Source organism: Vicugna pacos, chromosome 19 (assembly GCF_048564905.1).
Source record: "Vicugna pacos chromosome 19, VicPac4, whole genome shotgun sequence".
Classification (NCBI taxonomy): Eukaryota; Metazoa; Chordata; class Mammalia; order Artiodactyla; family Camelidae; genus Vicugna; species Vicugna pacos.
Genome location: NC_133005.1, coordinates 29,822,668 through 29,894,756, shown reverse-complemented (window position 1 = coordinate 29,894,756; position 72,089 = coordinate 29,822,668). Strand labels below are relative to the sequence as shown.

Below are 72,089 nucleotides of genomic sequence, written 5' to 3'. Positions count from 1 at the left end.
CTATTCTGCCTCTGAGCCTCCAGAAAGGAACACAGCCATGCTGACACCTTGACTTCAGCACAGTGAGACTGCATCATACTGTAAAACAACACATTTCTGTTGTTTTAAGCCAGTAAGTTTGTGGTAATTTGTTACAGCAGCAAGAGGAAACTAATACACCAATCAGTAGTGTTCATGGGAAAGCCATTTAAGTTCTCTGTACCTCAGTTCCCTCACGTGTTAATTTGGGGTAATTAAAACACTACTTGACAGGGATGAGATTTCAGTGGGGCAATAGACATAAAATACTTAGCACAGAGCCTGGATGTAGCAAATACTCAATAGTACCCCTTTCTCAATATGCTTCTGCCTCAATGTGAGAAAAGATGGTTGTCTCAAAGGGCGGCCACAGATGTTCAGCAATGACTTGCCTAAGCTGGTGCGCTATGATTTGCCCAAGTCACCTGGAAAACTGGGTCAGGTTCACCCTGTGGTCCTAGTGGCCCCACAGTACCCAGCAGAAAATAGATTTCTCTCTCGTTATTGACCTAGGCTAAACTAGACTCACTTCTGTTGAAGTGAAAAGGTATGAGCCTACTTTATCATCCTTTAACAGGTAGCTCCTTCACTGAGAAGTAAAACTCCAAGATGAATACATCTGTAGCTCTTAGAGAAGCGTATCAGCATGCTTTCTGGCATTCTGCAGTTCATAATATTCAAATTTTTAGCAAATACAGATTATTATAAATTATTAACTGTTTGTGAGTGGAACAACTTGCATATTTTAAATGGTTCTCTTCATATTCAATCTCTAACACACCCTCTCTCCTTGGGAATCATGAAGGATTACTGGGGTGCCTGGCTTTCGCCTGGCTTTCTCTGGGCCTTTGGATGCTCCTCTGGAGGGAGAGAGTGGTTATTGCCTGAGCTTGTGCTGGGAGCCTGGCTTCTTGCCCTGGAGTCCTCTCTTCCATGCACATGGGTCTACATGCTCGGACCTGTGCCCTCAGACCTGCCCAGGCGCACGTCCTGCTCTGGCCCTGAGCTGGGAGTTTGGAAGGTGTTGGCTCCTTCACAGTCACAAGAACTGTGGCTCATGCTGGTCGGCTATGGATCACCTCTTTCCTGACACCAGTTGGTTCTGCCGTAATCATAGTCTCGCTCTGCTACCTCCAACTTCAGTTCTGCACTGTGCTCTCGAGTTCCTCTGTGTCCATCTTCTTGAACTTCATTCTCTGTTCCTAATTTATGTGCCTAGAAGACAACCTCTCATTCCCTCATACTTCTAGCCCAGGGCCTGTGAAACAGGTTTCTTAAAAATCCCAAGCCCTGACTCTGCATCTGGCTTCATAATCCCTGAAACTTCATCTCCCAAAGTCTGTCTCTTCCTGCCTGAACTTTCCAATAAGGTCAAATGAGAAAAGAATGGAGTTGGTTCGCCGAGGTATTTCCCACAAAGTGACCTGTATATACAGTCATTTGGGTGGCGAGGGACAAATCAACAGGCCAGGCAATGGCTTGACTGGATGACAACCTCTCTTTAAAAGAATGGACGTTTGGGTTGATATTTGACCGACAACATAGAGAACAAGGTCACAGCTCATATTTTTACCCCTAAAAAGGAATTGCTCTCCCAAAACCTCAGAGGAAAGTGGAGTCTGGCTTTTTGATTATACGTTTCATTGCAATGAAGTGATGTAATGTCATACATGATAAAACTAGGGAGCTGGGCTTGAATTGAAGTCAATTGAAGCTTACAGGCTTAATCCAGGTTTGGGTATTTCAAATTTGTCCAGCCACGATTTCTGGGGCAAGTATTTGAGGTTAGAATAGCTTGTGAGTGACATGGACCATTGGTTGGTTTCGTTTGCAATTCAATGGGCCACTGAAAAGGAAACTTTGCTGGTATGGTTTGGAAAATGTCATTTGGATGGGAAAACTGAGCTAATCTCTGTATCCCAAGAATCTTGGAAAGGAGGCTCTTTCACTGCCATTTGATCAGAGCTGAAATGAATGTGAACAGGTAGAGACTGTCTCAAGGATTATAAAGGGCCTGGCAGGTTTGGTTTTGTGTGAGTTTATGGGTAATCCCTGGTTTATTTAACTGGGTGATTCTGGGTCAGCGAGCAGTTGACACAAGTTCATAGAGACAAGCTTACAAAGGAAGACCCCGTGGTTCGGCAGTGTTTTCACTACCGTCCATCATGCTTTGGCTCCTTCCTGAAGACGTGGCTCTGCAAGGCACTGGCCCCTTTGCAATCACAGTCTGGGACTGCTCATGTGGGTAATGTATGGCTCTCACTGTATTTTCCCAGGATGGGATTTATTCAAAACTAGAATCGTATCTGAGGATAAGCAAACCTCTTTGGCTAAAGGATAAACTGAATTTTATTCTCTAACACAAATCAAAATCTTTGTTGGGTCTTGCACACATATATGAAAGTGAGTATTTTTTAAAAAACGAGATGGTCTGTCTTTTTCTGTTGGTGAGTCTGGTGGTCACCAAATGGATTGGCAGCTTCCATTCACTCATTCCATAAACGAGAGTGTTGCTCTAAGCAGGTGGGGACAATGGTAAATAAAACCCGAGGGCTCAGGTTCTGCCCTTCTCACACTTGTGGTCTGGAACCAGCTCTTAACCAAGTAATCACAGACATCAAAGCAAAGTTTGTCTCTATTCAGTGCCATGAAAATAGTGAAAACTCTAGCCAGTGCAATGGAAGACACTAACATGAGGGCCTGACCAGTCTTGGATTCAGGTCTACCTTCCCTAGGAAAGTGGTGTCTGAACTGCATGCTCACCGGGAAGGGACAGAGGGCAAAACAGTTCCTGCCAGGGGAACAGTACTACTGAGTCCGGGGCTGGTGGGAGCAGGGTGTGGTCAGGGCCCTTCAAGGCTGCAGCAGAGAGCCAATAGGAAGCTGGGACCAGAGATGTGAGCAGGGTTCAGATGGTAGACAGACCGTCTGAAGCTTTGCTAAGAGTTTTCCAAGACTTCCTCTGTGCAGTCCTCCCCCCACTACCCAACCCCAACCTTCCCATCTTTGATGAGTTAATATTATTTAAGGTGAACTGCCATAGGAATTAAACTCTGCCCACTTACTGGCTCTATGATTCTTCTCACTGCATGTGGGAGCTTTTTATCGTAGGGCTATTCCTAACTCCAGAAATAATCTGTCCTTCCTAAGTCTCCTCCAATACTAGAAATGCTGGGTCTGCCACTGCTTTGAACGTTACCCACGTAATACTTCTCGTGCCTCCAGCCTTAGACTATATCATACTATCTGAATCTATTTCCTTTTCCCTTGCTAAGTCTCAGGTATTTCATACCAGGGGGTGACTGTGGAGACTGACCAGGGCTGACCCCTGAGAGCCCAGTTGTCTCTCTGGGGGAAGACCTGGAACATTCTTCTCCCCAGCTAGCTGTCCTGCCCTAATCCCCACCAGTCTCCCTCTGGCTTTTTCTTCCCCTAATTATAACCTGAGTTGAGTCATCTGGTATAGCTAGTGGTGGTTAGGGTTTAATGTCTGCTCTAATAGTTACTTAGTCTTCAGGATAAGTAAGGAAAGTGATGGGTTTGAAGCAGCCTAATTCTCCTCAGGACTGAGGTCATTCATAGAGGTTCATTAAGAAGACACAGAATATCTTTAAAAGCCACTAAAGAAACAGAGTGCTCATAGTTTCCATTTAGCCATCCCCCAAATATCTGTCTAATTTTAATTCAGATAAGTAATCAAAGCACAATGCAACCACTGACTCTGCTGCTTGCACTACTAGAGGGGGATTCAGCTTTCATTCCTCCATGTAATCTCCACAGATCCTTCCAGGAAAAAAAAAAAAAAATCGAAATCAGAGGCTCTCAAATCTCCATGTGTCCAAGATTTATTTGGGTTCCTTATAAAAATGCAGATGCCTGGACCATGCCCCCAGATGATTCTAATTCATCTGGTTTGATAATTGAGCTTTAAAAATGTGTTTTTAAAAATCACCCTAAAATGACTCTGCTGCAAGTGGATCATGACCACACTTTGAGAACTGGGGCAGCAGCCCTCTTGCTGTTACTGTGGACCAGCAGCTGAAGTGATGCAGGTGAGCACCATCCTTTCGGGGGGCAGGGAGAAGGTAAGGGCACTGGAGAATTTTCTTAAGCATGGAGGCTCTGCTGAACCTCACCCGTGATCTAGTCACTGCCGTATTGTGTTGCTAATAAAGTCCCGCAGAGTCTCACTTTAAAGGTTCAGATTATCTTCCACGATACCAGCCTTAAGAGATGGGATATGGCCACAGGTTCTTACATAGCTCTGAGCATAGCTGAGAAGCCAGGCCTGTTTATAATCTACTGCACTAAACCAAAGGTGGGACGTGTGAAGGAGACGTAAAGATCTGTAGTACTTCTAAAGGCAGATGAAACGGCGGACATTGTGGATTAAAAGTACCAGGAACAATTAATAAGTAAAGTCCGTTATCTAAATAAAATCTGGTATAAACAAACAAACAAATAAACCCCTACTGTTGGAGGGTTAAAAAAAAAACTATTTCTGTATGATTTCTTGCAGAAAACAACAAAAAAGTGGCCGATGAAACATTTCACAGAATTCAAAGTTTTCCAAAATATTATCTATGAGAAACACAAGAGAAAGGGCTACAGTTTTGAGGAGAAAGAATTGTGATTGAGGAGCCGGAGCAGAGGTTCCTTTGACTCTCATTCATTTTCAGCAATGGCTGAAAGACACATGTCAGTGTGTAAACTTCCCCAAAATAAGCCATTCATATACCAGGTCTTTAACGAGTATCCTGGCAATCGAAGAGATTAGTTAAATAAAGGACTTTTCATAAACACAATCATAAATGAACGAAAAGATAAATAAACAAAAATGTAGCATAATTATTGGGTCCAAGATTCTATGGGGAATACTCCTGGAAATCAGTAGGGTGAAAGGCCAGGGACAATGAGGGTAGATTAATTTCTCCATCTTACAGGGAAGACTGACTTCTTTGTTTACCACATGTAGAAATCAGAAAACTAAAGATCAATCAAGTGTATAAATACTTGAATATATCTTCCGAATTACTAGGGGATAAAAGGGTTTAGTGTTCAGACAAAAAAAAAAAGGAAATAAAACACAAAACAGGCAAAAATGAAAATCAACAAAGCTAGAAAACAGTAACAACAATAAGCGTGAACAATTCTAGTTACAACAATATATTCATACAAAGCAAATGACTCCTCTTTTATTTTCATTTTGGTGGGGGAAGCAATTAGACTTATTTACTTATTTCTTAATGGCGGTGCCAGGGATTGAACCCAGGACCTCGTGCATGCTAAGCACGCACTCCACTACTGAGCTATGCCCTCTCAAGCTACTCCTTTTTAAAAAAGCTTTTCAACTTGGGTGGATACAAAACTGCTACTATTTGTTGCCCAAAAGAAACATGGCTAAAATAAACTTATTTCAACGGAGTAACTTATCCATGTTTTTCATATTCATTAATCGAGTAATTTTCTATTTCAAACATTTCTTTCAAGAGAACAATCATGTATGTACACATAGATATCTAAGAATACCAGTTGAAGCTTTATTTAAAATATCAAAAATTAAGAACAGTGCCCAGGAGATGTGTGACGTTAAAATGCAAACACATGTAATGTAAATTGCTGTGAAGTCACAGAAACGATGTGATAAGAAGTTTACTTAATATCCTATTAAATTAATATTAAAATAAATTTCAGAAATGCATTTGATATACTGACTTGCTCTGTAGACACTGTTAAGTTGAAAGGAGGGAATCAGATTCTTAAAGTATATGTAGCGTTTATCCAAGTAATAACTATCAATGGGTTGGGTTCATGATGTTTTAAAATCTCTTGCTTTTATTTTTTTTATATTTCTAAAAGTCTTTACATTGAGCATGCACAAAATCTGAACATAAAGACAAATAATTATTTTTAAAATAGTAAAGAATGATGTTTTACTTTAACATGCTAGGCAGATGCAAATTAAAATTTACAAAGCAAATGTTTCCACAACATAAACAACCAAAGTTATTTTTACGGAAAAAAGAGGACTGTTTTACGTTTTTTTTGTAGTTTAAGAATTTTATAAAACTCTCTTACACTAATAAAATTTGCAGCAAATGATAGCAGGTACAGTCAGAACATTACTTACAGGCTGTATACCTGTATTCATTTGTAACTTGATATATATGATACACGTATATACACTGTGTATGTATACTCCTGTGTGGTGAAAGCAAAGGAATATCTTATTTTTCACTGTTCAAAAAAATGTTTAAAATTGATTATCTATCATGGCACCTTCTATAAGCAGAAATTCATAATATAAGAATTTATCAAAATGTTTGGACATCAGCCATAAGAATTCTCTGAGGAAAATTCATATAATCAAGTATTTAAATATTAAATAATGAAAAGCACACATTCATGTACTGAACATTCAGATATAAGTATTGAAGGAATTAAAACACTATACTTTTATCTAGGCTGATAATTCTGAAAATGATATTTCAAAGTGGATGATTTTTCTAGATAATATAAATGAAGAAAAATAATAGAGGTAATATAGTTTTTATGGACCAAAACCTATAAAAATTAAAAAGATGTAACAAATTGACTTCCAAGAATGGTGACAGAGTCATATATGTTTTCACTAGTGAATGTCAGATTGCCAAGGAACTGATAATTTCAATGTTACGTGAACTGGCCCAAAACAAAAAAATTAGAAGAAAAGTTTCCCAATGAATTTTACCAAGTTAGGATATCACTCACATTAAAAGCTGGGCAAGATTGCACAGGATAAAAACAAGAGATCAAATTCATTTTTAATATTGATGCAAAAATCTTAAGTAAAATCCTTGCAAACAGAATTTAATAGTACGTTAAAACAGTGACATCCCATAAAAATATGTCTTACGCTAAGGCTGCTTAGAAAGATATAACATTAGCAAATCGGTAACTACAAGCACATGAGTAGCACAACAAGGAAATACCATGTTGGTGTCACTCAAAAGTGTGATCTTTAGTATGCGTGAGAGAGCTTGATAAAATAGTGATTTCTGGGCCTCAACCCCAACGATTCTAATTATACACTAGAGAGAGAGACAGTGCTGAGAACTTGCTTGTCTAACAAGTTCCTGGATCATAGTGGGTGCTGCCAGTCAGGAAAGCACACTTTGAGAAGCACTGCATGGAAGAGTGGTACTCAGCCGTGGCTGCACATTGACACCCGAGGAGCTTTCAAAACCACTGATGTAATCAGAGATTATAATTTAATCGCCCGGGGTCTGATTTGGGTACTGAGGGAGAGGGTGGTTAAAAATCTCCCCAGGTCATTTTACTGTGCAGCCAAGGTTCAGATCCACTGTTCTGTAAGACTGGTCTTGCATTATCTTCCCTCTAAATGTAATTAAGCATGATGTTTCCCTCCCCCACACAAAATCCATCTTAAAAGATTTCATGGATATAATCGTGATTACTCTTTATGAAGCAAGTGCACTGTGCAAGGCATTTTACAGGAACTATCTCCAAGGCGTGAGGAGACTCTTCAAGGTCAGCTTGGTTTTCCTTACCACTGGTTAAAAAACGGACGCTGTATAGTGAGTGTGACCAGTCATCCTGGTTTTACCTGGCTGAGGGATATCATGGGATGTGAGACTTTCAGTGCTAAAATCGGTAAAGTCCTCGGAAAACAGGCATGAATTGGTCATTCTAAGGCTGACGGCGTGCTCGTGGTCACCTGCTACTACGTGGCACAGCCAGGAGTTGAAAGCAGGTTTGTCTTGCGCTACTTTCATTCTGTCATACTGCCTTCAAAAGCCGCGGAGGAGGGATTATAAGAAATTACTCAACTGGAGTCGTGGGGCATCTCCACTATAATGCATCTTGATTAACTGGAATGACTGGGAGATAGTTCTTTGGTGTGGATTTCAGGTATTTCTCAGGTTAGAAATATAAAATACCCTGAACCAAGTAAGTGATAATACCTGTGGCAGTGGTTTTTCAAAGAGGGCTCCAGGGCCAGCAACAACAGCACGATAGGGGAACTTGTTAGACATGCAAACTCACAGACCCCAGTTCAGACCAACTGAATCAGCAACTCTGGGTGTGGGGCCCCAGTCTGTGCTTTAAGAAGCCCTCTGGGTGATTCTGATGTCTGCTGAATTTTCAGAATCAGTGATTTAGAGGGAGGTGGTGAAAACTGGGATGTTTGCAAAGTGTCGCGAATTCCAGCACGCACCCAGGGATGAGAACCACACGATAGACCTCAGAGCAGCACTTCTTAACCTCAGCTGCACAGGAGAAACACCTGGAGGTGTTTTAAAAGTCCAGATGCCCGGGCTGCTAGACCAATTACACAGGCATCTCCTCTCCAGGGTGGCATCAATATTTTTCAAACCTCCCTAGATGACATCAATACTGGTGTCAAGCCAATATTGAGAACCACTGCCTTCAGCCCTTTAAGGCTGTAGACTTCCACAGTGAATGTAGCAGGTGTGTTTCTTCGTTGTCAAATTGCAGAAATGTTTCCGTGAATATGGGCTCCTAGATTTGCAAATGGAAAAATGCTAACTTCGTTACATTTTCTGCCTGTCAGTTACCTGATTTGCCCCGGGTGGATCTATTAAGAGTGAGTCTATGGAACTTTCTGGAAAGTCAGGTGGGACTATATCCTTCGGGACCATCAGACTCCTTTGGAAGATTTGGACCTCTTCATGGGGAAAGAAAAAGTCAATAGAGATGAAAGTGATTTTTCAATGAAAAGACAAGGATTGTTACGAGGGTGTGCCCACATCTGCCCTTTGCTGGCTGAGAATATTCCAGGGCTTTGACTGTTGACTTGCACAGACATGGGCTTCACCTGGAGTCAGTCCTGCTGGACAGTGGACATTAACTTCATGGGCCAAAACTTCCCATTCAGATTTCCAAAAATAATGTTGAATGTTTCCCTAAGACTAGTAAGTAGTGACAATAGGGGAAAATAACTTTTACATATTTCTCTTTTAGGTCATAAAAACTCTTGAAAAAAAGAATTGTGTGAAATGAAGTCTTTATTCTACAATGTCGTGGTGGAGCATGGAAAGTACTGGATCTCAAACTCTTTCATTGCTTTTACTATCCAAGCTGTGAATTTCAAAAATAACAAGTCATTATAAAAGGGAAACATAAGATTCTTCACACCCACTGTTTTAATCATTTTAAAACCTTCCATAACTTGAATTATAACTAAAACATTTTTTAGTAGTTAATGCTCACTGCATTTTTAGTGCTTTTGGAACATAAAATAGGACGGCATTAATATTATGTTCTAGGTAGTGTGCAAGGCATTTTGCATTTATTCATTTCAACACGGACTGTGTGTTAGAGACAAGAATGGTTGCTGAAGGTCCGGAGATTAATGACACATTATTCCTGCTTTCAAAGAGCTCATAGTCTAATGAGACAATTAAAGAGTGATGCAGGGTATGCACTGAGGATGGAAGTACACCAGAAGAGTGCCTTGCCCAGTTTGGCAGGTCTGGGGAGTGGGCAGGAACCACGAGAAGCTACTGGAAGAGGTGACAGTTGAACCTGAACCATAAAAAAGTATTAGGAATAAAGCAAGCACAACTTGTTTGAAATACATCGGGTTATTTAATCTCCACAATGGTTCTGTGAAATAGGTATTATTAGTCACATCTCGTGGGACATTTTGAGTGAAACAACCAGGTGACAGATTTGGTGTCACAGAGTCACTTTTACGGTAGGGCGTTACACTAGCTAGCCTATCTAAAGGGTAGTATGTTAAACATATATACATGTCATATGTATAGGCTTTATTTATAGGCTAACTTTATATAGGCATATATATGATACGTATATATGTGTAATAAACTACCCTTTATATAGGCTAACTGGTTTCTGTAACTAAGTAATAATACATACACGTATATATAGCCCATACAATTATATATACATATGTATGTATGTATTAGTCATTATATATATATGTAGGCCAACACGTCCCTGATGTTTGGGTCTGGGCTCTATATTCCCATCTACAGATGGAGCCTCCCTGTTTTGATCAGCATGCAGCAAGATGGACCTCAGCTCTGGACTGAAATAACCTCTTAGCGGATGTTCTCATCATCAGCTAAGCTGAACATCACATGTGCTCAACAAACTCAAACATTTCAGTTCAAATGCCAGAGACGGAGAGTCCGAGAATACTGGAGAAGCCCTGGGATGTGTGTGCAATAGCTGCATGAGATTTGAGAGTTAGAACAAATCAACCATCAGCTGAATACCGAGCCTCTGTAAATGTGACCTGTGCCTCATCAAATATCAGGACGATTTGTCTTCATGCCCAGGCTGGAAATGCTTCTGATCCAAACGGAATAATTCAGTGTAGCAAGTAAAGAAGCTTAGTAAAACCTCCATGTGCTTTTATGATTTTTAGCCTTACCTCGCTTTTATTAGACTACAGTAAATAGATTCACACTGGAGGCAGTAAAAACATCTGTTGTGTCTCAGAGACCTGCTTGACTATCTTCTAATAACATGTCCTTGAAAAAGCCACTTAAGCTTTCTGAATCTCAGTTTCTGTATATGTTAAAAGGGTTACTATACCTGTTTCAAACAGTGATCATGAGGATCACATAAATGATAAGGGCAATTAGAAGATACTTTAAAAATTATTAATTTCTCCCCCATCTTTCCCATTGCAGGTTGAGATCATAACCACCCACCACCAGGCTTAGTCTTTCTGACGCCCTCTCACATTTATTCTGCACTACAATAGCTCACCTAAAGCAATGCGTCCTCCTTTATTTCTGAGATTCGTGTTTGGCCCTTGGATAAGCTGAACATTCTGGCTAACATAGAAAATGGGCCACGTGGTAATTAAGCTTTCAGTCTTATTATGGAAATCAGTGAATTACTGACTTATTTGTAACATCAGCAATAACTTCCAGAAGTGAGATGCTTTTCTCACAAGCTCAAACCTACATTTGGCCTTGAAACAAAATGTAAAGCTTCTAAAGCAAAATGAGTCTTTATAAAATGTTGTCCATCATGCCTCTTCCCAGAACCACGTAGGAGACCGTATCGTATGATAGAAAAATGGGGGGAAAAGACTGAAACTCTTGTTGGCTTTCCTCGCAATTCTAAATGTGTAATTTGAGTTACTCTAATAATTCAGAATTTCAAAGGTCCATATTATTTCAAAGAAAATCTCATAGCCTGATGTGGGGTGAACAGAAAGGGCTGTGCTCTCTGGCCAGGAGCCCCAAAGCATGATTTATTTCTGCAGCATTTCTATGAGATGTTTTTTCCTCTCTTCCAAATTTCGTGGAAATGCCAAGTCTCTCTCTTCAAAAATTCAATACAATTTGGCTCAGAAATAGAAGGCTGGGGGAACAGGATACCAGTTATTTAATTCTACCCTGCTTCTCTCACCCCTGATTAACCTTTTATTTAAAAGATTTAAAAATAATTTTCCATATAGAAATGTTTTACCTTTTGATTTTTTTGGATATTCCTTAAAACCCCGTCTAAAGCACTGAAATGTAATACAGTATTCACAGGTGAAAACTACTTACTCTTTGAAAACAGCATTTCTTTTGGCTCAGCCAAAAATACAGGAATGTTTTCACTTAACTTCCCACTACAGAGAAAAACGATTTCGCGAAGTAAGTCTCACCTTTGAGGAATAACATCAAAAATGTCAACCTTTAGCTTTGAGAAGTCACCAACTGTAAGTTAATATTAGTGCACAGCCCTGACTCTGAATCATAAAACCTTGCTTAACACACCTGCCATTTAATGCTCATAGTAAACCAGTGGCTTGGTGCTGTGGAAAGAGCTTGGATTTTATCTCTTTAGGGTGACTGTGTGTTTTGGAAAGACCATGCAAGCTCTCTGAGTCTCAGTCCCATATCTTGAAAATGGGACACCTCCCCATCTTGTCCCTTGGCTTGTATGATGACAACATAATCGGCCTGGCAAAAAAGCAAGCTGTCCATCAACGCTGAGAGCCCTCTCCTTCACTGCTCTGCTCATTTCCTAGATCTAAACTCAGATCATAATTTTGCCTTAGCTTCTGTGGTAGGAAGAATAATGGCCCTGCAATGATATCTGAAACTCCAAAGTCTGTGAGTGTAATACCTGACATGGCAAGAGAGACTTTGCAAATGTGATTAAGTGAAGGATCTTTAGATGGAAGATGACCCTGGATTATTTGGGTGGGTCCAATGCAATCACGTGAGGGTTTTTAATAAGCGGAAGAAAAAGGTCACACAGAGAGATTTGGAGATGGTATACTGTTGCCCTAGAAGATGAAGAAAGGAGCCACCAGTCAAGGAATGTAGGTAGCCTCCAGAAGCTGGAAAAGGCAGGGGAATGGGTCTTCCCTGAGAGCCTCCAGAAGGAACGCAGCCCTGCCGACACCTTGATTTTAGCCCTGCAAAACCCATTTCAGACTTGTGACCCCCAGAACTGTGAGATAATACACTTGAGTTGCTTTAAGCCACTAAGTTTGCACTAACTTGTTATAACATGAATAGAAAATGAATACAGCATCTTTGTAGAGCCCTGCCCTGGCTGCTGGGCTGTATGTGCTTTGAGTATGTGGGGAAAGTGGTTCTAACCACTGGCTATCTATTGCCTTAAAGAGCTCAGAGAGGCTGACGGAACAGCGACTGTAATGGATCATTTCTCTCTGGTAGGCGAGAAGGTTAGAGCTCCCAGAACAGAATGAACAGGTTGACAGAAACCAAACACCTTTTCTCTCTCCAGTCATTTCATAAAAAGGCCTGTTGTGTTTTAGCAAAATCAAGTAAATATAACGTCTTTCTGGGACTATGACTTTACAGATAGCAACAGAGCTCATCTTTCAGAAGTCCTGAGACACTTTCTACCCCAAGTTTCTGAAAACGTTCAAGCTCACACTTTTGTGTCACCTTTTACAACAAATCCTGACTGAGCTCGAAGCAAAGTTACAAAAAAAAATGACCTCCGGAATTTTATGCCTCTCAGGGGAGGTGTTCAATCCAAAGCAAACTGAAGCAGGGCCCTCTGGATTTGACACTTACACCCTGAACGGCAGCTATTTCAAATGGTGGTTTCATGATTCTGAGATCCAGCAAAATCTTCCTGTGTTCCTATCCAAAGAGAGACAGACAGACAGACAGACAGACAGACAGACAGACTTGGGAGAAAATAACCAGTCTGGGACTGGAGGAAAGAAAAGTCCTTTGCTGTTTTGTTGGTGTTTCCTCGGAACTGTCTGGAGGGAACACCTGTGATACGCTTGTGTGAACACTCTATCACTTGGTCTGGAAACACTTCTATGAAATGCCACAGAGAGTGTTGGAATATCCAGTTAGGGATGATATGGTGCAGCTGGGGAAGTGTCATTGGCTTGAGTGGTCCCCAAACTGTTCTGGCCTTTTAGCCAATCATATTTATTTATAATAGCTCTTGTGGTAAGAGCTATTATATAGCTGTTATATAAATATTATATAGTTCTTTTCTGAGATCAAGCAACCTCTCTTCTTCCCTCTTCATAAACAAATCATGAGGAATTCCCCTGTTTCTTACATCTCTGGAGTCTGTGTGTGGTGTTTGCAAAGTAGCACAGTTGACTCTTGAATGACACCGGGCTTAGGGGGACTGACCCCTGCACAGTCAAAAATCTGAATATACCTTTACAGTAGGGCCTCCATATAGCCATTCCTCTGTACTTCCGGTTCCACATCCGTGGATTCAGCCAACTGCTGATCCTGTAGTACTGTAGTGTTTACTGTTGGAAAAAATATCACGTACCTGGAGCAGTTCAAACCCATGTAGTTCAAGGATCAACCATGTTTCCTACTGAGGGTGGATTTGAAAAACTGATTACTGCCTGCAGATTTCAGAAACCACCTCATACAGGAAAGCAATCAGACTTTTAACATCTGGCTCTTAGGATCACAAACAAGAAGCAGAGAGAGAGAAAGAGAAAAGAGAGAGAGGTTGGAGATAGCTCAGTGGAAAGCAGACTTCTCTAAAGTTTGGAGTTTTGAAGAGCTTTCTAATTTGTTGATTATCTAGCTGGAGCTAAGGATTCTGGGGCCCGTCTTGGTGCTCTGATTGATGTTTGCAGACTGTCATGGGTGTAAGGTTAGAAAGTGGCTTCACAAGTCACATATCTGCTAAACCTATTAGAGATGCAATTAAGGTGGCTTCAAATTCCTAAAGGCTAGGGGTGTCCAAACATAGGTCTCATAACCACTTTCCAAGGGTGTTCTAGAGAGCATTCAAAATACTGATTGGGTGATTGGACTTCATCATTTATTCACCCTATCAGCAAATATTCAGTGAGTCCACTACATTCAATGCTGTATGCTAGATACCATGTTGGCTTTAAAGATCTATCTTAAATGTTCATAAGGTTATTATTCTATTAATTGTGGTATGAATGGTAAAGAAAAATGATCGAATAGAGGGAAGAGTCACACCCTTCATAATGCTGAAAATATTAAAAAAGGCTCATAAAGAAACAGATAATTTTTAAAAACCCAATAACAACACTAACAGCTGCCACCTGGGCACGCATAGATAGCATATAATTTACTCTGTTAACAAAGCTTTGTAGAAAATAGGATTACCCTTATTACCAATACATGGAAACTGAATCATCAGAAAGGTTGGTGAAATTGTCCAAGATTACAGAGCTAGTAACATCTGGAGCAATTATGCTATCCAGTTCTACCTAACCTATATATAATAGGTAAGTGGCAGGTTTGCACATTGTCTTTTGGTTATAGAATTATAGAGTAATGGAAATGGAAATATAGCAATTGCTCACAAAATATTTATTTGAAGACAGATGGAGTTGCTTTCCAAAATAAGTTAGCTGGATGAATAAATTTATTCATTTTATAAATGGATATTTGCATACTTTCACCTGGGGGTGAGCTCAGCGACAAGTCAGTTGGCACTGGGTGCTTGCAAGACAGTCCTTATGGCAAACTTGGTTCAAACACAAACAAATTTGTTCTTAATGCTGACATTTTGTTGATGATTTAGGAAGCTCTGAAATAGCTAGAGTTAGGGTTATCTCTGACATTCCGCCAGTGCCTTAAGAATACTTGGAAGATACAGCTGTGGGGGAACACGTGTGAGCACATCTACCTAGCACAGGCTCGGGCACCATCACGCACATCAGCTTTTGTAATTTCCTCAGTGGCCTCAGAGGGTCAATGTTACTAACCCCACGTTTGCAGAAAAGAACACTGAAATTCAATATTTCATTCCAGATCACCCTGATTATTAGACATCAAAGCTGGCAGTGTGGCCACAGGCTTGCAGTTCAGGCATAACTATGCATTTATATAATAAGGTAACGCAAAATGCTTTTCTGAGTTATACTGTAGTTCTAACCATCCTTCTGTAATAGTGCTTTTATGGAGCGAGATGCTTTGAATTCCAAAAAAGAGACATTGAAGGATGAAGACTTCTTGTATACTGGCTAGAACCAACTTTTTTTTTTTTTTTAAACCAATTCGATTCCGATGCTGACCCTATGGTGAAGGAGGTCAGGCATCATTCACTCTACATCGAAACATGTGTCAATGAGACGCCGTCTCAGGCTTGGTTAGGAAAGGAATCTGTAGGCAATGAAGGAACGAGAGGCCTAGATGAGCTTGGGTCCAATGCCATGTTCTTCCCCAGGGGCCGCACTGAGGAGCAAGTGCTGGGCCACGTGCCAGGAGAGGAACTGCTGTGAAGATGTGACTCCTTTTGGCCGTGACTGCCTTCACAAAGCACCCCGGTCGGTACACTAGGTGCTTTTCACATGTCTGTTCTCTTCTGAAAAGAGAGCTCTGCTGGAGGAACAGGCTTTGGGTCATCAGTGGAGGGCCTCCTCCCCCAGAAAGCCCAAGAAGCCAGAGGTCTTTAATGAGACTACACACGGACAAGAGATCAGGCTTGGCACCACTCGAGGACAAGGCCACATCAGGACCCTGGCCTTGACCGTAATGAACCTGCGCTTGTCCCAGAGCCTCGGCTTCCACCGTCATTCCTCACTCTCCAGCACCCCTACCAGAGCCATCAGTGAAAACAGCAGAACTGATAAACCTGGAAACCTCATGGAGAGCAGAAGAAGCAAAAAGGGGCTCAAAAAGGAGAACGGGACATTTGAGAAAAGCAAATTTTGAAGTTCAAAGCCAGTGAAAGCCCATTTAGTCACAGTTTATTAGGAAGCAACTTGAAACCACAAGCGGGGACTAGCCCTGTCCTATTTAAAACGGACTTTACATTTCCTTTGTCCTGGACTAAATGTGACTTGATTAAAATGGAATTGTTTGTGAAATTTCTCCTGTCCTAATTTAAAAAAACTAGACTATCTTATACAGTTTTAAGTACTGAACTTTAAATATTTACAGTTATTTTGGTTCTTTGGCTTTCCATCCAATTATTATTATTGCATTATTACTAAATATTTTATCTTAAATGCATGTATTGCTAAGGCATTTATTATTATCATTATTAGTAACAGCACTATTGGTAGTAATAAGAATAGTAGTAGCAGCGGTGGTGGGTTTGTGCAACTGGGGATCCAGATCCCTAGCTGGTGTCTTATTGTAGAGAGCTGGACTAGAATATATGTTGAAGATATGAAAGCTCCTTAGTATAGATGCAGAGAATAGCATAGAATCCGTTGATTCTAAATCACGCATCCCAGCCTCTGGCTCCTTAGGTCCTACCCTAAACCCATTTTAAAAAGATAAATCAAAAATTAATATGCATACAGGGCAAATAAGTTAAACAATATAAAAGAATATAAGTAAAAAGCAACCGTTTCTGTCTTTCTCGACTTCTATTCCCCATAGGTAACTATTATTATCAATTTCTCACATATTCAGTGCTATTCACTCCAGCACATACAGACAAATGCTTCTCGCGATCAGCTGGGTAATTTACATACACACATACATACACCAACAGACATTACTGTGTCTTGCTTTTTTGCTCCTACTGAATATTGTATTTTGGAGAATTTTATCAACATGTAGGCTTGTTTTATTTTTTTTAAATAACTGCCTAGTATTTAATTATACAGCCATATCCCTTTTTCAAAAAATTATAGGACCACAATGTACTTCTTGCTTGTGCAAATATATCTATAGGATAATTTCTGCTTTTTTTTTTTAAAGGAGGTATGGATGGTATTTGCTTCCCAGATGAAGGACACTCCAGATACCTCTTAACGCAGTGGCCAGAAGAGACAAGCAAGAGAAACGGGTACATGCCCAGAAGAGGAAAAAGTCAAGGGAGTAAATGATTCCGACAGAGGGACCAGGAGCTGTGAACAGAAACAACCAAGAGGAAAAAGGCGCAGGGAGGGTTTGCTCCAGTTCAGTTCTATTCATAACCCCTCTCAGTCATCCACCAGCCGCCCAGCCCCTGACACCTCATTGTGCAGCTGGCTCTCCTCGGAGACCTTCTCTATCTTCCCTTTGTGGGTAGAGGAGGCCCCAGTAGGGGAAGACCTGAGCGCCCCCTAGAGGTAGGAGAGCATAGGCTGGACTAGAGAATACACACCTCAAATTGAAGGATATTTTAAACAGACAAAGATACCAGTTAAAACAGCTGATCACATGCATGCCTCTTCCCCAATGTCTTGATTCATGTGCTCACATTTTTACATAATTGCAGTGATGGCCTAGATTCAATTTTGTATTCCGCTTCCCTTCCCCCCACTTAATATTATATAGTAAATGTTTTTCCATGCGGCTACATAATCTTGCTAATTACCATTTTAATGACTTCATAATACTCCTTCCAGTGCACGTATTGTAATTTATTTAACCACTCCCTATTGGTGGACATTTAGATTGTTTCCAGACTTTTACTAATATAGAAAATGGTGCATACAGAATTGGTTGTTTTTTCCGTTTTGAATGAGTTTCTTAGATTAAGCGGTGAGTCAAAGGATAGGGTTGATTTCATAGCTCTTGACAAACTTGGTTCATTGATCCTGTAAGCAGCAAAGCATCTGGCATGGTACCAAGAGACTAATTTGGATATATATACATATATATACCCAAATTAGTATATACGTATATATACTCAAATATATACATAAAAAAATATATATTTTTTTAACTTCGGCAAATGTAATAACGTTACCTGCCACTGCTTTTCACTTTCTACTGATTCTTCTCTCTTTCTCACACACTTAACTCATACATTTAGCCTGCAGTTGATCATTTAGTCATTCAATATCTTTTGAGAGCCTAGTATCTACCATGAATTTGTTCTAGAACCATGTTTCCTTGGTAGCATCGCAATTCTTACAGAAAACAGTAGAAAACAGGAACAAAGGATGAGAATGCATCATGTTAGGGAACTCATTTTTTAAAACTTAAAACAACTCATACTTTGCAAAGCCCCAATTATCAAATTTGAGTAAAAGGTGGGTTGAAGAAAATTTGCTAGTGCAGCTCAGCTCTGTGAAGTGCACAAATGCGGAATCAAAAGAGAACTCAGATGAACGAAGGATTCAGAGCTGGCTAAAGCCAAGTCTTGCCTTGCTGGGTGAATAGAGGGTTCACCAGCAGAAAAGAGATGACAGTGGGGTCTTACAATCAGATCATTTGCGTGAAATCCTAGCTCTGCTCTATGCGAGCTGTGAGGTTTTAAATAATTTCTTTTTTTCTTTTTCAACTTTTCTCTTAGATATCTATTCAACTTTTAAAACTCAAATTGTCACCTATGTCATTTCCCTCAACCTCTTCAGGAAACAAAAAGTCCTTCTTTATCTGGTGTTCTTAGCCCATTGGTGACATACCTGTCTTACAGCACCCATCACCTGAAGTTGTCTGCAACAGAATGTGACATCTTTGGGGACAGAGACCACATCCTCCTCCTCTCAGTGTTTCCAGCATTTAGCACAGTACCTGATAGGTGTTAGTTACTTGGCAAATGTTTGTTGAATTTAATGACTTGAATTGAATGTTTAAGTAATTATGGCACATCAACAGGAGGAAATATTATGCAGCAATTAAAAAGCTAATTAGGAAGACTGCATAGCTTGGCTGAAATGTGCTTGATATGTTTAATGTGAGCATGCAAAGTGGTATCTGCATTATGATTCTGTCTAAAAACGCTCACGCTAGGTGCTAAAGAGACGAAGAAGAATAAGAAAAGATGTTTATCTCTAAGAAGCCCCTGGCTCAGGTTACACTGAGGGAGAGAGGTGTGTGCAAGAGTTACTCTGGTGTAAGGGCAGTGATGGTGTATGTGTGAAATGCTGAGTAGAATCTGTCTGGGGAAGTTGCATGAGATAGTCATAACATTTAATGTGGGCTTGGAGATTAACTAGGAGTCAAAAGACAAGATAGTGATGAAGGAATTTTTTTAAGTGGGAAAAACATGGGAGAATGAACAGGCATCACATTTTAGAGAAATCGTTAGAAATTTCTTTGATGGGAGGGAGATGAGACAAGATGGGAGTATAATGCTGAAATGTTGAGTTATATTAGAGATGCCTTGCTAAGGCATTTGATCTTAAACATGTAGACAGTGGGCTATGGCATGGTTACATTTGCTCTTATGACAATAATCCTGGCAGAGTAAAAAGGATGCATTAAAGGGCAAATACCCAAGGTGGCAAATACCCAGGTGGCAAATACTGCAGCCACCTGCTTCAGGTGAGAAATAATGGGCTTGATGGTGGAACCGGAGCAGGGGCAAATCTGAACACCTTCAAAAGGGGAGTGGGTAAGACTTATGGGTGTTGGGAGGTGAGTGAAGGGAGGATTCTAGGGTGACTCATGGTGGCAGACAGTTTGTTAACAATCTAAAAGGAACAGGTCTATGGTCAGAGGGTGGGTGGGGATGGGGGAGTGGGGAGGGGCTGGGTTTAGTTCTGCACACGTTGAGCTCTTGGTGCTAAGACTTGCATCAGCAGAGGGCCAGTATGCAGTCACATAAATGCTTTCAGATTCTTAGGAGATAATTTCTGGCAAAAAGATATCCATAAGCGGGGTCTACAAATAGTCCCACACCTTCTGTCTCCATGAAAAACAGGAAACACACTACAAACGAAAGTGCTTGGGCAAGCTGACTTCAACCTGGGTCTCCTGCGTCAGCTGGGAGCAAATTACTCAACCTTGTTAAGCCTCAAACTCCTCCTCTGCAAATTAGAATAATAACTCTTGCCTCATAGGGTTGTGTGAGAAAGAGATGAGATAAAGCAAGAAAAACATCTGCAGGAGGGACCCATAAGTGTCCATTCCACCCCCACCCACACTCCACCCCTCTCTTCTACAGATTATCTCCGAACAAAGGACTAAAACAGAAACACAGTTTCCTTTAAAATGAGCATCAAAGAGATCTCTGTCCACTGATGGCTGATTTCTCTTTTTCTGGTCCAGTTCTCAGAGTCAACTGTTAGTGAGATTCAGGGACCAGGTCTTCTCCTGAGTTGTAGTCAGGCCATTTTCCAAATAAAGATTTCTCCAGGGCTGAATTATGGATTTCCTCAATATGAGTGTCATTGAGGTCCAATCTGTATCAGCCTTCCAATATGGTGGCTTCATTTCTTGCTCTTCTCTGGTAAGAGAGCAAGATTTTTGACTTCTCTTGCTGGTTTGAATTGAGTTTTATATATAGTATGAATAAGAGATCTTGGTGTTTGCAGTTGAAGGGTCACAAATGACAGCCACAGCAAATAAAGGCCTGCTCTTAAATCTTTAAGCAACCTCTTCTTTCCTTTGTACCTGGAGTTTTATATATATATATACATATATATATATATAAATGTGTATATATATGTGTATATATATATATATACACACACACACACATATATATATATACACACATATATATATATAATATTATAATATATTATAAATATATTTCTCCATCCAGTACAGTTAACACCGATGAAATGATAATAATAATTTCCACTTTGAGGGCTTGCTTTATGTTAGTACTTTAAGTGCATCCCTTCTTTCAATCAAATCAGCAAACCTATGTGATTTTATATTTTGCCCACATTACAAATGATCAAGCTGGTACAGAGATGTGAAGTGACTTGCCCAAAACTGCGCAGAAAGTAAGTGGAAGACCTGAGATTTGAAAGCAAACCTTTTGAATCCAGAGGCCTTACTTTTAACCACTTCCTCTCAGTCAGCATGGCATTCTCTCTGCCGCTCATCACTCAAGGGTGGGAGAAGGAGAAATGGAGAGAGAACTTCAGAGAGAGAGAGATACAAGAAGCAAGGGAGTGCTGAGTGTATATGTGTTTTAATTGCTGTTACACATGAATTGTAAGTCACTCTTGTTTCTCCAGCAAGGGAGGCACAAGGACAAGCAAACAGAAAGGCATTTATCTACGATTAAAAAATTATGACCATTTATATGCAAATGAGGGCTGGTCCTCCGCTTCTGGAAGACTAAAGAGGATTAGACAGAGTCATGAATTTGGGGTGTTTTTTTTTCTGTGAACTCCCAGACCAGGCGTAGGGTTTCGGCAGCATCTGCCAGGGTGACTGGGAGCAAAGTTGCCCATCCTGGGTTGTCTCCTACGACACAGGCACAACCGCATGTTTTCCCTCACGCTCCCTCCTCTGCCTGGTATGCTTTTTAGCTGGAAAACTCTCAGTCTTCCTGATCAAATGTTGTTTGCTCTGAGAAACCATCCGCACTAATGATTTAGTTTCAGCAGAGTTAGTCTCTGTAATGGCATAGATCATGTTAACTCTTTCATTCGTTCACTTATTCATTCAACACGTGCTCACTGAGCACCTTCTTGGTGCCAGGCATTGTCCTAAGCACAGAAGATAAAGTTTGCACCTGATTCCAGAGCAAACGAGTGAAATAAGGTCACTCTTCTCCTGTGGCATCTACATTGACTGGAGGAGACAGGCAACTAAGTATGTAGGCAAAAAAAATATATATATACGGTATAATTTCAGTTAATGATAAAATAAAGCCAATAAACTAAGTTAGAGCTGAAGCACTGTGAACAAGCAAAAGCTGGGTCCTCCCCTGGACATCCCCTCTCTTTACTGCCTTACCTTCCCTTTTGGCTACAGGCATTTAAACTCAAGTATTTAGGGTTTACAAACTCAGTCGTTTCTCGTGTGTGTGTACATGTGATAAATGCTACAAATATCAATTCTCCTAATAAAGAGAAATCCGCTTTCACTCTATTAACGGCATCACTAACCATTTATTGATTTTTTAAAGGGAAATTAGAAAACAAAAAAGATGCTGCAAATTATTGCTATTAAGTCCCATTGGAGAGTTGACATAGTCACTCCCGTATTGGTGAGAGTGAGTAGAAATGTGAGTCAGACACAGAGAATAAGAGATCTTGGTGTTTGCAACTGGAGGATCACAAATGACAGCCACAGCAAATGAAGGTCTGCTCCTAAACCTTGAAGCAACCTCTTCTTTCCCTTGTACCTGGAGGAAGTGAGACATGTAGACAGTAGAAAAACCAAAGATTTAAATCCCTAGTCTTTCACTAACTAAAATGTGACTTTGGGCAAGGTGCTTAGCCCCCACTCTGAAGAACATACCCTGCTTCCCTCTGCCCACCTAATCCCAATACTTTTCTCAGCTCAGCCCAAGCTCCGGATCCCTTGCTCCAGCTCCCCAAGAAGCCTTTGCTACTCTTCAGTCCAAAACTGATTTCCTCTTACCAGCATCTGCAAAGATCTCTGAATCTGTTTCCCCCATTTTCAGCCAGATTCAGTGATGCTCTCGGTGAGACCCCAACCCCCGCACACACACACACATATGAATGCTGATTTGAGGGCTCCATCCTGCTGACGTTGTAATTTAGTCTTAATCCTCTGACAACAGGAAATTATGGGAGTTCTGATGTGGTGTTTACCATGTGATTCTATTTGTTTCAGAACTGGGGCTGGCAAACTTTTCCTGCCAAGGACCAGATATTAAACATTTTTCGGTTTGTGCACCATATACGATCCCTGTTTCAACTCCTTCACTCTGCCCTGGTAGTGTGGACAGAGTCATAGACAATAGGTAAACACATGAGTATGGCTGCGTTCTAATAAAATTGGATTTACCAAAATCGGCTGCTGTGACTATAGTTTGCCAACCTCTGTTTTGGAAGATGACTCTACTCAAAGGGAGAGCTGTCCCTTCACTTCTATTAAAAACCCTTTCTGCAACCTGACTTCCTTTTGAGTTTTCTTATTTCAGCCAAAAAAAAAAAAAAAAAAGATTTTTTAGAAAACAGCTTGATCACACTCATCAGCGTTGCTATATCAAAACAAACAAACAGAAACAAACAAGTGTTAGTGAGATGTAGAGAAACTGGAACCCCTGTGTGCTGTTGGTAGAAATAAAAAAGTAGAATTCCCATTTGACTCAGAAGTTCTATTTCTGGGCATATATCCCAAATAATTAAAAGCTAAGTCTCAAAGAGATGTTTGTAGACCCATGTTCATAGCAGCGTTATTCACAATAGCCAAAAAGTGACAGTAATCAAAGTGTCCATCGAAGGGTGAATGGATAAACAAAACATGGTATACACATGCAATGGAATATAACCGTCCTCCAAATGGAAGGACACCCTGACATACGCTACGAGATAGATAAACCTTGAAGACATGATGCTAAGCGAAATAAGCCACTCCCAAAAGGACGAATACTGTATAATTTCACTTCGTGACAAATACAGAGCAGTAAAATTCACAGAAACGGAGATTAGAATGGTGGCTGCCGGGCTTGGGGGAGGCGCAGATAGGGTGGGGAGGTTAGTTGCTATTTAATGGGTAGAATTTCTGTTTTGTAAGGCGAAAGAGTTCTGGTGATTGGGCGCACAACAATGTGAACTGTCCTTAGCACTACTGAACTGTACCCTTCAAAATGGTTAAGATGGCAAATTTTCTGTAATATGTATTTTACCACAGTTTTAAAAAAAAGTCAAGTTGATTGCATTAGATATTTTACAGGAAAAAGAAAAACAAAACAGCTTGACTATTTCCTCTCACCTCTCCCTACCTTGCCCTGGCTCCCTCTGCTACGTGGATGCTGGCAGTGCTGAGAGGCAGAGAGGGCCCAGGCACTTAGGATGGTCTCCTGCAGTGGAGAAACCAGACAGGAATGTCTTTCCCCATCAGCCTTTCTATAGGAACACAGGCTGTCCTTCCAGCCTGATGCAATATGGTAATTGCCTCCACTCAGCTGGGGGCCTCGGCTGAGGAGCTTGGCTGAGGCATCATTTTGGGGCTCTGTCATGTCCTACAGCCCTGCGCTGGGGCCGCACAAGTGTCCTCTTCTGCTTAAGTTATTTATATAGGTGGTTGAAAACACTTTGCTTGTACAAACTAGAAACTATTAGATTAGGCCAGCAGAGACAGCCAGAGGCAATCTTTTAACAAAGTGAGTGGGATTCAAAGTAGGCATGGAAAGCAAATATTATTTCACTGGGAGTCGATTAGAGGGAGCTCTGCGGATGAGCTGTAACTGCTTTGTTAACTTAGCTGGGGTGGTGAGGGGCGGGGGGCGGGCAGCCGGCCACGTAGGCGCCAGCTGGGCTTGAAGGGGAAGAGCCTGGGATGCAGTGGTAATTCAGGGGGAGGTGGATGCATCAGGCACCCCTCCACACACACTCTCTCCCCTTTCTTTATTTAAAGTACATGATGGAGCTTAGCAGCTGAGAAACCTCAGTTTGCTCTAAAATTTCTCATTTTAATTCAGGCAAACACTCTATAAATCCAATGTATCGGAAAGCAAATATTGAGTCTGAGTAAGAAGGTCCATTAGATGGAGTGCTTAAATTCTAGGGCCTGAGCATGTGGGAGGGGTGGGCAGAGAAGCCGAGAGAGGGAGGCTGAGCGGGAGAGGGAGCCTGGAATGTGGGTGCTGGAGGAAGGGAAACTGAAGAAGGTGGACCCTGAGAAGGAGTTAGGGGGAGAATTGGAGTGAAGGAGAGGATTGGGGGCTCACAGGGGTAGGTCAGTTTGGGAAAGGCTGGATTTGAAGAAGAGTCTTAGAACTTCTGGTGGAAAAAGAATTAGAAAGGAAGCTTCAGATGAAGACATAAGGGGAAGCAGGGAAGAGACGGGTCCCTGAAAGAATAGAAGGGAGAGACAGGGGGACTTAGTAATTTGTAAGCATCTATGTACCAGTCCCTGTCTTCTCATAAGCAAATTCCAAGAGGAATGAAGGACAAGGGTAGACTGAAGAGTTTAATGATGTTTTATGTTGTCATTTGTGTTGTTTTGCAATGGGGCTGCTGGGGATTTGGTGAAAAGTCCCAAACTCATCGAAGAGTGACTGAATCTCATCAAAGACCCTGAGCATCAGGGCAGCCAGGGACTGGTACTTGGGAACTCCTGGGTGTGGGTTTTTCCAGGGATGCCCACAGGAAGGAGAAGGGTTTTCACACATGGAGGTGGTGTGCACAGTGGTGAAGGGGCTGAATTCCGGAGTCAGGATGGCATGGATTTAAATCCTATCTTGATCCTGTGCTAGCTGGGTGACCCTGGAGGAATCATTACCCTCTTACCTTCTTTGAGTCTGTTTACTCATCTGTAGAATAGGTATAATCACATTTCCTTGGAGATAATTTTAAATACTTCATGCAGAGATGAAATGCAGTAATGCAGTTATGCTTATTGCAATGACTGGCACAAAAAGGGTGATCAATTAAACTGAAGCTTTTTTAAAAAAATTGTTGTTATGAGAATAATTCTCAGAAACAACTTCTCCAGAACACCTCCAAGGAGTCTCTACATTTGTGAGCCAAAGTCAAAAGAGCATGAGGATTGTCCAAAGTGACTGGGCTGGAAGTGACCTCCATGCATTTTTTCTCCTTTTCTACAGCAGCTCTGGGAATTCTTGCCCCTTGATGCTCCACAGTTATTTGTGGTTCAATGTTCTCCACAAAGTTTTCATAGACAGAGAAGTACCCACGTACAATGAGCCACCACTTGAGTCTCTCTTGGGTCATATTAATGTCAGCACTTTGGCTTTTCAATAAAAGTTAAAGATTAGTTAAGGCAATCCTCTAAGGCCTCCCTTCCAACTTTGAGTTTTTGGGAAGAGATATTGGAACTGTCTTAGATCATTAGCATGAAAGAAGGAGAAACACAGCTGATAATGATAACAAACCACCATTTACTCAGCCCTTTTCATGAGCCAGGCTCAGAACTAACTCTTCTACAGGACTTTCCTCATTTGGTGATTATCACAACCCTTAAGATAGGGACTCTTTTCATATCATAGGAAAGGAAACTGAGCCCAATAGAAGGTCTTTCTTTGCTCAGGATTATACATCTGCTAAGTGGCAGGGCTGAGGCTTGAACACGTTTGACCAAATCTGAAGCCAGATTTGAAACTGAAGACTGCCATCTCTAAACTAGGCTCCACAATGGGAACCCAAACAGGGACAAGTCACAGAAGTCCCTATTCCCAGGTAAGAGCCCTGGTTACTAGAAAAAGATGATAATTAATCTCCTGGGATAAAAGAAGAGCAGATTTAATTTTTGCCCAAAATGAAGTTGTCCTAATTGTTACTGATATACAGCACTTTGGACTCTTAATCAATGATGTTAGCAGTTTTCCGTGTTAATTTAATTAGTACAAGAGACCCTGCTGGTAGAAATATTGGATAATTAGTGTTTTATGTAATGGCTTATGAAGTACCCTGTTAAAAAAAACTCCAATAATCACAGATTCTCAGCAGAACTTTTATCAAAGCACAATATTTAAGTGGATAAATCCTTGCTGGGAGGCTGGGCTGATTAAACATCGGTGGGGACATCAAAATTTCCATCCCTATTGCATTGCTCTGGTTTCCAGAAGGTTAAGGATGGCACACAGAGATTTTTTCAGAGGCAGTGTTTCAATCATAGTGAAGACCCATGGGAGATGCACTCGGATTTCTGCTACTGAGGGAAGAGAGAGAGTCCCATTTTTTTTTTTTTTTCAGTCTGAGATAACTCAATGGGAAGAAATTCTGGAGGGAGGAAGGATTTCAGGTAAAGTTTGATAAGCTTACAGACAATATTACAAAAAGGGGTTCTGGGTAACTTTTAATATGCGCATGAATAGGGGGGATACATTCATTGATTAACTGAATATATTCTATGTATCAGAGAAAACGGCTTAAGTTGTTCTGGATAAGGGACCATAGGCATTGCAAGGAATATCAAAGAAGGCATTTGGAACAATTTCTTGTCTTATGTTTTATAGATCATATACAATTCTCAAGCGTATAGGTAAAGCTCCATCATGAAGTGTGACCATTAGTGGCTGTAAGTGAAATTTCTGCCTGTACAACCACCTTAGAAAGCATGCGTGACTTTAGCCCTCAGTGACTTTAAACTGGGCCATCTAAGCCAGATGAGCTTTAACTCTCAGAGACAAGAGACTATGAGAGAAAAAATACTACAACTGTGTTGGCTGACAAAATATCTCCCTCTTTGTTCTGCTGGTTCTAAGAGTTCAGAGAGCCTAAGCCTTGGCTTTTGCCACCCTGGAGCCTGTCAAGGGGAATATTCTACCAAGAATTTATGGCTCCAGTATTCTCTTACAATCATATGCTGTCGGTGTGCCATGGGATTGGTTAATATTTCGGCTTCCGGTGTTAGAAAACTAAATCTTGGAGACTAGAGTTTCAGATTCAAGGTTTTCAACTTTAATGTCCCCTGGCATCTGAAACTCAAGGTATTCCAAACTGAACTCTACTCCTTTGTTTTAAGGCTGCATTTCTTTCTAAATTATCTTAGTTGGTGAGTTAGTGATTCCACCGTCTACCCAACACCAGAGCTAGAAGTCAATGGGTATTGTTCATTCTTCTCCCCTTTACGCACCACTCATGCAGTTTTAGCACCACTGTCTGTAGGGTTTAGTTTCTTCATTGTTTTTTATCCATCAGTATTATCACTGATTCCCTTAAAGTCTTCGGCAGCTCTTGCCTAGGTTGTCAAATGGTTTCAGAGCTGGATGGGACACCAGTCTTGCCCCCCCAGCCCCCACCTGGCCTCTTTGCACTCACTGGAGTCAGTCATCCAAAACACAAATATGACCTATCACTACGCTTCACTTCAGTAATGAGTCTTCATGACCCACAAGATAAAGTCTAAGTACTTCAGCACAGCAGTGACGGCCCTTCATGACTGGTCCATGCTTAAACATCCAACCTTGTCTCCACTGGCTTCCTTCCTCAAACTTACGCCCCCCTTTCATGTCATTAGTTAACTATCCATGTCATTCTAATTTTTGTCACTATGCCTTTTCCCTCTTCTTTTTCCCTTTTTCCTTTCTTTTCTTCCTCTTCCAGGAATACCTTTCATACCCCTACTCACATGGCCTCCAAGAAGTCAACCTTCACCAACTCTCTCCACTGCAAATCCAATGTCCCCCACGGTTATTTTCATGACACTATAAATAGATATTCCTATTTCTCCACATACAAAAAAAAATCTTTTATCTATATGATTAATGTGATTGACTCTCCTTATAGACTGAGCTCATTGTAGCCAGAAACCATGCTTTCTGTTTTTAATCATGAACACCTAGGACAGAGCCAAGCAATTAGCAGACGTACACCATATGTTTATTTCACACATAAATTAATGAACATTACTGAATAATTTATCCAAGGCCAAAAGAAGAACTTAAATCTAACCCCTGTCTTCTTATTTAAAATTGCATTATTTTTCATTGTACCTTATTCTCTTGTTTAAATATCAAGCTCTGCCTTGATTTTTGCCTTTAGAATTGGACCATGTGTTTGCATTTCCCTCAGACTACTGATGAATATGAAATAAGGCACTTTCAAGAACACACACACAACACACACACATTCACAGACAACTGAGGAAGTTTACCACTGACAGACCAAGACCAAGGGAAATGATAAAGAATGTCCTTTAAGGAAAAAATATATTCCTGAGAACTATCTTTGAAGGAAGATGTAACAGTGAACAAGTAAAGTGATAAATACGTATGTAAATATAAACAATGATTATCTCCATATACTACTAATGAACTGATGTTTAATTTGTGTGTTTAAAAGGACAAGGTTTAAACAGTGGGTAAGGGCAGTATTTCAGCTGAGAGGGCAATGGCTGAACTGAGCTCTAAGATTCTTCTACTAGTTACAAGGAAGGTTCATATTTCCTTTTGAGAGAAATTCTGGCTCTGAGGTTGGTTTCAAGGGGAAAGTCGATGCTTGATTAGTGATGTCTGTATGAGTGTGGAGATGAGTGACAATTCACGCAGTGGATTTATCATTCCTGGTCTAAGTGATTTATTCTCATGGAATGGAGCTTTGCCTTTATTGAGGGGATGCAAAGGGCTTCAGCCAGTTTAAAGACACAGAGCTGTATTTTTACCTTCCTTCATAATCAGGGACCTGCCTGCACATCGGCAGTGGTTTAGCTGACTGGTGAGTAGGATTTACAAACAAATGACTCACAGGTAAATATCATCCTTGAGAAATGGAAAATCATGACCTCATCTTCACTTGGGCCTTTCATTGTAAAAGCCAGGGGTGTATGGACTTCTGTATCCCAACCTCAAATCCCTTGGTTTGCAAATTCCCCCCTAATTCCGTATTGGGAGATGAGAAGGAAAGGAATCTTTGGAAGAGAAAAGAGAAAAAGGAAGTGAGAAAAGGGCAAAGGAATCAGATACTGAAAGAGGGGAAAAAAGGGGGTGGGCTTGAAATAAAAACTGACTTGGGAGAAGGGTAAAGGGAGGGAGAGAGTGTCCAGGAATTATTGATTAGATCCCTGGGGGTGACATACATCAGCCCTTGATTAGGTGTGAAAAGTTGACAGGCCTGAATTGCTTACAACTAATTAATGGCTGTGAGATGCTTTGAAATCCTGGGATGAAAGCTAAAGGCCCTGCCTACAAAAGCCAAATGGCATCCATGATTTAAACTCTTCACTGTCCCTGTGGGTTCTCAGTGCCGAGCAGAGCCTGCTCTGACTGTGTCCTGTGACTCTGCTTGCAGGTCGCTGCAGAGGGTGGCCATGGCTTTCTTCTTCTGTTCTCACATCTCCCCGTCTCTCAGATTCCTTGGAGAGAGGTCAGCTTTGCCTGCTTTGTTCAATATTACTCCTGAAAGAGCCAGGAGTCCTCAGGAGGGCAGGGGAAATGATGCTCCAACATCAGATCCCAGTCTGTTGAGGGTTTGTCCATTTATTCTGGCTTTAATTTCTTACAGTTAGTTATTTTTTCCTAATCCTAGATTCTCCCGTTCCAGTTAGAAGACTGTCTATTTCAGTCACTGGCAGGCCACGTGGTTTTAAAGAAGCTCTGGTGCTCTGGGCCAGTGGGGCGGGGAGAGGGCATTGACCTATTGTCAGGTGAATGGCCAGAAAGCTTTCCTGATCACGGTAGTTGAGTGGCAAGATGGGTCGTTCTGCTCTCTCCACAAGCCAGGGAGCAGAGGGGTCCCAGACCCAGCCAGGACTTCACTTTCCCACTTGCTGTGGGTTGAGACCAGCCCAAACAGCTCCAGTCCGGGCAGGGCAAAGACTTCATTTCAGAGCAGGGCAAAGACTTCTCTTCATTTCAGAGCTTCTCTTCCTGTTTTTCGCACACAACAATCTAAAAACAGCATCCTCAGGGAAATTCAGCACTGAATTTATTTGCAATGAAGACAGGGCAAGGCAGTGGATTTGTTTTAACTTTCTGGAGGAAATGGGTGTGAATTACAGCTGTTTTCAGGAGAGGACATGTACCAGGCAGGGAAATGCAGGTTAGGCAATACAGCAAGGATAAAAGGGAAACCTTGTATATGAGTTCCTGAGTTCAAGTGCGGGAGACCTCTGATGAGAAAGTGCTAGGCTAGCTGCAGACCTGCTCAGATGGTGGGGAAGCTTACCCACATCTGGGGAAAGCCACAAGCACCTGCAGGACTTTGCATACAACCAGGGAAATGTACACAGCTCTGTGTAACATCCCACGTCCCTGCAGAAACTGTAACGCAGCTGGGGACACTTTCATAAATCTGGAGAACCATGAACAAAGTTGGGGAGTCTTTATAGCCAAAAGCAAAATACAAGGCTACTTAGCAAAAGTATCCTTAGTTACCTGCTTGACAAAGGTAAAGGATACTTTCTCACAGATGCTTATTTCAACGCCAAATGAACACTGGGAAAATTCCTAATCCCTCTGCTTTGCGTAAGACGGCAGAGAGGCTCTCAAACTTTCTTATGCATCAATACCACTCAGGAAGGGTGTTAGAAATATGAGTGCCAGGGTACCACCTCAAACTACTGACTCAGATCTTTAGAACTGGTGCCCAAGGAAGTGTATTTATAACACAACTCCTTAAGAGAAGCAATTGTACAACAAAATTTGAGAAATCATTATTCAAGGAATGGTGTCTTTTTTGAGGAAGACAACTGCCTCTCTTATCTTTGATTTATTTTAAATTTTTAAGAAGGATTATGATGCTAAAATCAGAGAGAAATCAGCATAGAGATGGTACCCCTCATGTCTTCACAGTTTGTTGTAGAGGAATCAGATTCCCTGGTCTCCTCTGCTGATCCCCCTGTCCCCTCTCCCTAGGAAATCATCTCCTAGGGAATATAACACATGAAGCCTCAAATCAAATCATGAAAGGAACAAAAGTGAGAAGCAGTGCTTGGGAACACCACACAAATTAACAAAAGCGGTATGGAATCTATTGTCTACATGACATTCCTGGGATTCAACCATTTGAAATCTGGCTTCAGCCTCCACCAAATCTACTGGCATAGTCTTGTGCTAAAGCAGGTTTTTTTTTTTTATTGATCTTTCAAAACTGTTTGTTAATGTTGACCCTCCTTAGAGCAGTCTGATTTCAGGGCTTCTGTAATACACACTGATTTATTTGGGGGTTCCCCAGCATCTGAACTCCATCTGTGTTTCTCAGCCTAATTTTCAAGATTTCCTGGTAATTCCCTGAGTTATCCAGTGGTTTTTCAATAAGTTCATTTGCTTTCTCACATCAACCACGGTTGGATTCTGTTGCTTGCAAGTTGAATTCTTGACTAATACATCTTCCAAGCCCTCACACTTCTGATTTTATCCCCGTTCTTCTGTCCATTCCTTCTCAGCCTCATTTGGACGGTCTCTTAATCATATAGTGCCTTAAATGTTGGTGTATTTCAAAGACATGTAGCCAACTCTCACTTTGTAATTGTTTGGCTACATTAATTTCCTGTTCAGCTCCAAGTCCTGGGATCCAACCTCATATAAGAGACATTTTCTGTTGGTCACTTTTCAATATCACAACAAAAGGAATCACCTTTCACTCAGTTGCCTAACTGAGAAACCCAGGTATCACCACTGACAACTTCTTCCCCACATAGGTAACATCTCATCAAATCTACTGACTTTATTATCGGCTTTATTATCACACGAATCTACCTATTTCTTACCAATGCCATTATCATTATCTTAATTTAACCACCACCACTTCTCACCTGGCTTATTACCGTGGCCTCCTAACTGCTCTCCCTGCCTCTAGTCCTGACCCTCCAGGGCAACCAAAGTGACTTTCTAAAGGGAAAATCTAATCATGTCTTTCTTGTATGCACAATTGTGCAGTGCCTCCCATTTGAATAAATCCTAAAAGTCTAAGTCTAATTACAAGGTTATTCATGATCTACCGACCTTTCAGTACTTTTCCCAACCCACCTACCCACCTTGCATCCTAATGTTTCCCTCCGTGCATTCCCTCCACCTTACATGAAGATCTCGGATTTTCTGTAAGCACTTTGTCTTCATATGTCTGGGCCCTTGACATCCACATATGACCCCTCTGCCTGGGATCCATACCTTCACAAAATCTCTTATCCAGGACTCAGACACATCCTTCAGGGCTCTTAGGTAAAATGTTATTTCCTCCAGAGATCCTTCTCTGACCCCTCATATGTGATCAAGATGTCTTGCTTACATGTTCCCTCTGTGCTTGGTGTTTTTCTGATCATAAGAGCCAAGCATTTATGTAACCAGACTGTAAGTGTTGGTTTACTCATCATTTCTTCCACTCGACCTTGAGCTTGTTAATGGTACTGGTTGGAGGAACTGTGCTGTCTCTTTTCACCCCCGACTCTATAACGCTTAGCAAATAATTTACTGTTTTGAATAATCTGACTAGAGAAGTCCAAACAAAGAGGAAAGTAAAGCCTATGGAACACCCCTGGGCAGGCACCATGCTACCCTTTTTCCCAGGCATTATTTCATTTCACTCTCAAAACATCTTTTGAAAATCTATGATTATCATTTCCACTTTACATTAAGGAAACTTTAACTCTAAAGTGGTTAATAGATAGGTCTGGGGTTTGATCTCAGGTCAGCCTGGTGTTAAAATCCACAAGAGCCCACCACTAACTCTTCAACAGTGACTGATGCGTCGAAGAAAAAAAAAAAGAAGAGAAAACTAAAACTCACCATTACCTCCTTTTTGTCAAGGAAGACAAAAACGGAAGCAAGTTCAGTTGAACTTTTCCCTTAAGCTTTCCTAGCATCCTATAGGTGAACTTCACGTATGGTGGGGGGAGAAACTGATCAACAAAAATGAAAATGTTTATTTTCTTCCCAATGGGTCATATCATACTTACTAACAAGGTGCTTCTATTCTGGGAACAAAAGATTTGCAAAGATGAATATATATATATAAAAATATATATATATATACATACACACACATATATATACATATACATATATACATATATATATAATTAGAAAATCAAATTTACAGTAACAGCTGGCATTTGTTACCTTCCCAAAGAGCTTTTGCATACAGATGCTCATTTAGAGGACCCACTAAGAGGATTCAGATAATTCAGTTTGCAAATGCGAAGGCCAGGAGGTGATTTTTCAAGTGTTCAAATACATTCAAATTTCTGACAAAGGAAGAGTGACAGGCTTACTTCTTGAGTTGGAATTTCACCATCGGACGCCTCCTGTGTGCAAGACCCGGCATTCCCAGGAGTTATCCCACTTGATTTTGCAACAACTTGGTGACACAGGCATCATGATCTAACCCTCAGGTCACCACCACTGTGAGGTGTCAAACTTTAATTAGATCCTTTCCAGAGCTTCTAGGGAAACAGGCTTTACTAAAACGGCAGTGACCCCCACCCCCGCATTGCTCGCCATTAGCATCTGCACAAGCCTTACGAGCACAATTAAGGTAAGAGTTGTAAAGCAAGATATAAATAAGATAAAGCTGATTTTAAACTCAGGATCTTGTAAAACGTCCCTTTTTATAATGGCAGGGGGTATCTTCACAGAGCTCACGATCAACGGAATGGAAAGGAATACCCTGACGATCTCCCACTCTGGGAGAGAAAATAATGCTCAGAAAGGTTAGTGAGGTTGCCAAAGGTCACATGGGTAGAAGATGGAAAATCTGAGACTGAAATCTTGATCTTCTCACTGACTTCAGGGTATAGTCCCTTAAACAATAGCTGCCTCACTGTAATGGATTTCTAATATAGTAGGGGGCTTAATCTAGTTAGATTGGAATTCCAGCGAACCCATGTCAGAGGAGGACTCCTATAAATCATAAGAAGGGGGCAGTGTAGGGGGGAAGCCCTGTTCCACCATGTGTGACTCAAAGAGAAAAGAGATCATCATTAGGAGGCAAGAAAGCAAAGTGAGAGACAGCACAGGCCAGTAAACAAGGGGCAAGGCCCCAGAAGAATAAAGAGAAAGCAGGTCTTAACATCGTATTTGTTTTCTATCACCGCCATGAGAAAGTACCATAAGCGTAGCTACTTTAAAAAAATATACATTGTTATTTTATAGCTCTAGAGGTCAGAGGTCTAAAATCAAGGTGTTAGCAGGACTGTGTTCCTTCTGGAGGCTTCAGAAGACAATCCATTTTCTTGCTTTTCCAGCCTCTAGTGGCTTGCCTGCATTCCTTGGCTTGTGGCCACCTCCTGTGTCCTCAAAGTCAACAATGGTGCATCTCTCTTTGATCTCAGCCAGGAGAAGATTTTCTGCTTTTAGAGACTCATGTGATTTGATGGGTCTACTTAAGTAATCCAGGATAAGCTTCCGTCTCAAGGTCCATAACCTTAAGCACATCTACAAAGCCTCTCTGCTCAATTAGTTCACACGGTCATAGGGTACAGGGATTGGGCAGTGGGCGTCTCTGAGAGGCCATCATTCTGTCTACCACATACATAAAAGGGCCTAGGAAAAGTGGAAAATGGGAAAATGGGAAGAGTCAGTACTGTTTGGCCCTGCAGCAGTGCAAGGAAGGGAAATAGGGGAAGGGGAAGAGAGTATGAAGCAGGATAGATGGACACATTTGTTGAGCTAAAATGGGCCAAAGCAGGGGTTGATCCATGTTTGGTGGAACCTGAGCTTAAGCACATTTTTGAAGCTCCCCTAAGAAAGAGAATAAATAGGTATTAATGAACTTGCTCAGGCCCCTCCCAGGGCCTTGGAAGAGGCTGCTGCACTTGAACTTCCTGGAGGCTGTAAGTTTCATGAGCATTATAATAGCAAAGTCACCTCTAAGCCAGGCAAGGTAGAAGGCACCGTGCAGATGTTATCTTGACTCACCCTGTGCACAAGTCTCGGAAAGCTGAGGCTTGACTTGGACAATCCGGGAAGTGATAGAGCAGGAATCCAGGCCCATCATGTCGTGCTACCCCGGCCGAGAACGGAACAGAGACCTGAACCCAGCACTGAGCTCCACTGCTCGTGTGATGTTCACGCCAAGTAAGAATTTTCTTTTGTTTTTTTCTGAATTTTGGAATTATCTTGGAACAAATACCCAAGCACATTCCCTATTGCAGAGGTGGGGATGAGGCAGAGGCCCAGAACTCAGCTGCGAAGTGGGAAGATGAAATTCCAACAAGGAACTCAAGGCCAAAGCCCATGGGAGCCAACAGGAAGCCTGGATGTCAGTACAGCCTCAGCAGTCCAGACCATTCCTGCTGGCCTCTTCTTAGTCCCGGGGGGGCACTTCTGGAAGATTCCTCCTTCTGTCTCCACTTCCTATTTACCACACTACCCCTGAGTACGTGCATTCCTACTTTGAAGCAGGGGAATTTTGATAGAACCTGATACATTTTTGAGGGGGATTAGGTTTGTTTGTTTATTTAAAGGAGGCACTGGGGATTGAACCTAGGACCTTGTGCATGCTAAGCATGCACTCTACCACCTGAGCTATATCTTTCCCCACCTCCGGATACATTATTGAGTTAAAAAAAACCCAAAAAACAAAAACAAAATCTGTCTCCAATGCTGAACTTCACCTGTTGCCAAGTTTTACCCCAATTCTGGCTTTTATTTCTTACTACGAGCCATACCGAGGCTTCTAAAAGTGATTAGGCTCTGGGATCAGACAGAAGGAAAGCATGGGATGAGGTTTACAGATGCAATTTTTCTTTGTTTTAATCATGTATCTATTTAACCCAGTATGTCTAAAATGGTATCATTTCAATATGTAATCAATATGATGATTGAGATATTTCACTTTTTTTTTTTCTGGTGCTAAATCTTACAGGTCTGGCGTGTATTTTACACTTATAACAGATCTTGATTAGGGTTATTTCAAATGCCCAGGCACCACGTGTGGCTAGTGACTGCTGTATGAAACAGCACCAATTTAGAGACTCAGATTCAGTCTTGGGGGGTGTGGGCTGTGTGTGTGTGTGTGTGTGTGTGTGTGTGTACAGAAGGAATGCCTGGCTGCCTCTTTTTGGCAACATTGACAGCCACTCATGATCATTGTTTAGATGTATTAATTCACTAGGGCTTGCGAAATGGTGAGATTTTATCATTCTGCCTTCATTTATTATCTGTAATACTTCTCTAAAGGGCTACATGTTTATCATATTTAATTAATTATGATAAAATAATAATATTACTTTAATTATTTAATATTACTATAATTATTTAATTTATATGATATTTAATAATATGAAATAATGTTATAATTAAATTATTAAAAATTATATATTATTATTATTATTACAATTTTATGAACTTGGGGAGATGGAAGTGTCACTGAACATAACAGGTTGACTTTTCTTTTCAACACATTGAAACTAGGTTTAATTTAATTTGGAAAACAATGTAATTATCCTTTGTGCCTGGCTACTGTGGATTAAAGTCGTGACACTACAGCACACTATCTGTCTATATAACACCATTTATACATTTTGCTTCCATATCAGAACTGCTGAGTTAAAACTGCTCCTTCAAAACACTGATCTGTGCACCAAAATATCTTAGGGGCCATCATCGGAGTCCCAGGGCAGGGCACATCCTGATGTTCCAAAAATGTCCATAGAAAAGAATACGGTGGGGGTGGGGGTGAGGCTGAGGGTGGAGTGAGAGTAGGAGGATGTTATGTATAAAAAGAGAGAAGGACTAAGTCTGAATGGTACAGGAGGCTGGAAAAAAAGACTGGAATTCCAAGAATGGTTTCAAGCCCAGGGTGACTGCAGTGTGAGCGGGTGGGAGGGGAGGGAGCTCCAGGGTTTCCATCATGGGGCTGAGAAGTGAAAGTGTGAGCTGCAGAAACACGACTTAGGAAGTGGTTCTTATAGAGCATGGCCTCACAGCTGACTTTTACAAGGTCTTTGGAGAATTCCATCTTTGACACTAGTTTTTAATAATATCTGGATGAAAAGGTAAAGGACCAAGACAGTGCCACGAGGGGGTATTAACAGTGATATTTAAAAAGGACAGAAGGAAGGTCTGAACAAATGGAGGCAGTAGGCCCTGGCTCACAGAGATCATTTCCCCCCTGGGGATTCTGCAGGAAGACAGGAGAACGAGGCGGCAATGGGATGTGCACAGTGTCCACCCCGTGTCCCCTGCCCTTCCATCTGCAGCCTCACCCGCCTCAGCTGGAGCTAGGGCTGCTTAGGGCTGTGTGTCTAATCCGCAGTCTCAGCTTGCTTGTGTCTGGTACTCAGAATCCACAGATGACAACAGATGCAGTTTTTGGATGAGTCTTAGACATTACTCGTACACAAGCGCCCTGATGGTTAAGTCCGTAGGGCTGGGAATCTGCCCAGTGTCCCTGTCTAGTACTTTTATCATAGGTAGAATTTTTTAGGGTTCCTAACTTCCTCCCAGCCCTTGTCCATATTCTCTCTCAACAATTGCCCCAATATTCTTGGGACAATGTTGGTTGCCAATAGTCTTGGCTACTTACTTGAATTAGGCTGAGAATATAATATTCATCTGGAGCCAGATGACACTGCCTAGTGATCTCATGCATTTGTTTATAGGAACCTGCCAGCCCTCAAAGAGATACTTTTCCAACCACTGACTTGGCTGAAACAGCTGTAGGAGGCTCTCTCCAGCTGAATGGTTCTGCCCCAGGACTCTTGGCTTTGCCTCTTCTGTACCTGCTTCACTCTCCCCTTCCGATGGGACCCTTATTTGTTATCATTGCCCTGGACTTGAAAAACCTGGCTTTCATTTACTTGCTTATTTCCCTGAAACACAGAAGGCAAATGAAGTCATTTTTTCCTCTGTGCTCCACAGTCAAAGGAGTCTAAGACCATTGTTACCTCCTAGGAAAGGATGCAGCATCCGATGAGTATTTGCTGAGTGAATGAATGAATGAATATTGAATGAATAGGTTAGGGGAGTCGATGGGAAATCAATTTGACTAACAGGCCAAAGAACAAGGTGAAGAAATACATACTGAAAACATTTACAAATAAAATCTAAACAAACAAAATCCCATGATTTTAATTCTTCCCAGGCTTTGAACTGAGTACATGTTGCAGCCTCCCTCTGTTATATCAAATCCTTAAAAAAATGAAAACATATATAACAATGATTTTTAAACCTCTGGAGTACCTCCTGGGGAACACAGAGCACACACAGCCAACAGAACAACTTCCAAAGAACTGCATCCAGTGACTCAAGTCCTTCTAATTTTTCCCAAATTTATGGTCTGAAATTCATTGTCCCCTTTCTGAGAACCTGCCCTTTCTCTTATATCCTAAACCTCTGTGGGTAGATAAGAGCTTTTGAAAAATGCAGTGAATAATGAGATGATACTCAGAAAATCTTGGCCTAGCCTAGGGAAAATATTGAGCTATAAGATGAAAGGGGTAGTAAGCCACAGGGAGAAAGTGTCCTGAGTATTTCAGGCAGATGAAGAAAGGAGGAGCAAGGGTCCTGGGGCAGGAAGAAACATGACAATGGGTCTGAGTACAGAGAGTGAGGGAAGGGTTAGAAGAATACCCAGAGACTAGTTCTTGCAGGACCTGTTAACCTCTGTCCATGGATGAATTTAAAGCAAGGAGGAGAGATGGCAGATGTTTCCATGGTTATGCTGAGTGTGTAAAAGCTCACTCATTGCTGTTTAGAAATGGATTGGTCAGGGTGCTGTGCAGGTAGGGAGATGGGCGTGGTCATCTAGGCCAGGAATAAGTGAGTTTGGTAAGTGTGGAGATACAGAAAAATGAATACATCAGGAGAGTATTCAGACGGTAGAATGGATAGGAAGGTGGGAGACAGAAAGAATGTTCAGAGATGGTGGAGACGGGGCTTGTCAGAGAAGATGGGTTGGCAGAGAAGACTGAGAGACTAAGCCAGAGGGGAGGGCAGGGTGAGAGCTCAGAGTGCCCTGTGTGCCATGCTAAGAAGTCTGAACTTTATCCTGTGAGCAACAGGGAGCCATTTAAAGGTTTTAAGCCTGAAAGTGATTTGCATATTGGAAAGGTCACTCTGACAGGGTTTGGAGGATAGAGAGGGAGAAAGCAGAGCCAGTAGCAGAGTACTGTAGTTGTCTGGGTGTGGAATGACAAGTGTCTGAATGAAGGCAATAGTGCAGGGGACAGACAGAAGGGACTGAGAGCAGCAGTGTTAAGCACCTGGAGTTGCACTGACTGGGGAGAAGATTACATACAATGGTGGCACCATGAAATCTGATGGCCAGCCCGGAGAAGGGCGCTGAGGAGAAAGAAGGCTCATTCATTCAGAAAATTATGGGCAAGACACTGTGCTAAGTCATAGGAACATGTGTTGAATAAGGAAGATGCTTCTGGCCCTGTGGAACTCACAGTCTAGTGGAGGAGAAAGAGACTGAATAAGCAAACACATTCATTAATCATGAATTGGAAGAAATTCTATGAAATAGAGCAACAGGTACTGTAGTAATGGATAACAGGGTATGGGAGTAAGTGGCCTGTTTTAGAAAAGGTGGTTGGCGAAAGCTCTCTGAGAAGGTGACATTTAAGCTGATATCTGAAGAATGTGAAATATTCAGGGAAAGGATGTTCCCAGTGGGGAGAACAGCAAACACGAAGGCACTGAAGCTGGAAAGTGCTTGGCTAGTTTGAGAAACAAGAAGAAGGTCCCCACGCCTGTAGAGGATTGAATGAAGGGGGCTGGGATTGACAGGAGAGGTAGACAAGACTTAGATCACTCAGGACGGTGTAGACCATGGCACAGATTTGGGATTTTGCTTTAAGTGCTACTAGATGGCATTACACTGAATTAAACTGCAAAGCTTTATAAATTGATTTAGGCTTTAAGCTGATCACTCTATCTGCTTACTCAGTAGAGAATGGATTTGAGGAGGACAAGAGGAGAAACAAGGCTTTCAGAATAGATTTTATTATAATAGTAAGGTATATTGTGACTTGACCTAGGGTGGTAAGTTCAGGGCTGGAGAAAAGAACACGATTTAAAAGAGATCTAATGTTATAATTGGAAGATCTTGGGATGGGTAAATGGATGCATGGATAATAAAGAAGAGGGAGCAATGAACGATGAGAACGTAAGTGTCTGGCTTGAGCAACTAAGTGAATGTGATCCTTCTAACGAAATGGAAAAGACATGGTTGAAAGTTGAAAGTTAAAAGTTAAAAAGTTAAAAATCTATTATGTCTGATGTGAAATTTTCACAGGAAGGGGTGGCATGGGAATCAGATAGCAGGTAGCTCAGTTAAGAGAACTCAACTAGAGAACATAAGTTGGTTATGAATTACTGTTTGTTCATGATGCCATGAATTAATGACTCATTGAACAACAGTTATTGGAAGACCTGAAAACAAGAGACTGTTGTTCAGGGAATGGTTATCAACCTTTTTCTATCTGTGGGGAAAAAAGTGAGCTATAGGCAGAAGCCCAAAACTCAACATGGAATGTGTTTATTGCTGAAGGGTTAGCACATTGCTGAGGAGAAATGGGGACCTGAGTTTGGGTTACCATCAAATATGCAGCAACTATGAATATTATATTCAGAGTTATAATCTGAATCAATTTCACCAATTTTCATCTTTTGCGCTGCTCCTTCTTGATCACTAGGAACCTTTCCTTTACAGATTTGATGTCTTCCTGTCACAGGATAGGAGAGCAAGACCTGGGCGAGGTATTCCATGAGTAGGTACATAAGGTATATTCAAAGAACATCTGCCATCAGAAGCTCAATCCATGTAGGAGGTGAAGAAAAGATGTGAATATCCACTCAGTTAATAATTCAGGTTGTTTACTAGTAGCCATTTGGCAAACATCAGAGCAAGAGGCAACCCAATGGTGGTGCATAGGATGTGCTTGTTCTCACTCACACAGTGCTTTATTGGGCAACACAAATAGGAAAACGTTATGCATAACTGCAAAAAAATCATTGTCGTGTACATGACCAGCTTCAATTAATAATTTTATGGGACAATCCTCAGCAGGCATTTGAGTTTAAGACCTCTGATAAAAGATAATGAGCACCATAAACACCATCTTAGATTAGATACTGGAGAATCAGTTTGGGGGAAATCTGAGTTTAGAAGCTGGGAATTCAGTAGAGTAGAGTCACTGAAAATCTGGCATTCACTTTCTGGGTTAGAAGGCTGTGCCCAGGGATCTGGGACCCTGGACTTTGAGTAGTACAATCTGCAGCTGGATATGATAATGTTTCACCTATGTACTATCTGTATGTTCTTTGTCAAGGCCAAGATAAGTCACAGATTCTAGGCTGGATCTGGGTAAAGAGAGAGATGTTAAATAGTCGTGTAAGGGTTAGCAACGGGGTCACGCAGAAACAGACATCACAATAGAGGTTGGGATGCAAGATGTTTATTCAAGAGTAATAACTGTGAAAGAAAAGAAGGTTACAGGTTGGAGCAGAGGGAAAAGTCAAACTACCAATGTAGACTTGACCAAGCCTTGGCCAACCCAGCAGAGAGCTCTGGAGTGAGTACTGTCCATCAGCGTGCAATGTATTGGACCAAAATGGCCAAGTCTTTATACTCCAACCTTGCCCAGTCACGGGTTCAGGCCACCCTGGGGCTGGGGCCAGGCTGCACGCTGCAGTGGAAGAAGACCTTGAAGGAACCCAAAGCTGAAAGCTCTCTGCTGACTGCATTCCCTGCATCTGGACAACAGGTCTTTCTTTAACGAGGGGTCTGGGTAGAACATCTTCAAATTTCTAATAAGCATCAAAGAAGCAGATGATTAAATAATTTATTTACACCTTAGTACACTCTCTGAGATAATTTCTTCATTCATAAAATGGGGCATCGTTAAAATTGTTTTTATAAATGTATGTAAAAAAAGTCACCTGGTACCTGGTCCTGTTAGAGAAGCAACAGGTTCAGATTATTGAATCACCTTGCAGCCAGTGACATAAAATGTAAAACTGAGCCCCAATGCAAAGTTTAATATTAACCTTCCCAAATTCATACTCACATACCACAAAACACTTCTCCCCTTGCAGGGAAAGAGTACAGCTGAACAAGGGTAAGGATTTTGAGCTTCTTGGTGCTCTTGAAGTTCTTGGGTGCAGGAAGGAGATGAAAAAGAGAGGAAGGATGGGAGGCTTTCTTTTGTAGGTGGGCAAAGGGTTACCACGAGTTTGACTTCGTAGTCAGAGAAGACAGTCTCCACAGCCCTGAGTGCTACAGTGGGTGACAGGGTCCTGAAGCTAATACAAGTTTTGAGCTTATTCTTCTAGATGGCTAGACATCAGTTTTCTCAACCTGGGGCAAAAACTCATGATTGGAGTCCCATAAAAGCCATCTATCTCTTAGCTATTTTCTTTATACTCTTTGTTAATTTCTTCTTGTGGACCTTATAGTTTGTATGAGCAAAGTCTGTGTGGGGAGAAGTCACTGGGCACAAAACTTTCAAATTTCATGTGGTTATGGCAAGTTAGCCCCACATTACCCAATGGCCTTGGTGTAGTTCAAATCTGGGACTGGATTGGTTTTGCCACTGCTTCACCCCCATTGATTCATCCTGGTCCTTCTGCCAGGAGGGATGTCTGGCATGAGGAGGGAGTTGGTAAAATGAGCTATGAGTGGGCTTTTGTGAGTATGCTTATGGGGATGATGGGAGGGGATGATTACTAGGGACGTGGGTGTTGTGTAATTGGAAACATTGTTGGAGTCATTGGGATTTTTGTAGAAGTGGATGGGCAGAAAATGGTCTTTGAAAATGCTAGACACTTCCAGACTCTTGTTAAAGTAATCTTTTTTTTTTCCTCCTTCAAGTACAGGGCACACAATTGCAATTATTTATACTCTATGGCTGTTACAGAGAAATGATTGATATGAGTGACATCTGAACAATGATTTTCATTTAAATTTTTTCCTGGTAAACATATTCAGAGCACTTGTGAGCAAACTTTGAAGCTGGGAAAAAAAACTAATTTTTTTGAGTTTAAAAATACTGGTGGGTTAGAGAGAACACGAACTTAAGAGCAAGGAGACAACAGCAACAGAAGTAAGCCAAACGATTTCTTTGGATATTGTTGTTACATTTTTTATAAATTCAATATTTATCCAATTATTTTATAAAATCATAATTAAAAAAATAGAAAATGGTATTTTTCTACAAACGAGTGCAGTGTTAAAGAAGACAGCAAAAAGAAATGACTTAGACAATGGCTGGGTGTCATGTTTCTAAAGTCAACAGTCTAAGCTGTGCACACCACAGCAGGAGGAGGACAGCCCTGAGTTACAAGTCTCCCTCAGTTGTAACCTTGACTCTTCCCTTGATGCCCAATAAGAAGACTCTCAAGCAGAAGTAAAGAGAGAAGACTGGGTTTCTTGCCCCGCTCAGGCCCTTGCTCAGTGTGCAACTTATACTGCTTCCTTGGGAGGGCTGGGTTGCAGTGATCACACATTTCTTTCAGAGCTGCCATTTGTGATTCCATGAGGCACGGTGAGTCTTTGGAGATGTTTTGTAGAGAGACCAACATAAAGGGAGGAGAAAGAATTTTGGAGCAGTGAAAATGAGCTCAGTTAGAACCTCACCTCTGTTTTTCACTAACAGACAAACTAGTCTTTGGCTCTCAGATCCTCAAATCCCTCATCTTTAAAATGGAGAAAACCACAACTACTTGAGAGAGTTGTCCATGAAACACAACATACAAAGCCGTTGGCACAGTGCCGGGCACATAATAGCTATGCCGAAAGGACAGAGGCTGCACTAGTTTTCCAATGTTCCTGCAACTCTTCCATATAACCCACATAACACAGCCATTTCTCTCTCTCTCCCCGCCTTCTCTCTCTTTTTTTCTCTCTCTCCATACCCCTTCATTCCAGATTCTCATACTTTCAAACTCTCTCCTCTTCTATTTAAAAAAATGTACCTATCTACTTTTTCTCATTTGATACACTATTTCTGTGGAAGCTGAAAATCATATATGTTGGCTAAAGGAGTCATCCTTCTATGACATTACTGCAAGTTAAGATGCATCTGACAACACAAAAGGTAGGCAGAAAAACAGATAAATAAAAAATATAAGAAGATCTTTGGAAAGTAATAATAACCCCAAAAGATAATGAAATTCCAGATACTAACACACCATTGGTAGGGATCTGAAAGCAAAGGGAGTCTCCCTTCCTTGCTCAAAGCACACGGCATAGGCAATCCCCCATTCTGCTCTTGCCTGGTATGTTCCTCCTCTAACCCACTGGAGATCAGCCAAGGACAAAAAGAGCAAAGGGCTGAAATTCTAGAAGGTGCATAAAGTTAAAGGATTATGTCTGGGACAATTTAATTCAGAACAGTCCAACAACATGGTTCTCATTTGGAGCAACTGAGACTCCCTAATACAACCTCAGATCAACAGGGTGCTTATCTTTGCAAGGGCACCTAGAGGTTTAGAGTGAGTCCTTCTGCCACCAGCCTGGAAGCCAACATACGGGTTTATCTGAGCCCTTTTCTACAACACTCCATTTCCCACCCCCAAGCCCTGCAGTTGGACTGCTGAATGTGTTCCCTGCTCAGCATTCTATTTCCCTTCTGAGTTTCTTGAGGCAAAGCCCACTTAATTCTCCTCTGAGCCTCTCTACCTGTTCTTTACAACCTCCTTCCTAGAGAATCTGCACAGGTTTGTATATACCTGAAGCCACAGAATGAGATCCTGGTGCCATGGATCTATCTCTGGGTCCACTGAGCTGTCTCCCAGCTAACTTCAGTTCCGTGCATTTACCTAGATCTGTGTTGTTTTTCCTCTTCCATAGATTTGACCTTCTCTCTTGGTTCACACCAGTCTGAACCAAGCCTGAGTTTGTTACACTGGTTTTAGTATAATGCATAGTACACAGTTGGCTATGTCCAGGTACAAAAGAAGGTTCTTCAGTGTTTCAGAGAGGCAGCATGTTGTGATGGAGATGGCATCAGACTAGGAAGTCTACGTTTCAGTCTTAACATCAATATTTATAAAGAATATGATTTATATTCTTTCACTTAAAATAGGTCCACATAAGCTTCACCACATCCTTATCTGCACTGTGTATTAATAACCTTACTTTTGCAGTTTAATGCTTCCTCATTGAAGGTATCAAGACTGAGTATTTTTAATATTCCTTTTTAAATAGCATCACTTATTCAAACGTCTGCTCTTACCTATTGGGTCCAAAATTGTGGTTGAGGTCAGCTTCCCGTGAAGCAGTAATTGTACCTGGTCTTTAAAATGGGAGCCATTCTAAACAAAACCTATTTCAGGTTCAGAAACCTTATGATCAGAATGCATTCTCATTGAAGTTTAATGAACACTCTGAAAGTATTTCTCTCCCTGTGAATCTTGAGCGTATGCTAGGGAGGGGAGTACAACATATATAGAAGTGGTTTTTCTCTTAAGTAGAAAAATTTGTCAGCAACCTGAAAAGCATGACCTCCCACCCTCACTCACACAGGTTAAACAATTTCAGGACTTTCCATAACAAGTTTGGCTCATGTATCACACAATGTCAAGATCCCGAGGTCCGCTGATCACTTTCTTTTACATCATCATCAATCATTTTATGTTTTAATGCATTCTCTGATGAAATAAGTGATTACTTGGCTCAATATTTCTTTTGACTTATATAAACATTTCATTACTTGCTCTTAGTTTGTGGGTTTAGCAATTTAGTTTGTGTGTTTGTGTGTGGGATGATTCTTGGCGTAGATTGATTAAGGGATAATTCAATACTTTGTATTAAGAATATATAATAAAGAACCTAGTGTTTGGAGTTCAAACCCCATATTTGTACTTTACCAGTTGTGTAACTTGGAGCAAGTAGAAAACTCTTCTGGTCCATTTTTTCCATGTGTAATTTACAGATATGGATATCTGCCTCACAGATTTCTTGCTGGGACTGAATGAGCTAATGCCTACACGATTTCTAGCACAACATCTACCACATTTTCAATAAATGTGATTTTTTCCTATTTTTTTTTATAATCAGTGCTTTTTGAATGCATTTTTGTTAGTAGCCTATTCAAATTGTGTTGCTCCAAAATTCATTTCACAGGAGGCTGCTACTCTCAACCGAGGTGGAAGACTCATCAGACCATGGAATCACAGTCAACCCTGCTAAGGTGCAGGCGCACTTACAGGAAGACCACTGCGTTGACTAATCTAATGTCCTCTGGATAATTAACCAAATGTAATACACACATCGTTGTTTCATGCCTGAGAACAGACTATATCCCACAGGTGGAAAACAGAATAGGCTTTGTTCTAAAAACAGTGTTTCTTATTTTTAAACTAGGTTATTCCTATTTTTAAAACATAGTTATGATTTCTTGTAAGTACACTTTTAGACTTATTTAGATATAGATATTTTCCAGATACTATGCCTGTGCACATATTTAAAAAAAAAGAAATTGCATTATAAATTGGTTAAGGTGTCCTTAGAATATTTTATACTTGAGTCTGCGTCTTGTGAATCACTCTGTCTCAGCCTCAAATCTCTGTTGTCTGGGTTTTTCTCACACAGCATCGTCTTCTGGGTTTTCAGGTATATTGATGAAGAAATATTTCTTAAAAGAGGCTCAGCTCTTGTCCTTGGGATTTTCCTTCAAGCCACTGACACTCTGAATATGTTGATGGCCACACACAAGCAATAATAAGTATGTCCATCGGCTGCCTGGCTTCCCTGAACACCTGACTTCAAAAATGTTTAAATGTGAGACAAACACAACAACAATTGTGTCTTACAGTCAATAAATTGCAGTAATGATCAATAAAGATGTGTTGCATTAATGAAAGGTGGATGATACTTCCGTTTTGAAGTTCACACTGCAGAGTCCCCCTTAGGGTACCAGTATCAGGGAGCTGATTGAATGCATTTACAGCGCCCTAAGTGACCTTAACGATGAGAAGGCTTGGGAGCAGCTGGGATTTTGCTTCCTTGTAGATATTGAATGGACTCTGGCCTCTTCTGAGGCAGTCTCCAGCAGCAGGAAACTTTTTCCTAATAAGAGACTGTGTGCTCTGACCCCTGGTTGCTAGCCATCTTTAGTGAAATGCCTGCCCTCTGGAGTGGGCAGGAAAGAATAAAACATTCACTTTAATTGAATAGATGGTCTTCACAGTAAAAGGCTGTGGGGTGTATGGAAAATATTTACTGATGAATTTGGACCTTCCACTGAGGACTTTTTTTGACATAGAAAAATGCCCTATAAAAGATGTCAAATGGGAGCTGTAAATGTTCACTTGCTTTGGAGGTTGGAAGACTCAGATGGTCCTCTCCAGAATAGCAGACATCACAGACGTCAGCCAACAGAAAACTCCTCCAGATGTTTTGAACAAAAAGGAGTGGTGGCAAAGGTGGGCATCTTGTGGCAGGCATGTTCTCTCAGCACGTTTCTCTTTTTCTAATGCATTCACAGTGTCATTCAATGAGACAGTTTACATTAACTACATCTTGCCGCACATATAGCACCAGGAGGGATCGGGTTGTCAAAATTCACTCAGGGAGGCTCAGGCAAACCACAGTGGGATGTTAGCAATGAGAGGAGGAAGCACCCAGCGCTGAAGCTGACTACCACTGAGGAAACCAAATCAAGTACAGAAGCTTAGGGGATGTGGTCAGCTTGGGCTCCACCTGAGATGAGTACTAATAATAATGTTAATGAAAATGACAAGATGGCCCACTATGTGCCAGGCACTATGCTAGTTGCTGTCCTTTGTTAACTCACTTATTTTTCATAACAATTTTGGGGGGATGAGGATCACGCCCAGCTCTTTCAAATCAATCTACTGATGATACCTCGATTCTATAAAATGGATGGATTTCCAATCCACTTAAAAATGTAAAATCAATACACCAGTAACACAATGTCACTGGACAAAACATCTTCTCTTAGTGTCTTAAAAGTCTTAAACCTAAATTATTTTCCTGTTTGCAAATTCTATCCTAGTCCTGTCCACCTGCATCTATATTTGAAATCAGGAGGTTCGCATTCTGATTTTTTCCCCCACTTGACATCATATTGCAAGCGTGCTTATTATAAGAACGCTTTCCTGTGTCTTGGTTTCAGTGAACTTTAGGTGAAAAGTCTTCAAATGCTTTCTAATGGTAAACATGGGTCTCCAGTTCTTGTTGTTGGGGATAATGTCAGTTACGTTTGTTGCCAGATTCTGGAATCCCATGGGGGATATTTTTCAGAAGTCAATTCTGACAGGAAGTCCTGAGAAGTCAGACCTGCCTCCCTGTGTCCCACCCTGGCCAGGGAGCCTCTTGCCCTAAATAGTACCAACCCCAGTGACACAGGGGGAATTTAAAAGTTATGTTTAATGTTAAAATTCAAAGTGGTGACTTGCCAGAAGACCTGTACTGGTCTTGCTATTAAGAAGAGGGTACCTGATATACATTCAAATATTTCTTGCCTAAACTTTTGATTGTTTTCTCAATTATTATTGAGCTTGTTCACCAAGAATGTTGAATCGTGAAATTTCAAGTCACACAGCTGACTGCATCTCTAATTATAAATAAATGGTTTCTACTTCTGCCCCTCGTGGGACACTGGTTTTATAGATTAGTCAGCATGCCCACCCATCCCCGACTCCTCTGTGTCCTTTTCCTGAAGAAACCACTGGACTTAACTCTTCTGGGAAAGGCACAAGCCTCTGTGGGGACAAGCCCACTCATTCTATGTCCTTTGAAATCCCACCCTATAACCTAGCAAACAGCCTGAGCAGAAAGGGAGCTTTCCCACAGCTTAGTTGAAGTCTCCTCTGGGGCTCTCTCCATCAAGTAACAAATGCTAAGCCATCTCAGTCATTAGCAGCTCCTGGCAAAATTCCATTTGCTGGTGGTGAAATTTTTAGTATGTTTCAGGTCTGTTAGTACAGAGTTCCTCACCCCATACTGATTCATCAGAAATAGTGTGAGATCAGAGAGAACTTCTATTTTGCTTTCATGACTCCTCCCTCCCTTCCTTCCTTCCTTCCCTCCTTCCCTCCCTTCTTTCTTTCTTTCTTCCTTTCTTCTTTTCTTTCTTTTTCTTTTTTCTTTCTTTCCTTCCTTCTTTCTTTTTCTTTCTTTTCTTCCTCTCTCTCTTTCTTTCTTTTCTTCCTTCCTTCCTTTTCTTTTCTTTCTTAATAAAACTTTGGAGTTGAATTACACAGTTAGTAGTTAAAATTGGAGAGAAGTTACCATTTTGGGGCATTGATCTAAGGGCAAATGACTGAAGAAACAAACAAAAACCCACTTTTCTTAGAAATGCACATGGGGAGTATTTTCCATGACAGGTTACCAAGGTCATGTGCTCTGTTTCTAAATGGTTGGAACTGTGAAGGGAGAGGATCTTACTGGTAGAAAGGATGCCATCTGTCTGTTGCTAAATATCTTTTTGCTCTCTCTATCCCAGTGCATCTAGTTCTTTTGGCTGAATTAATCCTCTTAAAACTGAGGTCATTGACTTGCTTCTCTACCAAACAATTACTGGGACTCCTTATTGTCTTTGATTCTAGTTCGAGTTCTTCATTCCAGCACTCATGAACTTTCACAGATGACTCTGGGCTTACCTTCTAAGTCTTATCACTCACTGTTTCCTCAGAGTAGCAAACTCAGCCCTGCCATTTACTGGTTATAAAATTTACTTTATTCCTCTAAGCCTTGGTTTCCTCTTTGGTGAACTAAAGATGATTTCTACCTCATAGAGATGTGCATTTTAAAGAAATCTTAAGAACCCTCTCTAGGCATTCACACACACACACACACACACACACACACACACACACACACACACACCCTTTGGGGACAGCAACCATATGGTGAACTGAAAATACCTGAGCAGTGATTGCTATAGAGAAATTCCTGGTCTTATACAGATGTAGAAATGCTCAATAAATAAGAGACAGTATGACATATGTTATTAATTTTTAGTCTAAGATTCATTTAGATGCTATTTTGCTTTCCTTTCAACTATTAGAACTGTTTCTATTTGTATCATTCATTTTGGTGCTTAATAGTCCCTTTAATTGTTTTTCTGTGTGTGTGTGTGACCAAAACTCGAGGTAGGGGAAGTTCTTTTCAATTAGATTTACAGGTTCCTACATAGTATGTAATTAACATACTATGTTTATTGAATAAAAATAAGGGAAGAAGGAAGAAAGGAAGGAAGAGAGGAAAGAAAGGGAGATGGGAAGGGAGGGGGAAGGACGGAGAGAGAGAGATGATGGAAGAGAGAGAGAGAGGATAATAGCCAATATATCATCCTTTGTTTATTCCCTCTCTTCCTTTTAAGGCTGCAACATGTCGGTCTTCTTCCAACTGCCCTAGAGAAGTCAATTCTTGATAATGACAGGCCCTCAGCAAGGCTAGGATCATGCTAGTAAAATCCAAGCACAGAATTGGAAAGTCAAATTAACACATGGGGTCTGGGACATCTAGAAAGGCAGACAGGTTACTGGCAGAGGTATAATCAGAAGTACAGTAGTGGGTCTCTGGAATCCCAAGCTGTCCATTAGAGGCCAGGCAGTAGATGACCTGCCTGAGAAAGGGATTCAAGATGAACCTGAACTTGAATGCAATTCAAATGGTAACACAGGATCTCAACAGCTTTGGAATTTGATTGATTCTAGACTTGGAGGCAAAAATGAACCATATGACTAGAACTGGGTATTTCACTGCCAGGATTAGAAGATGTTGACTTACAAACCTGGGGGCTAGACCTCCAGATTTACAAAGGCCAATATGTCTCAGTCAGTCACTGTCCAGATATGTCCCATTTACGAGCCAGAGTCAGTGTGTACGTGCATGTGTACAGTGGGACTACTGTATCACTTTCTACTATTTATTAATACATGTGGGTACTTAGAAGTTGAACAGTCACAGATTAGGGACAACTGGATTTTTTATGAAAGGAATTGGCATTCCCAAAAGCAAGAAGCAGATCTGAGACAAGACCAGAAGCTGACAGCCAAAATGGCCATTGAAAGTTGGTCATATTAAGAGATGAAGTGTGGAAAATTAGTGAGCCACCAGCCAGCAACTGTGGCTTTGGGTTCTGAGATCCAGAGACCAAAGCTAAGTCAAGAGATGAGCTTGTGGAAAAGAGATGAATTTAAAGCTGGACATGAATAAAGAGTTGTTTAAGGGCCAAATGAGAGAAGAGAAAGGGTGAAGAGAAAGGGCAGAGAGGAAGATGCTCAGGGCCAGCTCCAGCTATCTCTACTGTTGCACCCTGATGGACCATGGTTCCCTCCCCCAAACAACTGATGGAAGCCAAGAGCTATCAGGCATTTATCCCAAGAACAAAGACCACCTTAGCCTTAACAAATGTTCAGCCTCCGCTGTATAACTTCTAGCAGGGTTAAGTTACAGGTGTGCTGACTGGTCTTGGTTCCTGTGTACATCTTTTGGTCATTTAGTGCCAGCATGTACTTACACAGCAACACAGGGATGGGGCAAACCTCAAGGGATTAACATCATTACCAGCTGCCTTGTTCAATCAGGACAACATGTATTTGGGGAATTCTAGTTGGTAATGATCTCAGTCTTTTGGCTAACAGTGACATTGTCCAGTTCATACTAAATTTAACCTCACTCCTATGGTATTTTTTTGAACTTAACATTGAGCTTTAATATCAAACATCCCCAGGTCTTAACCATGGCTCTACTTACACAAACACAAACAGCTGTTCACCTGTGATTTGGAGGGAACCACACAGGAACTGAAGGCAGAGAGATGATGGAAAGAGAAGAAGTGATGGCAAGGTTAACACATGTGTGAACTAGAGCTTGCTCACACTAGAGGACCTATTTCCAAAGCTTGAGCACTGATTTTCGAAACGGTGAAAGATTTTCTAGAGATTTACTGCAAGAAGTTGGTCCTGAGGCAGAGAGGGTTCTGAAATGCTTTCTATCATGCCTTATGTAACTCAGGGAAAAAAATATTATTCCCCTGAATTGGGGGTGAGACAAGAGATGGATTTGTACAGTGACTAACTGCCTAAATACTTCAAGCATTGCTGTCTTCCCTTCTTTTTGAAGAACAGGAAATGATAAATCAGAAGATTAGGGATTTACTTCCACTTCAAGGTGCCAATAGCCAAGCAAGATAGCTGGCTCCATGCCTAAGATTTTTCGTGTGGAAGGTGGAGCCAGAGGGAGAGAGGTCCCAGTGCTTCATGCAGTACTGAGGGCTGTGAAGTCTGCTGATACAAAATAAAAGGGAATACTTCTCATTGAAGTCACTTATTATGTGAAGGCTAGTGCAATGGTGAGAAAAGCAGAAAATTGGAGCTTCATGTGTCCAGGCTTACTAGGTGACTCCCCCTTGAAATCAGGGTAACATGTTTTCTAGATTACCTGGGTGTCTGGGGAGACAGCTCTTGCATTAACCTGGATATTACCACAACAGGCAGTAATGTGAGGACACTTGGGAAGGGTTCCTTGGGGTGTTCTCTGGTGTGGAATTCCAGCAGCTTTTGCATTCCATTAGTTTGTAAGTGAAATTCCATATTTCCCTGATTGGAAATCCATCTCCTACCCTCATTCCCCACCTGCAACCCCTTGCTGTGGCTATCGTTGGAGTTTGAGCAATAACATTTGCCCCTCTGAAGACAAGCCCAATTGGTTGAGCACCAATGAATGATTAAGGCTGTTAAAAACAAATGGACAAGTAGGTAAGGAGCCCCTCTTAGTAAAATGCTCTTACCAAGCTTTCAGAGGTTCAGCAGAAAGGAATCTCTCTGTGTCTATAAGCCAGGATCCACCCTGGCCCCGGGGAGCTATTGACCTACCCTGTCCTATTCCAGGGGTCAAATATTTGTTGGGGCAGGGGTGTGGGCAAAATGACATAAGCGAATAAGGCAATCACCCTTTCTCTAGAGACAGGAAAGCATGGTGTGGTCATTAAGTTGTGAGCCCTGGCTTTACAGATTGCCAATCTTGAGCCCAAGCTCTGTGGTCCAAGATGCTCATCTACTCCATTCTTGGGCCCTTTCATGGAGCTGCTGGCACATCATTGTTCTTGGAATTCATAAAAGCCCTTTCCTAACTCAGCGATGTATCGAGTCCTGACTCCCATTTGCCTGCACAGCTGCTGTTCTGCTCCCTACAAAAGCCTTTCAATCTCAGTGTTTCACAATCAGTTTCCCCAAGTCCAGCTGGATTTTCCTCTCCAGTGCATGGGACTCGGCCCACTGCCGTTTTTCTTCTGACTTTGCACACCTGCTCTGTCTTAATCCACTTGCAGATCTGGGCAAGGGAGGCTTCCCCTGACAGCTCCTGCCTAGGACCCGCATGAGCAAAGGCTAGACATTTGACCTTCCCACTTACAGAGCAGTAGTTGAAAATTCAAGCTGGAAAACCAAATCTCTGAGGCCAAATGCACCACATACTGCCTTATGAGCTTTGGACAGTCTTCTAACCAATGCTGTGAACCAGCCCTGCCCCACACCAGACTGGAGCCTGAGGCAAAGGGAAAAGTCATCAGTACTGATCCTCTCTCTAAAATTTGGTACTTTGTTCATTGTGAATTCTTTAAAATTACTTCTGATTCTTTAAAAGTTTGATTACTGACTTTTAGGGGAAGGTTCTCCTTTAATTTTACACCGAAGGCAAGTGCCTCACTCGCTTCGCCTAGTTCTAACCCTGCTCTGAATCTTAGTTTCTTCATCTGTAAAGTGGGGATCTTAATAGTGTCTACCTATTTTTTAAATAATTCTTTAATATAATTGCAGCTTTTTAAAAAGCAATTAATGGAAATTGTGTGTGTAAAGTGTTAGCAAAGTATCTGACCCATGTTAAGTACTCAAAAAACAAAAAGCCGATTATGATTATTATATACTACCTTGTTTTATTACTATTTATTAATATATTATAGTTCCTTCCAATGTTACTCCAGACTTGTAAATTCTTTAAGGAAAGAGTCTGGGATGTTATCTTTGTATTTTTCTGCAGTGGTGTAGTGTTCTGCACATAAAAGTTTCTCCATTGAAGCAGTTGCCTATTAATTAGGGAATTGGATCAGATTACACCTGAGATCCATTCCTTCCACGGGTCTCTGAAAATCTGTCTCTGATTTCTTCAACATCACCCAGCTAACAGCAATTTATGTGCAATCTGTGTAATACCACTGCTACCTGTTTCATAACTTTTCTTTACTTAAGACCTACTTTCGACAGTCGCCATTTCTTCTCCCTGCCTCTCTGGTTCACCATCACCACACGTACGTGAGAGGACCTCCGCGTCTGCGAAAGAGTTCCAGCTCCGAGATTCTTCAACCCACCGTGCTGGCAGCATTCCACAAGCTCATCTTGGGAAACAATAATTGATTACTCTGGAGGGAGAACTCCATCTCAACACCAGCTGGCAGCCAGACCCTGCCCAAGAGCCCCTGAATAGTCTCCAGCAACATCCTCAGCAGAGGCAGCATGAGTGAATGGGGCTGACATTATCTTAAGGTCCAAAACATCACTAGACGCATGTTCTTTCTTAAATACAATTGAGTTTGCATTAATAAAGCTCCAGAGTAGTGAATTTTCCAGTGGCTACCCTGGGGTACTCCAGCAGTATTTTTTTTCCCTCGCAGATTTGGATAGGCAGCATGTCTTTCCAGCCATCAGTACTTGAGCAAATAAGCCAGGTAACAAAGAAATGACCCAGGAATGCAGCAGCCTTAGACTGGTAGCAGAAAGAAAAGAAGAGACCAGCTTTGAGAAACGGTGGGATGGAGGTGAGCATCAGTATTCTGAGACACGTGGACACCCTTATTCTCAGAGCTGAGGTGATGGTTACCTGATGGGCCCATTAAGGCTGCCATCCCAACTTCTAGGATTAGAAAAGGAAAACAAAAATGTTGATTACTTGTCCAAACTCTTCAAATGAAAGTGAGTAAGAATTTTTAAACATGAATGTGATTTCCATTCCAAGAAGTGCTTTACAGATGCCAAAAACATACGTTGGTGTTTTGGCTGAATAAAATTCTTGAGAGTTTTTCCACCATTTATCTATGCAGTGTGCTCACCCATATGAACCATGCCTGCAGACTGCAGTGTACATCAGATCAGGAGATGCTAAGATCTCATCTTGCAAAAAATGAAGGATAAGACAAAACACAGAATAATGTTATCTAAAAAAACTCAAAGTAATAAACTTTATCCATAATATCTAATATTTTAGTATTTATTATATATTTGTGATTGTATCCGTTTTTAACAAAATTACACAGTCAATAAGGATGATATTCCCAGCTTTGTTGACCTTATCTTCAAAGCAGTAGCACAAAAGAACTCACCTTCAGGCGCCTTATAAATAGATGTGCGTTCTCTCTCCTTGGTCATGATTACTGTCAAGGTTGCGTGTGGTTTCTATTTTGGGCCCAAATGGCAGAAAAGCCGCTTCTGCAGCCAAGAAGCAGCGTTGTAGGATGCCAATAAATTCTGGGGAAAATTACATTTTAAAAAGGAAAACTTTGACATACATCTGGCAATCGAACGATCCTGAACATATGGCATCCTGGTAGGTAGGAAGCTGTTGGAACATGGTAAGTTGAGCTGAGCACTGCCCCCATCCTGTTCTGGGGTGCATTTGGGAAACGTCCTGTGGTGAGGACCACGTCTCGTCCAACCTGGTGTGGCACACTCACTGGGGAGGGGAGCTGGATGTAACTCGTGTTTGTATGTATGACCTTCTCCTGGCAACCTCCGCTTGACTCCTTAGAGCTATTCTTAGTGATGCAACTGGGTGAAAGCTGGACTCCGCTGTGGGAGCTGGACATGTCATCATGACTCTGCCAATAATAAGACACTGGGAGACTAGAGAAATCCAGGGTCTCAGAATCCTGGGATGCTGGCACTGGGGGATGACAGATGCCCAAGGTCAAAGTGCTGCTGGCAGATGGGGCACGTATCTCCACGGTCCAGTTTCTGCTAAACGGGATCACAGCATCTCTTAAGGAAGTCCATGAATTGATGGATCACTCTTGTTGTAAGGGACAGGGAAAAGCCAGGCCTTCATGAGAGGAAGGAGGAAAGATGTACCCACTTCAGGGTGACCTCATGAGTTTGTGTCCAAGTCCCTCAGAGCCGTATTTATCAGGGGGCAATCCTCCCACCTTCTGGATCTCACTCAAGTCTTGCTACCCTGCACTCCTTCAGGTCTTCATTCATCTGGTCGTCAGGGCTGCAGCACACATTGCAATGTCCTGAAGGACTGTCACTTTACTCCATTCTTCAGACGGAGACAATAAGGCTCCGCAAGCATGCTTCTTGAACAAGATCACACAGGTGGTAAGCATCGCAATCTGAACACAAGTCCAGATCCCTGTGCCTCCAACAGCAAGCTGTTGCTCCAACAGCAAGAGGGCAATAGGGGTGGGAAGCAGTACGGTGTTTGACGAGAGTCCAGGAGAACATTGGACTGATTTACAGAGTGGGTGGAGAGCTCTGCCTATGCATTTGTTGCATTTTAAGAGATAGATCTCTATCTATAGACATTCATTCTTATTTGGATGATGATAATGTCCATTAGCTTAATTTCAAAGTAACACAGATAACATTACAGAATGTAAAGAAGAAGGAACGGGTACACTGGAAAGCCTAAAAGTGATAGCAGTGGATCTTGGGAGTTAAAAAATGGACATTTGGCCAAGGATATAACTTAAGACAAAAGAGCTAGTTGCCTAGAGTAAATATTGTATGATTCTATTAGTGCAAACAAAATGTATCTCTAGCAAACATATCCAGCAAGTTTCTATGCATATGCTTAAGACATTTCCAGAAGGACACAGAAGAAAATAATAATGGTGATTATTTTTGGTGAGAGGGACTGAGTATAGAAGAGCACTTTTAAATTTTACCTTATACAGACTGATAATTTTTTAAGTTTTTACCTCAAAAAAAAAAAAAAACTAGTCATCTACCCCAACACATTTACTTTTGTTGCATAAATTAAAAAATGAATGACAATTGTTGCACTCAGGAGAAATAAACTCTAAGGGATACTGGGGTACTTGCTTTTCACTGTGAAGGTTGGGCAAGTCCAGAGGTGCTCATGTGTCTCTCAGACCTACTGTTCTGGAAGGAGACCTGGGCCACTCCAGGTCTCCAGGAAAGGTTAGCCTTTCCATGCTGATTTCCAAATCCACAAGGTTCAATTGAGTTCATTTTCTGCAGGGAATTAGCTCCCCTGAGTCCAACCACACATTCTGGACAGGAACACGCTTGGTTTTCGCAATCATCTGTTACTTCTTTCCCTTCTGGTCTTGGAGGAAATTGGAAATTGTGTATTCAACCGCTGGGTTTTGGGCCTCAAGCAAGACTGCTGATGGATTGGAGCTGAGGTTAATTCAGTGGTTGGTATTCCTCCTTTCTATCTACCCTCCAATCTGGGATCTTGGTCAGCAGGATATGGGGAACTCTGAGGTCAGTAGACCCTACACTTCACATTCAGAGCAACCACAACTGAAGTACATTAAACGCGCATATTCAGGACTCACCTCCAGAGGCCAAGATTCACCAAGTCTGGAGAAGGGCCCATGAATCTGCATTTGTAACAAGCTCCTCAGGTGGTTTGGACATAAGAGAATGATGGAAGTATATACAGAGAAACGCCGTCACAGGACTATGGAGAAATAGAATGCTACAAAGTAAGGAATGGCTGATGCTGGATGTGTTCAAAATTGGGGAAATGGGAAACACTGGAGGATGATCGTCACCATCCAGAGAAACACTGAGCACTTACTGCATGTAAAACCGACCCTAAGTGCTTAACATGTATTTATTCATTTAACCCCCAGAAGCCCTGTGACATCTTTGTCCCCTTTACACAGACAGGGAAACTAAGGCACAGAGAATTTCAATAACTTGCACAGGGTCACCTGGTTCAAATGAACAAATGCAGACTACAAACTTGGGTGATCTGTCCCAGGAATCCATGCTCTCAACCACCATGCTCTGGAACGGGGTTGCAGACTATACCCCCAGACCAAATCCCAGCTGCTGCCTGTTTTTGTCAGGCTGGGTGGGTGGGCACAGTTGAAGACACTCACGGTCCACAAAGCCTAAAGAAGGTACTATTTGGCCCTTTACAGAACAAGTTTGCCGGCCCGAGAGAGTAGAGAATAAACGGAAGGCTCCTGAGAAGTGTCACAGGCTGAATCCTAAACCGCTTCCCTTGGGGGCTGTGCTGGACCCCCCCGACCCAAAAGCCTCTTCTTCCGCATCACCACCGCCTGGCACTCCTACCTCCTAACTGAAGCTGTCACGTGTGATGCCAGAGCTTCAGAGGGCTCACTGATTGTCGCTTAAGATCATCATAACTAACGATGTACTTCACCCATTTAAATGAAATTCGCTGAAACATGGTAACTAGGGCACACTGAAGAATTTCTCACATAGGGAAAATACGCAAAAATATGACCGTCATATCACTCTGATTTATTGCTGACGTTACTGTAACAATGTCATTGGTTCCCTAGCGTTGGTAAGAGTAGAGGTACTGCTCAAGTAACTGAGGCTGAGAAAGAGCCAGTCACTTCCCCAAAGTCACACAGCTAGTGCAGCGCGGTCCTGTGTGAGCATCAGGCGGCCGAATTCCAGAACCTGTGAGCTTAAATGGCAACACAGGATAGCCTCCACAGCAGGTCCCTGAGAACTAGTTAGCATTCCTTTTGCCATTTTACAAATAAAGAAACTGAAGGTCAGAACGCATAAAACAATTGAACGAGGTCATGCACCCCTTCAGCCTATCTGAGTGCAGATTTGACAGAGTCAAAATTCCAGGCACTTTCCAGCGTTTCACTGGATCGTCAAATGACCCTCCAGGGGCAGCCCTGGTCTAGTGGCCAAGCCCTAGCTCCAAAGTCTGAGATGCGATACATGCCCTTGAGGGAAATCAGAGAACATCGTAAAGAGGTCTTCCAGCTCCATTCTTTTCTCTTTTTTTTTCCAGAGTAACATTTTTTTTAATTGAAGTATAGTTGACTTCTTACGTTATGTTAGTTTCTGGTGTACACATAGTGACTCAGTTATATATATACACACATACACACACGCATTCTTTTTCATTATAGATTATTACAAGCTACTGAATATAGCTCCCTGTGCTATACAGTAGGACCTTATTGTTTATCTATTCTATATAAGGGGGGGGTGGGATAAATTATGAGTTTGGGATTAGCAGATCCGGCTCAATCCTTAATACAGGCACTTTAGACAGCCTCGCAGCTCTGCCTCTCCCTACAGTGTGGAGCAGGCATTAAAGGATTCTGCAGTTCTGCCACTCACCAGCCATGTGACCTGTAGAAGGAACTTAATATCTCTGCTTTTCAATTTCCTCATCTGTGAAATGGCAATGATAATAACACCTATCTTCCAAAGTTATTGAAAACATTGAATGAGATAATTCATGTAAAGTATTTGGCAGTTCATAGCATATGGTACATGCTCAAAAAAGCAACTATTACTGCAATTAGATAGAAGGACCTGAGGCTATTATTAGATTAGATGGTATGAGGAAATAATGAAATACAACTTAATGAGTGAATATGATGTGCCAGACACTGCATAAAGCTTTTAGATCATTTCTTTTAATGCTTACAGTGATCTCTTACATCCCCATTCTACAGATGAGGAAACAAAAGCATGCTCAGAGAGGTAAAGTTATTCGTAGAGATGTTTGGATCTGAACCTGGGTGTGTTTAATTCCAGAGTTTACTTTCCTACCCACAATGCTATGCCAACTCTCCCAGATGTCCACCTCTTTCTAGGGTGCAAAAATGTAGAACAGAGGCTCCTAAAACAAGTTCTACTATAAGGAGAAGTTATGACATCTATGCTAAACTTTATTAGACTTTTATTTTAAGAAGAAGCTGTGTTCAATGAAAGCTTATTTATTAAAAATGAGCTTGAATAATAATATAATACACGAAATAAAAAATCATGTCTCCTACTGTCAAGCCAAAGATGGATTATGATGTGTTGGCAGGGTACAAATGATTCTGTAGTCCTGATCCAGGAAAAGATTTGGAGGCAATTTTGCCTCTTAAGAAAGTATCGTACGACACTCACTCACAGAGGATTTATGAGAAATGAAATGGAAACTCTTTCAAGATTTTATTAAGAGATATAGTCTTCCTGCATAACTTCTTTCCCTCCTGGACATTTATGAATGTTTGGCTGGAAGGGTGGTCTGGGAGCTTGGTTTTGATATATGTAGTTCCTATGAGGAGGTGCCAAGGGAGACATTTTTCCGTCAAAAGCCATATGCATGCAGAATCCTAGAAAGTCTTCCAGCAACAGTGGACACTGGCAATAAAAATGATCTAGGTAAAAAACATGCCAGCAATACCAGTCTCTGCAGATGCTGGAAGGACCAGGGGCCAAATACGTAAGTACCTTCAGAACTTTGTACGGAAAACAAAGAGGGTTTAATTCATCTTTCTACCAGATTCAGAGTTTTTCAGGACACAGCCTCAGCTAGAGAATGGCCAGCAAAGTGATTTGTTAATTCAACCTCCAAGTGCACTGTTGAAACCCACAAGAGACAGGAAATGAAAAAGGTGTATGACCTCATGGCCATGGACCCCACCACACTGGGGCCACTCCTTTGCTTCACAAATAGATGAAGCTTCCCACAGTGCCATGGACAGGATGGTCTCAGGGTGTAACCAGGGCAGCCTCATGTCTCTCAGCATTCTCTTCATGGTATATGCAGCTAGACATTAATCTTGACAAAATTCCTTAAGGCAGGAAGAGAAAATTTGTAATGGAATATATTTACCAAACAAGCATACACACTACCACCACCACCACCACCACCACCACCACCAATAACACCACCACCAACAAAATAGCATGACTTTCGTATTTCTGTCCCCTATCTTTCTCTCTAAATTAATCTTGAACTATACTCTCCTTCACTTTTTGAACACAGTATTCACTGACATTTTTGATTCCTTGATGTTCAGATTTGCCACAGGACTTTTGCACAAGCTGTTTGGAAAAACTTTGATTTGCTTTCCTCCTGCCTATTCAACTTCTATTTATCCTTCAGACATCAGTTCAGATGGCACCTTCTCAGGAAATCTGTGATACCTGACTCCCTCCCAGATTAGACTGTATTTGTTGTCATACACACTCGAAGCTTTGTATCCCTGCCATTTATAGCACTTATTATAGACATACTTTCTATAGATCTGTGCGATGATTATGAATATTGATGAATATTTGTCTTGTCTACAGGATGACCAATTTCCCAGGAAAATAACTGTCTGTTTTCCTTCACCACTTTACTTTTAGACCTTTTGCCAAAATCTGGCATAGAGGAAGCACCCAATAATTATTTGTTAATTGAGTGGAAAAATGTGATATTATAATTTATAATAAACATATATTTGATCTTCCTCCCCATTTCAGGCACAGAGCTAAAACTCTTGGAATTTCCTAAGTGGTGAAAGTGATAAAAATGTCTTTGTTATGTGAATGAGGTGACTTTTGGAAAGCCCTAAAGATGGGAGCTGGTTGGCAGGGGAGGCAACCAGTGATTAGAGGGTTGGAACTTTCAGTACCACCCCTTCAACCTCCAGGGAGTAGAGAAGGCCTGGAGATTGAGATCAGTCACCAATGGTCAATCATTAAATCAGCTGTGCTTATGTAATGAAGCTTCCATAAAAACCCAAAAGGAGCCGGGTTCAGAGAGCTTCTGGTTGGTGAACAGTGGAAACTGGGGAGAGCGGCTCATCTGAAGAGAGCACAGACCCTCCACGCACTTTCCCGTGCCTTGCCCCTAGCATCTCTTCCATATGGCTGTTTCTGAGTTACATCCTTTTGTAATGAACTAGTGATCCAGTAAATAAAATGTTTCTCTGAGTTCTGTGAGCTGCTCTACCAATTAATCGCACTCAAGAAGGAGGTTGCTGGAAACTCACTTGTAGCCAGTAGGTCAGAAGCAGAGGTGATAACCTGGGCTTCCAGCTGTGTGTGGCAGGGAAGCTGGTGTCAGAGCACTGCTTGTTGGAGGTATGGGGGAACCCCACCTCCTCACACTGAAAATGGGTGCTCATACAAAAGACTAAATAACGATAGAAATTATAAAGGTAGAAGCTACTACTGATGAAGGACCTACTGGCTGCCAGGCCTTCCACTAAGCACTGTCTCTAATCCTTCCATAAATCAACATGGACATTTTATAACCCTCCATTTACAGATGAAAAAGCTGAATTTGAAGTGACTTCTGTAAATTGGCCACATTCACAGTTATTCAAACTGTGAGTTCCAGACCTGGAATTCAAACCCAGGTCCACTTTGTCACTACAGGTTAGACTTCTACCATGACAGGCTGCCTCTTCTTAACACGCTACTTCTTGCCTAGCAAGTGATGCCCTGACTATCGGGTGAGTGGTGAAGAGGATATGGTGAGTCACACCACAATGACACCAAAACACAATTTCACTTTCATCTAACTCCTTGTCTTTTCCGGCAGAAGGCAAGAGGGTTTTGTAAACTCTCTCTGGTCTCACTGGTCCCCACTGCAGGCACCACCTAATCCCTCCACATCTTACATCCCCAGGACACACTCCCTCTAGGGTTCTCCACCGCCACCATTGCTCATCTTCTAACCTCTGCTTCCGCATCATCATCCTTGCTGTTTTTGCTTACTTTGCTTTGCTCTGAGAGGGGAGAATTTTTTTTTTTCTTGAACTGACTTGGATTGAAGTAGACTTGTTTAAATCGCACCCCTTCATCTTGGCAGGACAGCAGGAAACTCACCATCAGCCCCTTCCCCTTTCCCTAGCTCCAGAGTATGGCCAGGCAGTGAAGTTTCACCCACCTCTCTTTCCATGTTAGCAGTTTGTGACAATGGCAGAAAACTCTTTAGTGGAGAAAGCTGTCAAAACATCCCTCTCAGTCAGAGGTTCTCAAGCTTGAGTGTGTGTCAGTATTGCTGATAAAACTTGTTAAAACACACCTGCTGGTCCCCACTCAGTTCTTGATTTGGTAAATCTGGGGTGGAACCCTTGAATTTGCATTCTTAATAAGTTGGCAGGAGATGCCAAAGCTGCTTATCTGGAAACGAGATTTTTAGAACCAATGAACCAATGGTTTTCCATCTTAGCTGTACATTACAGAATCCCCTGGAGAGCTTTAAAAAAATCTTGATGCTCGCAACACACCCCAAACAAATGATATCCAAATCAATGGGGAAAGGGCTAAGACATGAGTATTTGCAAAGCTTCCTGGTGACTCTAGTGAGCAGTCAAGATTGAAAACCATGTGCTAGCTGGAGTTTATTTTCTCTCCTCCTTAGAACAAGTGAGGAAAGATAGACCAGACAAAGGCTCCTTAAGATATGGCTGCTCAGAAGACATCAAGAATCTGCCTCTTCCCATCTCTCTCTTTCAAAAAAAAAAAAAAGTATATATTTAAGATGTATAACATGATACACATGCACACTAAGTTTCCATTACATGCTTCAGGATAGGGGCTCTCAGACATGACTGTTCATCAGAATGAGACAGGAGAGCTTTTAAAACACGTATTGCCGGGCTGCACCTCCAGAGGTTCTGATTTGGTAGGTCTAGGGTAGGGCCTGAAAATCTGCACTTTTTCAACTTCTCAGGGGATGCTGATGCTACAAATTCAAGGACCACATTTGGAGCACCACTCCAGTAGGAGGAAAAGAATAAGAATGGGAGAAATACTTATGGCCTCTCTTTCCCATTTACTCTCTTATTGCCAGTGACTTTGTGATGAATGATGCTGAAGGCAGGACTCATTAATGGCTTACCCCTCCTGGGATTTCTCTTTCAAGTTGGCCCACACTGACTGTTGGTATTCCCGACCCAGAAGCACACCTGGGTTAGGGAACCAAGTCAACTTTAAAGTATGTATGGAGGCTCTTTTTATACCCAAAAGAGATAAAGCTACGATTCTAATAAGACTGTCTGCTCACCAAAACCCTCAGGTGATTAATCCTGAACTTTAGATTTCAGATCCATCTACAGTTTAAGGGACCTAACTGGCCATAGATAGATCCAGTTCAGTATTATCAGCAAAGAAGGCAATCTTTAAACATATAATTCAGCTTCTTGTGTCTATTTCTTAATTGGTTACTAACTTGGGGAGAGGTGAAAGGTGTAATTAATTTTCACTACTCAAATCCCAACAGCAACTTAAAATTAACTTAAAACTTTTGAGTCCTGTCACATCTAAAAATCTCTTCATTAGATCCCTACACATGACTGATAGTTTGACTAGAGATGCAAGCCTACGGGAAGGGGGTACTTTCCTTATAATTGTTAGGTTGTTAGGCCTAGACTTACAGAATTTGCAAGACTTTTAAGAATTTTTGTAGTTTCTAAGTATTCTACCTCTCATCATATGAAATGTAACACAAAGAATCATATAACAACATATCACATTTCATATGCTTTTATTTAATAATCTTATTTTTAAATTTTGATGTTTTTGATTCTCTGTCTCTATGTATATATACACACAAACACTACATATGGATATAATATTTCTACATGTTATATCATATGCATTGTATATTATATATATATATCACATACATTATATAATACATTACTTATGTATTATATACAGATATACACAGAATGTATATCTATATAATAAAGTTCCCTTCTATAAAACATTTTCCTAGAACTTAAAAAACTCATAAGGCCACTGTCTTATTGTCTAAAGGCTAAAATAGCCTTAAACATCTAGTACTGGTGATGAAAAGTTTGAGGTTAGCTTAATTCTTACTCCTTTATAGGCAACTATTCTACTCTTTTTTATTCTTAATGCTTGAAATTTTACAACAATGTACCTAGGTTAGGACATTCCTTTCCTATTGCACTGGGCTCTTAATATATTCCTTCAATATGAATGCCTATGACCTTTATTTCTCTGGGAAATTCTCATATATTAAAACTTTAATATTTTTACTCCTGGCATCTTTTTTGTCCCCTGGAACTTTATTTATAGGGAAGATTTATATTAATAGCTGCATGACAGTTCATTAAATAGATAGGCCATGGTCCCCATGTTATAAACTTAGGCTGCTGTAAGTAACATCTTTGCATATTCTGCTTTTGAATTATTTCTTCAGGAATAATATTTATTAGGCCAAAGACCGGGAAGCTTTTATATAGACTTGCTTGAGATCTCTGATATCAGAAGATCCCTTTGAAGAGTGTCTTCCAAATTGAAGAAGCAAATCTGGGGCCAGTGACTGTTCCTTGCTGGAACACAGCCCCAGAGGCTGTTCTGGGGTGGCAGACTTGCTTTGGTTGGGGCAGTTAATGTGTACTGCAGACAGACACCTATGAGGGTAAACTTCTTCTCTTCTCTACTCTACCTGTCTGGCAGGTGATATGTGAGCTCTGGGTCCCAGGGACCTTATTTGAGAGCCTTTGCCATGTGCTGCACTGTTACAAAGAACGGTGGCTTGAATAGGAAGAAGATATTTGCAATACAATTGATCGTGTGTGCCCAGTCTTCCTCCAAATTCCTTGTTCCAGGAGGAATCTGGACAGCTGTGCCTTTGGACCTGGGAAAAATTCACCGGCCCCATCCCAGCTCATTCCACTGCCTGGATTTGCAGAGCCACAATGTTGGCTTGTAGCCAGTATATCCCTGGCAGTGGGATAGAATAGGGCTGCAATTTCTGTTTGTTTTAATAAGAAAAGAGACAAATCACAGGGCTTATTTGGTAAGCTACAAAGGATTACTCAGTGAAAAAACACATGGCATTTTCCCAGTGAAGAGTCAGGAAGAGATAGAGGTCTACATGACTTATGTCAAATGCTGCGCTGTTCTTGGGATGTGATGTGAGTAAAGATATGAACAAACACTGGCCACAGTGACGCTCACCTGAGATTTACATCACCTGCAATACCCCTATTAGAAAACTTTGGACAGATTTTGCATGCTCAAGAACTCCAGGTCATTAATCATCTGTTCAGCAGCCATTTATTGTGTCCATAATATGGGGCAGCACAGTGTGTGGACAGAGGGTGAAATCTGAAATCTGTTTGACTTCATTGTATCAGTTCTCAGCTGTGTGATCTTGAACTATTCATGGAGGCTCCTTTAGCCTCAATTTATGCATCTATGAAATTCTTATGATACTTACAGTATTCATTCAAATGACAGTCAAGAGAGTCAGACTCAAATATCAATCAGATGTTGGAGCAACTGGAATGTAAAACAAATATTATTAATATAGCAAAGGTTCTAGTGAAAAAATGGACAATATACCTGAATAGATGAAGAATTTCAGCAGTACAATGGAAAATTTCACTCTAGAAACCAAAAACATGGGATCATAGATGAAGGTCTTTAATGAGTTTGTTAATACACATGACACAGTCATGGAAAGATTCAGTGAACTGGAAGATGGTCAGTATACATTGTAAAAATGAGAATGGATATAAATAAAAATGGAAATTTAATAAATGTCTGCTGAAACATTTATCCAAATGAAAACACAAAGAGAAACAAGAACAATAATAACAAAAAATAGATTATCCAAAACACATGGGACACTATCTTACTGTCTAACATATATATGCAATTGATATAATTAGAGTCACAGAAGGAGAAGAAACTAATAGGGAAATCCAAGATGCTTAGAGAACACCAAGCATGATACATAAGGACATGCACAAACAGGAAACACACAGCCTCAAGCTATCATATTTAAAGTTTTGAAATTCAAAAATAAAGAAAAATTATTGAAAGACACTAGAAAAAAGGGATCTGTTATACACAGGGGAACAGATACAAGAATGAAAGCCAACTTATAGTCAAAAACTGTGCAAGCAGGAAGGAAATCAAGTGACATCCATGAAGTACTGAAAGAAAACAAAACAAAGCAGAAACAATAAAAACACGGTCAATCCAGACTTCTACACCTAGCCCATCACCCCCTCCCCCAAATTCAGTAATGAAGGAGAAATAAAGACTTTTTCAGACAAAAATCAAGAGGATTCATTATCAGCAAAACTGCACTAAAGGAAATGCTAAAATCTTCTTCAGGGAGAAAAAATATTATACTGATCAGAAACTTGGATTTACACAAAATAGGGTAACTGTCTAAAGCAAAAAAGGGTAGCAATGTATTATTGTTTCTTCATATCATTTGTAGAAGTCAAACGTATGACAATTGTATAAAACATGGAAATGAAAAATTTACAGTATAATTTTGTAAGATAATGAAGAAAACTAAAAGAAGTTCTTTGCAACCTTGTGGCAGGCAATGATTTCTTAGAACACAAAATGACAAAATAAAAAAATTATAAAGTAGACTTTATCAAAATTATTAACTTTTGCTTATTTTGGCTAAAAATGTCAGATAAGCCACAGTCTGGGAGAAAGTATTGGAGAACACATATTTAAAAAATAATATTCATACTAGGTAAAGGACTCTCAAAACTCAGTAATAAGAAAACATCTAATTTAAAAGTGGGGAAAATATTTTAACAAACATTCCACCAAGGAAGATAAAACAGTGACAAAAAAAGGACATGAAAAGATCATCAATATTAACAAAATGGAAATTAAAATCACAATCAGACACAACTACATACTTACTAGAAAGGCTTAAAAACTAATAATAGTATGTGCAGGCAAGGATGTGGAACAAAGGGAATTCTCATTGCTTGTGCGAATGAAAAATAACAGAGAAACATTGGAAAATTTGTTTATTATTAAATTAAACATATACTATCATAAGACCAAGTAATCCCGTATGTGACTGTTTAGACCTACTTTATTCGTAATTATCAAATACTGGGAATAAATGCTGAAAATGTCCCTCAGTTAGTGAATGAATAAACCAACTGTGGCACATCCATACAGGGGAATACCATTCAGCAATAATAAGGAACATACTATTGACACACTCAACAAAATGGATGAACTTCAAACGCATCATGCCAGACTTAAGCCAGGTTCCAAGAGCAAAGTTATGGCGATAGAAATCAGGTGGTTATCAGGGGCTTGGGGTGTGGGAGAGGCTGTCTACAAAAAGATATGGGAGGAACTCTGAGAATGAGAAAAACGATTCCACATCTTAATTATGCTTGTGTTATCACTTGTATATGTCTACTTGTCAAAACTCAACAACTGTTTGACAGGTTAAAGGATATATTGTATTGTATGTAAATCATACCTAAATTAAAAAAAAATTTTTTTTAAATTTTTCCAAGCATTTTGGGATTTTTATTTGCTATCCTCTTTGTTTAACTGGTTTCTAGCTTAATTTCTCTAGTTGGAGAACATCCTTGACATGACTTCAATACTTTGAAATTTATTGAGACTTTCTTTATGGCCCAGCATCTGGTCCGTTTTGTTAAATGTTCCATTTGCACTTAAAATAAATGTGTATTCTGCACTTATTGGATGCAAAGTAATAGCAGCAAAATAAGCCAAAATCTTTGTAGCTAGTAACACAGTAAACGCAGTAACTAACTAGTAAACACAGACCTAAACCCTTGGAATCCCCCACCTTCACCTTTGAGACTACATACTCTTCAACTGTCTGACTTCTTAACAATGGGTACTGGCTTTAGCAGGTTCAAATCAGACAAAATCAGAAATTCAATGATGATTTTATGTTTCTTCACTGCTCTTTGTCCCACCCTTGTCTCCCTTTCCACCTGAGAATAAGAACCTATGATGTTCAAGTTCTTCTGAACCCAATTTGTCACAGAGAATGAAAATATGATCAATTAATGACCCCTGGTTTGTCTTATAGTAAAGACATTCACATTTTAATAAAAGTACATGGAAATGACAGTGCTTAACCTAAGGAGATAACTCATTTAAAGAAAGAAGTATCATTTGGTTTGACCTAAACTCATAACTCAGGTGCATAATTTACACTGTGTCACATGAAGCAGTTTACTCACTCTGTGATTCAATGTTTTTACCCCTGTAAAATAGAGATGATAATCCAGCTGAACTACAGGATCATTGTGAGGATCTTAACGCACTTAGTACATCTATCCATGCAGCCAGAATACTCATGAAGGGCTATGCTTAAAGTCAGGATGGCTGGCATGAAGTTTCCGGTGAATTTTGGGGCTGGGATATGACTGAATCTGTAGGCTAGGAGGGACTAGGAGCCATCTCATGTGGCTTGATGGAAACCAGAGAAAAGAGACTCTCCCACCCCCACACCACCACCACCACCAACAACAACAACAAAGCTTATGCCATTTCCTCTTTGCCGGTGGCTGATTATTCATGGTGTGGGGCCAATTTGCAAAACTTTAATGGTGATGTTTACAGATGGGGCCAGTACCACCAACACCTCCCTACCCCCTGTAGGAAGTATTCCCCAATCCCCTAGTCTGAGAACATCTAGAAAAAAAGGGGGCTTTTTTTTTCTTCTGAAAAAAGACTAAGAGGAGATAATCCCAGAGCCAAAATACCTTTGGAGTTGGTCATGTAAATTCTATTTTATCTAAACAAATGCAACGTGAGTCCCTATTGTTTGCAAGCATGTGACAGGTCTTATCACATGTTTCTGTCTCTTAGCACCTGGGACATACATCTAAAGGACTCAATAACATTCTGATGATTTTGTACATCCTTTGGTTCACTGAAGCTTTGCTAAACTCTGTGCTAAACTTCCATGAGGACGACTGACAGCCATATATGCTAGCACAGGTGATGGGAAGGGGAGATGGCCATGGAAAGAATTGCTTCATCTTGAGTTCAAATTAGTAATAGATACTAAGGGTCCAAGAGTACATGTTTTCTGTCTTGGTTTTCTTTATACTGAATGAAAAAAAAAATCAGTGAGTGAAGGAGCATTTATTAAATTGCTTCTGAATGCCAGTGTGCTAGGTAGAAAAGACAGGAGAAGCAGAATACAGACTCCAAAATCAGACTTTCTAGGTTTGAACTCCTCTTGGTCACTAGACAGCTACTTGCTGTAACTTCCCTGTGCCTTAGTTTCCTGGTTTATAAACTCGTGATGGTGGTTGTAGCTGCCTCATAGATACATTGTGAAGGTCACATGAGTTATTACATGTAAAGCACACAGAATACAGCCTGGTGTATAGAAAGTACTAGGAGTGTTTGTTATCATCGTAATTTTATCCAAACTTGACTGTAACTTTATGTGGGAGAAATTTTTACCTATTTGATAAATGAAGAAACTGAGGCTCAGAGAATTGAAATGACTTGCCCAAAGCCATGCCATTAAAACACAGAAGAGTTGACTGAATTCAGTGCCATTTCATTCTATTTCTTTACCACATTAGGACATCCCTGGGCACAGGAGGCTGGATTCACTGCAAAGTGTAGAAGGATACTGCCAGTGAGAAGGGGCTGTCACAGAACAGGGCTGCAACTGTCTAGATCTGATACTAACTACTCAGGGGTTCTTGGGTTGTCACTTGTCTTCTTTGACTCAGTTTGCTTATCTATTTAATGGGAATGAATGACTGGTATCTCTTAGGTACTCAGATCTCCTTTCCTTTAGGACAAAGCTTGATTTTCTTCCTTTTTTCCTAGCTATGGATAGATGGAAAGTCATTCCAGATCTCTGTCCTTCCTCATAGCCATCAGGGCAGAAGGCACATGGAGGACAAGGAATTTGGTAGTACTCTGCAAACCAAAGAACTTTAGAGTTACGATACTGTGATTTATAATAAGAAAAATATATTTGGTCTTTGATCAAGTTCCTGGCAAAAAGCTCCTAAAGCTCTTGGAATTTCCTGTGATAAGAGTGCTGAAAGTCTCTTCGTTATGTTAATAAGGTGACTTTTGGAAACCCCTTTAGGTAACTTAAACATGGGGGCTGTTTGCCTGGGGGAACCACTCATGTGATTAGAGGGTTGGAACTATCAGTAACCAGCCCCACCCCCAACCTCCAGGGAAGGCAGAGGGACTAGAGTTTGATTCAAAGGCAGATATCCATTGATATAATCAATCATGCCCCTGTAATGACGCCTCCATAAAAACCCAAAAGGAAGGACAAGGTTTGGAGAGTTTCTGGGTTGGGAACACATGGAGACCCCGGAAGTGGAGAGGGCATGGAAGCTCCGCACACTCTCCCCAAACCTTGTCCTTTGCATATGTTCTATTTGGCTGTTCCTATACACCCTTGTATAATAAACTGGTGATCTAATAAGTAAAATGTTTCTCTGCGTTCTTTGAGCTGCTTAGCGAATTAATCAAACCTAAGTGGGGAGGGGAGGTCTTGGGAACCTCTGATTTATAGCCAGTTGGTCAGAAGCACAGGTGACAACTTGGACTTGTGACTAGCATCTGAAGGGGGCGGGGTCAGGATGTCTAGGATTGAATTCTTAACCTGTGGAATCTGATGTTATCTCTGGATAAATAGTGTCAGAATTGATTTGAATTGTAGGACACCCAGCTGGCGTCTTAAGAATTGCTTGTTGGTAGGAGAACTCCCCCTCCCCCAGCCATGT

General features: G+C 41.1%; 1 long non-coding RNA gene across 1 annotated transcript; it reads left to right on the top strand.

The window, feature by feature from the left end:
• The first annotated feature begins 35,529 nt into the window (after positions 1–35,529).
• Positions 35,530–47,403, top strand: LOC116284340 (uncharacterized). The gene is made up of 3 exons (XR_012061483.1): positions 35,530–35,706; positions 35,784–36,007; positions 47,195–47,403. It is a non-coding gene; the product is annotated as an uncharacterized lncRNA (long non-coding RNA).
• Positions 47,404–72,089: the final 24,686 nt, after the last annotated feature.